At 37.7% G+C, this 72,089-nt stretch overlaps 1 pseudogene; it reads right to left on the bottom strand.

Moving 5' to 3' along the window:
* Window positions 1-27,262: 27,262 nt before the first annotated feature.
* On the bottom strand, window positions 27,263-55,169 carry LOC127221696 (GTP-binding nuclear protein Ran-like; annotated as a pseudogene).
* Between the last annotated feature and the right edge of the window lie 16,920 nt (window positions 55,170-72,089).

Genomic DNA, 72,089 nt, shown 5'->3' with positions numbered 1-72,089 from the left:
AAATTGACAGAGTGTCAAACTGCAGTCCAAATATTTATGTTTTCCCCAAATACAAGCGCTACTCTCATTCTTAATCAGAGAAGCCTTTCTTTGCAGTGATCAATAGTAAAGGTAGAGACTCATGACAGCTCTGGGTGCTTAAAATGTAGGCAAGTTGCATTTTAAGTCTTAAATAGAACATCTGTATCACCTCTATGAGTCTCAGGGAACATTGATGAAGAGAAAGCAGAAAGAACATGAGAGATGGAAAGTAAAGGACATAGAAATATTATCTTGGAAGGAATAACATAGTTAATACAAACATGATCTCACAAAAGCTGTAGTTACCAGAATTTGACCATAATAATATTGAGTCTGGACCAGGAGTCAGTGGACAATCCAAACCCAAGGTCACATAATGGTCCTGCTTAAAATCAATGAGTTACAAAACAAAACAGAGAGGCATGAATGTGGGAAGAGGGCCTGTGGGCAGGAGATAGGGATGCCTTGGGGAGGGGAAATAAGAGAATATAGGAAGAGAAAAGACAAGACAAGACAAGAGACAAGAGTAAACAGAGTGTACTATATATGTGTGTGAAATTGTCAAAGAATAAATTTAAACAATAAAAAAATTAAAGGAAAAGAAAAATGACACTCCATACAAATGGGAACACCTTTTATTACGTCGTTGAATCTGGGTTAGGTCAAACTTATTTTCTAATACAACACTTTGAACCAAAAACTTTGGGAGATTCTTTTACTGATTCTGAAAACAAAACACAAAACAACCACTAAAAAACCTTTTCTTTCTAATCATTTATCTCTTAAGACCACAAATGGTATTTGCAAGTGATTAAGTTTTGATTTGGGATGTTCTTAGAAGGGAACTTCATATCTTTTAAGTAAGAATTAGCTATTTGACCCTTGCTAGCTTGAATACTGCAACAGTGAGGTAATATAGTAGTCAGTTGTAATTCCAAAATTCCCTCCTAATCAATGACATGGAACATTTGCCCTTCATGTGTTTCAATTCCATACAATCTGTGATGAAAGTTCAAAATTATCTCACACACTTAGTCACAAAGGGTATTTGTGCAGTCATGAATTGCACACGACAACCTAAAACACATTTATATTCTCTATCAGGATTGTAGGTTGGTTTTATACAATACAAATTTATAAAATGCTTTCTACATTTAATAAGTTACAATGCTATAATACACTATAAAATTATGTTGTTTTCTTAGATATGTAAATTATATAACCCATAAAAATATGGCTTTTCCAGGGACACAAAAAAGAAATATGTCTTTTCTTTGTAATAGATTTCAGATTTTATATATTAAATTGAAAAGCATGACAATTTCTACATTGTCCTTCAAACTAATGCCTTTATTGTGATGTCAGAAAGGTAGATTTCTCAGATATGAGTGGGGGGAGGGCTTACTTTCTGTACTTCCAGGTAAGTCCAGTGATTGTGATGGGGTTAAGACTGCCAAGAAGAATTTAAGTCCTAGAATGAAGGATCATGTCTTTAAGCTGACCAGCTGACCAGCTTGATGTTAAGCATCTTTTCAAGTTACTATTGGGGAAATTGTGTGAGAACCACTGTCCACATCATCTAGTTCTCTATTCTGAGTCACAAACACTTGATCATTTCAGGCAAAGAAAGGACCTGCTTGACATAAACACTTTTAGAAAGCAGAACACAATGACACTTTGTGCCTCTTTCTAAAAGTGAAATACTCTGTAATCTTGGGGGCTTCTAATCTGTTTACCAGCTCTACTGACGACCTGGATTTATTCAGCTGTTATCACCAAACTGACCTATGTTATAATGACAGATAAAGTTACAATGAACAAAAGTATCATCTTTCTTAGGCTTTGCTATCCTATGAATAGAGAAATTGATGTTCAAAGATTCCACTTTTCACTCCTCTTTAAATGTAAATATGTCAGAGATATATTAAAATGCCATTCGACATAGACTACTATTTTTAAACAAAGTTGTCATTTGACTCCTGGTGAATTGCTCATAAATACAGGGCTGAATAAAAAGATCAGATTACATTATGCATTTTGGTATCTATAACTTTCTGCAATGAATTAAAACTGGCTGATGGTGTCTCCAGCACATGTCATTTTCTGTTGATTCATGCACTGCAATATAACCTTCAAAATTCCCTTATGCCAACAAACACTCAGATATGCTGAGTGCGGGAGGAGGTTAGAGTGGCTATAAGATTGAAAATGGTATGAAGGCATCAGATAATGCAGTAGAGGTATAATGAAAGTGTAAACAAAGCTAGTAAATGTAGAAATTACTGTTCATATAACCTGCTGCTGAATTCAATGGAGAGTTTAACTCCCTGCCAAATATATATTAATACTGAGCAAATTGGTAAGATCAATACATCCAGCCTGTTTCATTCTTATTAAAGTATTTTTCTCTTTGAGGCTGAGCATAAGTAAGGCATTGCCATTCTCCTCCAGCAAATGTAATATTTCCCCAATAGGGATTGAGCACTCAGGTGCATTCAGACTCCCAGTTCTGATAAACTCTGAGCAGATGATTTTCTTCCACTCTTTAAAATTGAAGTTATGCACAGAAATAACCTTTCATATTTTCCTGCACAGTAGCTTTTTGATTCTGCATTGTGAAAGCCAATCCATCCTTTAAAGGCTCTTTAAGCTAGGCTAGGGAGGGGGCATTATTACTGTGCTAGGAACGTCTATTGTTTCAATACTAGCTAGATCTATGGATGAATGCTTTCAACAGAAGTTAAAAGAGATAATGAGTCTTTAATGATACAAAATCAGAGCCTTGTGTGCCTAGTGAAGCCTGACACAAGCTCCAGCTTGCAGCTAGCAAGGAAAGCTCATCCGCTCTATTTTATAGGTCCCAAATACCAGCAAAGTGCCTGCCTGGAAAACTGCATATCCTCTTAGACAGGACCAGCCCTATCTGTCTATTAGGTTAAACTGTTCTTTGATGCAAACCCAGATAGGATGGTAAGCTTGCACTGCTTCTCTGCAGTACATTGCTCTAGATGCTGAAGGCGAATGAATTTCCACCCTCATTGCAATGGTTTCTATTTCACTCCATAGTTTTTCAAGATTGATTTTCTTTTGTGTGTATTTCTTTCTCTTCCTCTCTACCAAAATATAAACAGGAAATGCCAATGTCATTTCTCTTAGCATGCCTTCTGTTTTACTGTTGAATTAAATACATCCATGGAAAGAGATTGCTGTCCATTTTGTATTGGGAAACTGGTTTGAATCTCAGCTGTACGAATGTGTACAGCCAAAAACTTTGGAGAGCAGGGGGAAGGAAGTCCCCCTCTGTGAACACAAGCCAGGGTCCTTGATGCTAAATCAGATTTGCTTCTGGGAGGATTGGCATGTCTGATATGATTAGGAAGCTTCAGCTGTGCTGATTATAAATTAAAATTAAGAAAAACAGATTGATCTGGAAAATAGGAAACATAAGGGCAAAATTTTATGTTCTACCCTCTGCAAGGAGGCTTTAGGAGTGACGGAGAGGAGAAGCCTTTACAAAATGAATCTACGCAAGGTTCTTGTGTAAATATTTGCATGCTATCATCATTGTAGTGAGGTGCAAAGGTCAGTTATGCAAGTGTAGAACAGAAAACCACACAACTGATTTGTTGTGTGTTGAACACATTTTTACACACACACACACACACACACACACACACAGGCATGCATGCGCACACACAAAATTCCCAAGAGTGAGTGAATGAATTTGGGGATAAACGATAGGTAGGATTACAGGTGAAAATACCTGACATGGCCTATTATCAATTTGTTGCTGTTTAAAGACAGCTTGGCTTCCTTCCTTGCTCTTTCATTCTCCCACATTCTTCTTTTCCACCATTCACTTCTTTTGCTTTTGAATGTAGGAGTGCCAGTGGGAAATATTCCTCAAGCTACAGTAGATAGGGGAGGAATGTAAGAAACCCTTAGAAGAAATAGAACGTGGGAGTACAAGGGAAGAAGACGAAATATACAGTGTATTTTTAGCCCAAACTGTTCTAATTTCCTTTCTTCAACAAAGTATTTCTAATCAGGTATTATTAAGACACAAAGAAGCAATGGTTGTGAACATGTAGAAATGTTTGTTTATTTTTAAGTGGTTGACTTTATGATGGTCAGATTGCTCATCTCTAACCTGGCATTAGCAAAATACAGGACATGCAGTGGAGGGGATGCTCACTTGGTTAATCTCCTTTCATCACCAAAACATCAGTTTTCTTCTTCACAGAAATTGTTAAACATAGCTGTTTAAAGTATATCCACTTCTCAGCTCACTGTCTTCCTCTAAGAATGAAGCAATACTGAGTGACTATATATATAAACTCAAGGAGTTTGACAGTGAATGGTAAAGATCTTATGAACTAGCTCTTTTTAACAATGGATAGAACAAATTTCTTTTTTTACTTTCTTTTTTAATTTTTTTTAAAATTAAATTAAATTAAAAATCCCTCTCTCCCTCTTTCCCTCTCTCCCACCCTTCAATGCTCCCTGATCACCCTCCCTTCACATTCCCCCAACTCCACAAGTAGGGTGATGCCTTCCAGGAGGGGTCATCTAAATCTGTCAAATCATTTGGAATTGGGACTAGGCCTTCTCTCCAGGTTAAGGGAGTCCTTTTGTGTACCAGGGATACATCCCTGTCTGTGGTCCCTTGGACTGCTCAGGCCTTCTAACTGAGATCCATGTTCAGGGGGACTGGATTCCAGTTCAGCTCAGTGTTTAGTTGTGGGTGTCTGCTTCTGTTTCCATCAGCTACTAAATGAGGGCTCCATGATGGTGGTTAAGTTAGTCATCAATCTCATTATCAGGGAAGGGCATTTATGGAAGCCTTTCTACTGTTGCTCAAATTGTTAGTTGGGGTCAGTCTTGTAGGTCTCTGGACATTTCTCTCGATTCAGTTTTCTCTTCAAACCTATAATGGCTCCCTCTTTTATGGCCTCTCTCTCTCTCCTCTCATCTATTCCTCCCCTGACTCAATCTTCCTAGTCCCACGTGCTTTCCTCTCCTCCCCTTCTCTTTTTCCTGGTTCCCTCTCCACTCAGTGCCCCCCACACCCCATATGCTCAGGAGATCTTCTCCCTTTCCCCTTCTGTGAGGGACCTTATATGAGTCTCTTAGAATCCTCCTTGTATCCTAGTTTCTCTGGCAGTGTGAATTATAGGCTGCTGATCCTTTGCTCTTGGATAGAGCAAATTTCAATGAGTGAAATGCCAGAGACTCCCATTCAAAATAAGAACAATTCTGGTTTGGTGGTTTAAGGTTTGTTTTCCTTCTCCGTTCAGAAAATGCCTTCCACATCTATGGAACACAAATAAAATTACATAAAACTGGTGAAAATTTCTTAATCTCAATGCCCTGCTTTGCATAAGACTAATGATGGGCAAGGATGAAAGGCTGCTTTCCCAAACCAGGCACAAAGCTACTGTCAAATCAAACTGCAACTGTCAGGATGCCACAGTCAGGGTGCTACAGAAACAAGATCTCAGTCGTGGAGATCATTTAAGGTGTTCACTCACGAAATCTTCACTGATTTCATGATGCAAGGTTTATCATCCAATGTTTATCTGTGTACCATCCACCTGGCCATGTGCTAAATGTACTAGCAGGGAAAGTTACCACATTTCCTTACCATACTTTGAGAAACTTCCTGCATGCCCATGACCACAGATTTTAAACAAATGACATAAAACTACTTTTTATCTCATTATTTTGCTGGAGAAAAACCAACCAAAGTCGAATATTTAAAAGTACTGGAAATATTTTTCTAAGGCAAATAACAATTTAAAATGATCTTAAAAATATTAACCTACCATTTATTTAAACAAAGGCTTGCATTAATTACTACTGTGGGTAGATTTTCAAGTAGTGATTTCCTGTTGATATATATGAAAAATTTATAAAACATTCATGTTTTTAGATTAAATAATTTTGTCAAAGGTAATAATTCTGGTGTCCTATTTATGTTCACCTATAATACTAACTCAAATTTCTATATGTCAAACTACTTAAAATACTGTAAATAAGGTAAAGTGAAATATTTAGCTGCCAGATTTGCTCTTTTTGCCATTCAATTAATTGAGATACTTTTAATTTATCATTATATTTATTTGTAATGCATTTTCAAACATAATTTTATGTGATCCAAAAAGTTTTTAAAATCTGTCTGAACAGATAATTCTCATAAATATATTTGCTTGATATAACTTTCTTATTTATTGATCTTAATTATGCGAAGATAATCCTGGGAGTGGTGTCCCACACCTTTAACCTCAGCACTGATGAGGCAGAGGCAAGGAATTTTCTGGGTTTGAGACCAGCCTGGTCTCTACAACAAGTTCCAGACCAGCAAGACAATAATGAGACCCTTGTCTCAAAACAACATTGTAAACACACCAACACTATAAAGAATGTATTCCTCCTAATGATTTCCAACTGTTTGTAGTAAATAGAATTGTAATGAAATATTGCAAATCATTACCCAATCCTTTTAATAACAACAATAAAGTAAACAAGGTTAGCCAGCTATTCTAAAATATGTGATAGGACATAAATGCTCTCAGTCCAAGTTTTAGATCATAGATTGCAGCTTACATCCAAGAAGTCCAAGGTTTTTCAATACCTTAAAATCTGGGCAACATATAGTGAAGAAATTACTGATTTTCTTTGATAAGATAAATATATGAACAGCCAATGAAAGTTAAAAGAGAAAAGAGCAGCAAGATGATTCAGCAGAATAACACTCCATTGTTGTACAACTTTTCCTTCATCTATTCATCAGTTTATTGACATTGTGGCTATTCCCAGGAACAATAATCATATGTTAAGAAAAATTAGATTTGTAGAAGCAATCATCCTGAGTGAGGTAACCAAGAAATATTGTATGTTTTCTCTTATATGTTGATGTTAGCTTTTATGCTTTAGATATGTGTGTTTAGGTCAGACTATCTGCAGAGGTTAGTAAGAAACAAAGGAAGAGAGGGATATTCCAAGGAAGGTAAACTAGAGTGTAGTGTTATACACTGATAAAGGGGAAACTAAATAGGAGGATTGGAGGTGATAGAGAAGGGAAAGCAGAGTAGAGGATGGAATATAGGCAGGGATGACTAACACTATAGGCCTTTAAAAAAGCCATGTGAGAACCTACAACTGTCAAAGCCTCCTAAAACATACATATATGCAATTAATTTAAATTGAATCACTTATAAGAGAAGAGACAATGATCCAACTAGATATAATATAACAAATGAAATTGCTAATTCTGGGAATGGGTTACATCTTTCTAAAAATTGTTGGCCTAAGGTGTCCCATAAAACCCCCTCCCCACCCCCTAAAATAACTACAAGCTATTTCTAATACTATTGGTTACTCTTCACAACTTGACAGTAAGACCCTATTGCTGAAGACACCACATACTTCTGGCATAGGACATCGAAAAATCTAGGTGATACTCACCTGGAAGCTTTACCCCCTCTGGTTAGTGTTCATAGTAATAGAAGGGTGTTATACTTCTACCAGAGGAGAAAAGTAACCATCAATCTCACATAGCTATGAACCCTGAAATCTATTATAAACACCTGCCTCCAATGCCCATGCCTACAATAGTAGCATGAATATTAGGGAAATAACCAACTACTTATTTATTTAAAAAAAATTAAGACCCTCTCCTTGAGATGAAGAACATATCTGACATTGTTAGTGAGTCCAAGAACATGAGACTAAATAGGTTATAGATCCAGAAGAAACATAGTACTCTTATTCTGCTAAATAAGCATAGCAGTACAATGACTCCTGATGAGATACTGGTATGCCCTGGTGGTCAGCATTGGGTTCACAGGTGCCACAACTGGTTAGGACTATTGATTGCTTTCCTTCCTTGGCAGTTTGCATAGCACCTTCTGGCACGATGAACGCTATCCCCTGTGAAGGAAGCCTTCAAGTTAGATTGAAGCTTGAATCCTCTGATTCCTGTATCTTAAGTGTGTGGTGCCTTTATGAATAGGACTTACCATCAACCTCTGGGAAGTAACCATGGCAACAGCAATAGCTTATATTGTTTGGGGAAATCTCTTGAACTCTCCTGACTAGCAACTCCAAAAAGGTTTCTAGTTCCTAATACTAGGGTGTTTTTTTTAGTTACTCCAAGGCTTTTGAGAGAGGCACTATCAAACAAAGTAGCATAACTTCAATTAAACTATGTATGTACATAATACATACATATACATATACATTATGTATAATTTTAGGTAAACATAAAATGACTCCCTTAGGCTAACTGAAACACCATTAGTATTACCTATCCCCCTTCTCCTTCTGTCATAACCTCACTTCCCAAGCCCAGTATAAGCCTTCACCTCATTATTACCATTTCCACCGTCATATCACCTATATCCTTCTATTCCCTCCCTAAGGAATGACAACAGAAAGATCATTAACATCTTTGTTTTCTTGTGTTTCTGACAAAGCAAGCCCTTTGTAGTTATAGAAAAACAACACTGTAACTCATAACACCTAACTGTCTCAAAGCTGAGCGTGGATGTCAGATAGCATTCATTAGCATTGTTAATATGATGTTTATTCAGTGCAAACATTATATGTGAAGAACCAGGGATGCAGTGGAGTCACACAGCACAACACAGGAAGGCACTGCTTAACACCTGGGATTCGTCATGTGTCTAATGTTTAAGTAAGTTTTGGTGATTGAACATCCCGAAATGTTTTTCTTTTTTCAAATTGTCACAAAACCTATGTTCACATATGATGTTCAATATGGGCTTTAGTCAATTCTTCTCTGAAATCTTAAAATATCAGGTGTTCAGCCCTAATAACAGCTGATTATCAAAGTGATTATACTTCAAAATCCACTGAAAAAGCAGCACAGACAGAAGTAGCGATGTTACTGATCTTTGACATTTCAGTGCTTCCTTGACTTACCCATCTTAGTTACATTGCACAGCTGACCTCTATGCAATCAAATATGCAATTGTCACAGAAATCTCCCACTGACTTTCCAAAGAACAACCATGCCAAAGTTGGGCCAAGGATAACATTGACAGACACTGATATCCTGAAACTTTCTACTGTATATTAGCTATTTCCAAAGAAAACATTTATGTTGCCAAGGAACATTTAAAGACTTCTGTTCATGATTGTGTAAGAAGTAACTAGTTCTTATGAAAAGGCCTAGCTTTTCACTTTGAGAAGGAATTGACAAGGAATTGGTTTAATATTTCACTTAGCTTAGGACATACTTTTTTCCTTAATATCTAAGACTAACATAGACTCTTTCTATCCTATCTAACCTATTTTCATTTTTGAAATACATAGACAAGCTTGCAGTCTTGCCTCATAAGTATCCCTGAAGCTTATTTTTGTCATATAATTCTTTTATCCTTACTGAACATCTCCTTTACTTAGTGTTTGTAATACTCTCTAACAATACCTGATTGTATGTAACATGAAATAAAATTTTGTCAATAAGTACCTGTACTATTTTCAGATCCTCTTAGCTGCAAGGAACCCATTAAAACTAGAAAAACTAGAAAGGTGAAATGTATCTATCCCACAGTCAGGGGCAGGCAGGAAACCATCAGCATAGCCAGGATCTAGCTATTGTGTCAGTTTCAAGGTTAGTTTCTTCAAAGATTTCTCCAGCCATTCTCACAGCATGGACACTGACCAATAACAAAATCCCTTGATGTGGACTCTGACCTACTGTGAGATTTCTGCCCTTCTAGAACAACTGTTTCCTCCCACAGGAGTGAGACAGTACTAGAGAAGTACTTTGGGCATTTGTGACAGTGTTTTTCATTCTTAGAATCATTGGGATATATTAGCATTTAGCAGACAGGAAGCAAAGGTAATGACTACCCTAAAATATACAAAACAATTCCACAAAGTGAATTTTGTTTTCCCAAATGAAGTCATGGTAGTCTACTAGATATCTGGACAATCACCTGAGGCCGGAATACTCCTATTTTCATATGGTGTGGTTTTGCATGTTTTAATATACACCAAAATTTCTTAGGAACCACTATGCATTATTTTATTCGGAGTTTTATCCACAGTTCAGGAATATCGCACCAACAAAGCAATTTTCCATACATGAAATACAAATACAACTGATGTGTATTCATCAGATTTGGTAAATGTGTTTACCACAGTGAGTGGGAGAGTAAACTAACTTTAGATAACAGAAATAAATATTGATAATGATCACAATAAGTTTGAAAGGATTAAGTTCAACTGATGAGACTGACTCTGAGTGCCAGGCTTGGAGGAGGCTAAGGAAGGGGGTGCTGAGTAGGGCCAACCTGAGGTAAGAGTGAGTTTGTGGACAACCTGGAGTTACATAGTATCTAAATATTAGAATAAAGTGTAAAACAATAGGCTATCCGGTTGGATATTTCTAAAAAAGGCAACCAGGAAAAACTGAGGTGTGTTGCAAATATGTACACATAATTCCAGCTTGTAACTTTGTTTTCCAGTCTGTGATAACACACATAGGAATTGAGAATGAGTTTTTATTAATCGTTATAGAAATTTAATGAGCAGTTCTAGTCCTAAAACATCTAATGAAAAAAGCACATACTTGTATTTTGTATACATTCATTTTATTTTCTAGAAAAGCTAAAGTCATTGTAGTTTGTTAAGTTAAAAAGAGAATAAAAACTTGGGAAAACTGACTTTTCCTCACAGTCAGCTTGAAAAGCAATGGTCTATAAATTGCACATTTAAAATAGATTCCAACAATGACAATTTAAGGATGGAATGATATGTGAAGTAAATGAAATAAATAGGGTTGAAGCAGCAATCTTCATTTCTAAATGATTTGAATTCATGATAAAGCAGTGTCTTTAAATGTACATTGTGGTGCTTACTGATACTATAGAGGTGTGTGTGTGTGTGTGTGTGTGTGTGTGTGTGTGTGTGTGTGTGTGTCCCTTACAAGATAATCTAATGTGTGGTTCAAAACTACCAGTTATACAAGTAGACCATAACTGTTTCACCATGCCCCCCCAGGAAAGATCAAGTCAGACACAATATCCAAATAATTTAAATACCTCACACTAGTACTCACTAAAAGTTATTTGCTTCAAATTAGTGGAGAACATAAATTTTTAAAAACACACATGGAAAATTTACATATATTGGTTTGAATTGGACCACAAAGGTAATTTTAACAAATCACATAGTAATGTTCTCTAAAAACAATACAGCAAATTAATAAATAAGGCCTAACTAATATCAGGACGGCAGAATTGAATCAGTGGTTAAGAACACCCAAGCAAGTTGTTCATGTGGAATATCTGGCCTATCCAACACATATACATCATGTGTAAATATTGATGCATAAAACATTTGTCACAATTGTCCTGTGTTCTTGTTATTCCAAACTGATTTCTTGTATCTTGTATATGCTTCTTATCAAACTAGCTATGTCTTCACTTGCAATTCAAATTGTCATGTAAGCTAGTATGATCTGTTCTGCCCGTGTGTGTGTGTGTGTGTGTGTGTGTGTGTGTGTGTGTGTGTGTGTATCCTTCCAAACAAAAGTGACAAAATGGGCTCAGCTATTTCTTTTGAAGCTGTCTTCTTGTCAATAAAGTTTACACATTGGAATGAATGCTGCTCTGTATAATGTTCAGATTATATTGCACATTTACAGCTGGAACATATACTAAAAACTGTCATAAAGAACGCTCCCTCTCTATGTGTAACAGCTGCTTCAAGAGCTGCCTAGCCCACACACTTCCATTTTTCTTCTTTAAATGCGCATATTTTTTTAGGAGTTTTGGTTTGGAGGGTGAAGGATTCTCTCTATGATTTGGGTTTTGATGAGAGTTCCAGGAACTGGAAATACAAACATAAAATTGTGTTGCTGCTCAGGGGATGCATCGTCTTAAATGGTATCAATATTTAAAAATGATTAAGGTGGCAATTATGTGTAAAGGCAACACCAGATGATAAAAGTAACTTTCAAAATGTCATAAATGCTGTTCATAAGGATATGCTTACCTCATAATGGGGTTTATAATCTGAGGGTCCTCAGAAGATAGAGTTTACATTTCCTTCCTGGTGGAGACATTTTTAAACTTCAGTTCTTTTAATATATATTTTTAATGGAAACAAGAATGTCTATCCCAGTGAGTTATAATGATAATGAAGAGTGATAACACATGAGAAGATGCTGTGTACAAATGTAGCCCTATGATAAATTGTATAGATTTAAATATCTACCCAAAATTATTTTTAATTTTGTGTATCCACCAATGCACTCCACCAGGGAGTAAATGGAGGCCTGCTTTGGATGTATTCAGTGAACTCAAGCCTGAATTCCTAGGATGACTGCAGAAGTCTCAAGATCACCACAAAACTTGCCCAGGGAATCATTCTGTCATCTGTGGCTTTGAGGCAATTTTTCATGGTTCATTCTAATCATTGAGAAACTTGAAGAGAAAAGATTAGTTAGCTGATAATGATTATCACATTTTTATGGCTGCTGCAATCCGAGTGGCCCCGAGATTTCTGCCCTTCTGGGTTACCCTTTCCTTCAGTAACCAAAGAAATTAAGCCATGGCCACATCTGCAGAACAGTAAGAAATAGAGACTCTTTGCAAATATTTCTGCATTTCCCTAGAGTAGAATTTTCATCTCATCTCATCTCTAAAATGAATTTTCTGCATCTCTAAAATGAATTCTCTGCACATACTTTCTGTTCTGGGAGTCTTTGTTTGGGCTGACTGCTTCTCCATACTTCTCACAACAACAAACCACAAACAAAGAATTTGGTTTTGGGTAAGATGAAAATAGAGATGGAATTTTCATTCATCCATAATCAATGAATTTGAAAATGCTGTCCAGGAGCTCTGCTGCTAAAAATAAAAAAGAGTAGCTGCAGTGAGTGAACCAGGCAGTCTCCAGGCCCCTGGATGAGATGAATCTTAAAAGAAGAACTACATGTTAATTTTAATAATTAATTATTCTTGTGATACTTATCAAAAGTTATACTAAGGGATACTTCTGTGAGTTTAGCTATCAGCTGAAGTTTCCATGGGAAAAGAGGATCATTTTAGCCATAGGTGAAGGTCATGGAGTCGAAAGCATCTCTAAGGAAGTGTGTGGGGGTGGGCAATTGGATGGAGTAACTGAATGAGATGGACAGAAGTATAAAATGAGGCTGGATAAAAATCAGTACTAGGCCATGAAATGACTTGTTCTCTTTATGAAGGTTCTCAGTATGTGTCCTAAGACATGAGGAGCAACTTGTGAATGTTTAATTTAGAATGTGACATAACCGAAGGGATTATTGGAGACATTCAATAGTAGATTTAGTGATATGTATAGTCTATCAGGAAATAGTTTTTAAATTTTGCCCTCAAATATTTACTAGACAGTCTTCTATTTAGCTGCAGAGAACCAAAGTACCTTCTATTCTGTCAGAAGGATACTTTGTGTGTGAGAAGCAAAACTCAGACTTCTACGAGAGATATTTAAAAGTGTGGGGGGGGACTCAGTCTATAGTTTTTAAAAATTATTTCAATGAGCTCAAGTCCAAGTGCTTAGTATGAGGTTGTGTTCTCAGTTTTCACTTGAAAGGGACTTAGCAATGCTCACCCTGCTCTTACTTCAGGAAAATGGAAACCAGTGGCACTTCTTGGATGTGTCACAGAACTGATGACTTAAGGCAAACAGCCAGACCAACATCAGGAAGTAGGACCAGACAGAAAATGGAGATATGTTTACCTGGGGACACTTCCATGGTGACTGACCAAGTGACTGGAAGGTGAGTTTGATGCTTCAAGTGAGATGAGAAATTTCTTGTCTCTTAGTTTTAAGGGAGATGGATCACCTGTTACCCCTGGTTAGGAATTGTAAATAATTCTTATGTGAAGAATTCCTTCTGGTTTGGTACTTCCTGGGCTTTTTTCACAACTTTCTCTAAGACTAAGTCTTTCTAGAGAAAAACAATCTACAAACTATTTCTCCATGCCAGAGTAGAGCGATTCTTCCCAGTTTTGAGAAGCCACAATCATCGGTCTTAAAGGAAATAGATTAGGAATACTGTTGACACAAAGTAGAGTAAGAGGTGGCCATAAAATAATACTACTGAAGAAAAATATAATGAAGTTTATAGCCCTGAGACTTTGGCCCATAAAAGCACTGAGAATTGGAAAAATACACAATGTTCCTTTCCCAGAATTGACAGCCACAACCATAAGAACATAGAAAACTAACCATAGTTAATGGAAAAACTGCAAAGTCCATAATATCTCTGAGGAGTAGAACTTCAGAAAGTCTTAAGTCAAGAGAGAAAGAGAAAATTTAAGAATCATAAAACATTCAGCTGTATGAAACACTAGTATAGCCTAAGTCTCACTCAGATTAACAGGATTCCTGCCCTAACATCCTGGATCTTGAGTCTATATGCCAGATTTAAATGTGTGGGTTCTGAGGAATGGTGGGAAAGCATTTCAAAGTCAAAGGAAACAAAATGTAAATATGAAAATCAGACTCAGATATGACCCTCATATTAGAATTATCAGATGTGAATTTAAAATGGCTATAACTAATATGTTGAACAGATGAGAATATTAGCAGACTATGAATATCTAAGAAATGACCAAAGAGAAGTATCAAAATAAAAACTCCAAATATAGAAATACAGACAGCTCTCCAAAGTCTCATTGGCAAGTTTCATACAATTGAAAAAGGAACCAGACAATCTGAGAGAGCAATTGGAATATCCCAAAATAAAATGAAAAGAGACAAAATAATAGACATCCATGAATTATGGGGCAATTATACATGATATGCATACATAGACTCTTAAAATATTGTTGAAGTTATACAACTGCACTGACAAGTGAGAATTAATAATTGATTAGTGTTAGATATAATTTTAAAACTTTCTCTGACTGGCCTTATGTCAAGTTTTCAACAGCATGTGTATTTAGAAGGAACAACATAAGAAAGTATGGATATACAGCATTTTTTGCAGTGTGAAAAAATCTCTACTAGAGAGGACTAGATAGACTTAGTCCTGTCAAGAGCTCTGTTTCTAAAGAAAAAAAGATTTGGAGCACTGCACTGGATACAGACCAAATAGGAGAGGTATTGAAATTACAAACAGTGCTGCTATGAACATAGTTGAACAGATGTCTTTGTTGCATGGATGTGAATTCTTTGGGTATATGCCTAAGAGGGGGATTGCTGGGTCCTGTGGTACACTAATTCCCATTTTCCTGAGGAACCGCCATACTGATCTCCAAAGTGGCTGTATGAGTTTGCACTCCCACCAGCAGTGGAGGAGTGTTCCCCTTTCTCCACATCCTCTCCAACATGAGTCATCATTGGTGTTTCTAATTTTAGCCACCCTGGCAGGGGTAAGATGGTATCTCAAAGTTGTTTTGATTTGCATTTCCCTGATAGCTAAGGATTTTGAGCACTTTCTTAAGTGTCTTTCAGCCTTTTTGATTTCCTCTATTGAGAATTCTTTCTTCAGTTCTGTACCCCATTTTTTTAATAGGGTTATTTGGTGTTTTGTTGACTAGTTTCTTGAGTTATTTGTATATTTTGGAGATCAGCCCTTTGTCGGATATAGGATTGGTGAAAATCTTTTCCCAGTCTGTGGGCTGCCATTTGGTCTTGTCCACTGTGTCCTTTGCCTTACAGAAGCTTCTAAGTTTGAAAAGGTCCCATTTATTAATTGTTTCTCTCAGTGTCTGTGCCCCTGGAGTTATGTTCAGGAAGTGGTCTCCTATAGCAAGAACCTGGAAACAACCTAGATGCCCCTCAATTGAAGAGTGGTTAATGAAGATGTGGCACATCTACACAATGGAATTCTACTCTACAGAAAAAAATAATGGTATCTTGAAATTCACAGGCAAGTGGATGGCACTTGAAGAAACCATCCTGAATGAGGTAACCCAGTCACAAAAAGAGGAAAACAGTATGTACTCACTCATATATGGATTTTAGACCTAGATCAAAGGATCACCAGTCTATAATTCACACCACCAGAGGAACTAGGATACAAGGTGTATTCTAAGAGATTCATATAAAGTCCCTCACAGAACTGGGAAGGGACAAGTCCCCCAGAGCTCAGGGGAAATGGGGGGGGGGCAGCGAATGGAGAGAGAAGTAGGAGAAAATGAGGGGGTAGAAAGGAAAACATGTGCAACCAGGAAGATTGAGCCTGGTTAGGAATAGAAGACAGGAAAGAGAGAGAGACAGACAGAGAGACAGAGAGAGAGAACATAAAAGAGGGAGCCAATATTGGTTTGAAGATAAAATTGAACACAAAGAAAGGTCTAAAGAACTACAAGTCTGCTCCCAACTAACAATTTGAGCTTCTGTGGAAAGGCTATCATAAATGCCCTTCCCGGAGAGTGAGATCAACAACTAACTTATCCATGGAGCCCTCAACTAATGCCTGTGGGAAACAGGATCAAACACCCATACATAAACACTGAGTCGAACTAGAACCCAGATGCAGATGGAGAGGACAAGACCATGCAGCAGAAACACATACAGACAGCTTACCTGAACAAGGAGGAGCTAACGGCTACTAGACTGATAGCTGGGAAGCCAGCATGGGACTGACTCAGGCTCCCCTGAATATGGGTCTCAGCCAGAAGGACTGAGCAGTCTAAGGGACCTCAGACAGTGGAGCCAGGATATATCCCTGGTGCACAAAAGGACTTTGCGAACACATTCCCCCATGGAGGGATAACTGCCTTAATCTAGAGACAGGAGAGAAGCCCTAGTCCCTACTTCACATGACCTGTCAGATCTACATGACCCCAACTGGATGGCATTCCCCTACATATGGAATTGGGGTGGGGGATGGGAGGGGAGGGTGGTTAGAGTGCATGTGAGAGGGCAGAGAGGGTAAAAGGGAGGGAAGGAGGGAGGGAGGGAGGGAGAGGGAACTGGAATCGACATGTAAAATAATAAATTAAATTAAAAAAAATTGCTTTGACTCCAAAATTTAAATTGAAGGACAAGTTACTGGGGAAAAGGATTTCTATTTTTGTTTCCACAGAAAATGAAAAGATGTGGATTCCTTCCAGACTAATGTGGTTTGATCAAGCCAGACCACCTGAAACAGAGTACCAGGTGATCCTACATTCAAAACAGCTGGACAAAGCAGCCTTACAGACTACAGCCAGGATTTCCGAATCTTCTTCGAATCCCCCATGACAGCGCCCCTTATCAGCAGGAAGTAGTTTGGAAAGAACAACACCCAAATTCCCAAATATTGTCTATAAATGTTTGTTTTCATTTAAATTGACTTTGTTATATAAAATAAATTAAAAAAATTAAAAAAAGAAAATAAGCAAAGAAAACTTGGAGAGTATAAGTCATGAGTATTGCTTAACACGTCTTTAATAGCTCCAGAAATGAATCTGCACATGGATCATTGAGTAGGCAGTTTTCAAAATTGTGCTTCATGAATATTTTCTTGTTAAGATGTCCAGTGTTTGCCTTTTTGTTAAACTAAGCTCTTGTGGTTTACATATGAGATGTCTCTCATATGCTCATGTATTTGAACACATGGTTTCCAGGTAGTAGTACTGGTTAGAAAGGTAGACCCTTTCTGGAAGCAATAGGTAACTGGGGATGTCTCTGAAGGTTATATAGCCAAGCCTCCTGTCCTGTCTCAAGCCTAATATGCAAGGTCAGCAGTTGTCTCAAATTTGCTGCCATATTTCCCACCGTGATGGATTGTATCCTTTCTTAAGTCATGATCCAAGATAAATTCTTCTTACTGTGGAAAAAAAGGAAAGAAAAATACTCTAGAAAAAAGCTGTAGCACTTATAAAAATTTCTTAATGTTAATGCAGTCAATTACTTCTAGGATTTATTTAATGATGATAAGATATGCTTTTGATTGATAATCATATTTTGATCCATAAATTGTAGGCTATCATGATTTGAGTGTGACAAATTCTAAAAGAATTGACTAATAAACACACTTAGATTTGAGGATTAATTGAATAAATTCTGAGATTTTTATCTAGTATTCTTTTTGAGAAAAAGTAGATATCGCTATTGAATAAGAAATCATTCCATTGAAGTGAAGTCTTTGATACATGGTTACCTGAATAAAAAGAAGTACTGGGATGTGAGAAAGGTGAGCAATATGTCTGTTTCTTGTTTGTCATTTAGAAATTCTTCATTTGAGAAGAGCATATCAAAAGAAATGGAAGGAAACTCATATTATAGAACTATGATACAGCTAAACATCCTTCCAGATAGTGAAGAGCGTCCTCATTACTAATATACAAATCCTAACTTTGAATTCTTATGCTAGTTTTATGAAATTGGTCTGTAAAGGCCAGGAAGCTAGGCAAGGGCAACTGCAAGATGGGGGACAAGAGTCATTAAGAAGCACGCATCCTAGATCGAATGTGATACAGAAGTGGAGGAAGCATACTAGGTGTGGAGTAGTTTCCCTGAGGATGGAAGTGGCAGTATGGGAGGAAGAGGTAGGGGGAAGGATTAGACAAAATTAAAAATGTAGATGAGGGAGGCAGAGGGAACTGGGATCAATATGTAAAATAAGAAAAAAAAACTAGAAAAAAAAATTAAAAAACTGTAGATGAAACCCCTACACAAACCTATTTTGTAAATATATTTAAAAACATAATTTTAACCTGGAATCCAGTTGCAGAGAGGGAGAAGTGATGAGCAAAGGGGTCTAGACCAGGCTAGAAAAACCAATAGAAATAACTGACCTGAACAGGGGAAGCTCATGTATCCCCAACTGATACCTGGGAAATGAAGCACAGGACCGGCCCAGACCCCCTGAACATGGGTGTCAGTAAGGAGGCCTGGGCAGTCTATGGGGCCTTTGGTAGTGGATCAGTATTTATCCCGAGTATATGAGTGGACTTTGGGAGCCCATTCCCCATAGAGGGATACTCTCTCAGCCTAGACACATGGGTTGAGTACCTATGCCATGCTCTAATTGATATGACAGACTAGGAAGATCCCTCATGGAAGGCCTCACCCTTCCTGGGGAGCAGAAAGGGAATGGGATAGAGGGTTGGTAGGGGGCAGGGGAGGAAGGGAGGGAGAGGGAACTGGGATTGACATGTAAAACAAGCTTGTTTCTAATTTAAATAAAAAAATAAAATTTCAAAATGAAGTATGAATCTCCATGTATGGGTGCATAATATTCCTACCTAAAGTCGTGTGTTATTTGACAACTCCAGAACTAGGAGTTGGCTACCTCCTTATGAACTATTGGTCATGGAGCTCTCAGAGCCCCCACAACATTGCAAGCTATTATCCAAGTCCTTGTTTTAAAACTCTAATGTTGGAGATAAGACATATCTAGATTGCGAGACACTGAGAAATCAAGCAGATCTAAGTAAAAAGTTTTCTCCATGTTGTCCAGTATTCTTAGTGTTATAAGGTGCTATGAAAGATACTGGGGGAGAAAAGTCATCATAGCCTTACTGCACAAATTAAAATAGTGTCCTAGCTGGGAGTATATATCTATAGCACTGTGACTACTATGGGGCTAAGCAATCACTTACTGACCAGATCTCAGGTCTGCTCCATAGGAGGGGATTCATGGCTGGCACTGTAAGCTTTGTCAAGAACCTATAGTTGAAGAGGTCATGGGCACTTGGGACCTTCTGCGATTTTGCTGAATGGTCATGGTGTCAAACTGAGTTCTAAATATTTAAGTTTGTACCAATAGATTAGTCTTCTTTCAGCCTTTATCAGAGAAATGAGTGGTTGTTATTTCAGAGACTCACAACTGGTCAAAGGGTGGAGAATAAGTGAATATGGAGTGCTTTGTCCTCAAGGGGACAATTGCATCATCCCCTAGAAGGCTCAGGGAATTCTGTAGAAAAAGGAGCAGACAGATGTAAGAGCGAGAATTTGGGAAGGAATATTGAGAAACAATGTTCTGATGGGACATGTCATTCTGTAAATATGTTTTTCTTATTGGTTAATGAATAAAGCACTGTTGGCCAATAGCAAAGCAAGATAGGCAGGACTAGTAGGAGGAGAGAGAAAGTAGTAGTAGGGAGGAGATCCAAGATGGAGAATGGGGAGAAGAATGCCAGCACCTCTCTCTGGTAAGATAAGACCACATGGAAATACTTAGATGGGTTAATATTTAAGACAGAGCTAGCCGATAAGAATCGGGTAACTGGCCAACATCATTATATCAAATACAGAGTGACAGAGTGTCTGTGTATTAATTGGAGTCCAACACGGACTGAAGAACTTCCACTTAAAACTTGACAAAAGCTTAAAAGGGATTTCAGAAACAAAAGAACAGAGACAAGCTCAAGGCTTCTTGATAGCAGCTTTTTTTTTTTTTTTTTTTTTTTGGTTGTACTTTGTTTTGCTCGAGACAGAGACTTGCACAGCTCCTTTAAGGGAGGTTTCCTGACTCAGCATAAGCGGCCAAAAGAAAAACAAAACAAAACAAAACAAAACAAAAGACAAAAAAACGCAAGGCTTTTAAGAATTTTGGTAACAACTGAATGTTGTGCATAAGACCTGGCAATAGCAGTACCACATCTCCAAGCCTGCATCATGCTGCTGGATGGCAGCGTAGACCAAGGCAGTGAACATAGCTCTCAGTTTTGGCAGCGGTAAAGGTGCCCACTGCCGCCATCTTTGATACACCATGGCTAACACAGCTGTGGCTTTCATTTTAGCAATGTTGTTGTTTACCAGATAAAGATTCGTGGACACAAATAGATAAAGATTTACAGTAAAGACAGATTCAGATTAAGAAAAACCTCTAAAGGTTTACAGTGTGTTTTAAAATATACATAGGCTTGGAAAAGAAAGAGAAACAGGATAAAATGGTTTAAAAAAAAAAAAGTAGAGTAACTGCGTGTACCGACATTGCTGTGAGACCTTGGATGACTGTCCAGGTAGCTTGCTGTTCCGGTCCTGTCATCATTGCACCTTTTGGAAGTTGCCCATCCACACTTCTTGTTTACCCTAGTATCATTATTTTCCTTCTCAGGTCTTGATGAGGTTGAAGATTAAACTATCACAACTATTATTATTCTCTCTTCCTAGTAAGATATATTTATATTAGGTACTAGACTTAAGTGTTCCAGCTTAGGACAACTATTGTAAACTCCGTTATACATTCACTCTAGGTCTTAAGTTGCTTGTTCTCAATTTTCCTTTTCTTAGAGCATACTTGTTATTCACTGTTTTGTATGTATTTTTGTATCAAGCCTAAATCTTTTCTTTAGACTAAAAGGGGAACTGTAGTGAGATATTTACTTTGTCTGCTTCTGTGGCACTAACCATGCCCATTGGGGTGGAGCCAGGGGCAGAAGTGACCTGTGGAACTAAGTCTGAGAATGAGCCTGGGAATGCTCTCTTGCTAGGAAGATGCAGAGAGGAGAGCATCCATTGGAACCTGCTGGTGTTCATCTGTCTAGGTTGTAAATTATTTCTCCCTGAATAAACACCTATTCAGCCTATTTGTTTATCCTGACCCTTATTAAACCATGATATCTGGTGTCAGAACAGAAGAACTTCAGGTGACTGACCAGGCTAGTTGTCTGTGTTATTTCTAGTGTTTATATATTATCCTTCTGTGGTCTTTGATGGATAGTTATGGTTATAGTTTTCCTTAGTTAGGATTAAAGGTAAATTACATATAATATGTTAGACTCACAAAGATAGGATAGATGATGGAATATTTCCTTTGAATCTTGTTAAAGGTTAATGGACTAAATATTGTTAACTGTGTTTCTTATTTGATAACTGTTTTGTTATATATTTTGCTATGTTAAGGTTAAAACCATTCTTTTTATTTTAGACAGAAAAGAGGAGATGATGGGAGATGTCGTTCTGTAAATATGTTTCTCTTATTGGTTAATGAATAAAGTACTGTTGGCCAATAGCAAAGCAAGATAGGCGGGACTAGGAGGAAAGAGGAAGTAGGAGTAGGGGAGATCCAAGATGGAGGACAGAGGCAGAATGCAAGCCCCTCTCTCTGGTAGATAAGACCATGTGGAAATACTTAGATTAATAGAAATGGGTTAATATTTAAGACAGAGCTAGCCGATAAGAAACTAATAACTGGCCTACAGCTTTATATCAAATACAGAGTCTCTGTGTACTATTTAGGGCTGGTGCAATAGTGGGCCCAGGCCAGCAGGGGAAACCCTTACTCATAACAATGTTCTCTGGATATAACATGGCCATTGCACTCATAAACTGACTGCACTATAGGAACCCACAAAAGACCTCCACAATATTGAACTTAAAGACAATGAATATAAAAGTTCACTTTAAAAGTAACATCTAACAATGAGCAATAAACTCAAGTAAATTCAAAGCTCATAGATTGACTATCATAATGCTGAAAATAATGTTCAATCTTTCTTTAAGAATTTATATGAGCCTTAACTACTTTTATATGAAGATCTTGATGAATAGCAAAATAAATACATCATAACCAGTGTTTTCAAACAGTAAACATTGGTTTAGAACATGGCCCTGCGAGGTAGAGAATTAAACTAGGCTACAGGTGCCTCTGACCCTGGTTATCATTATTAACATGTCTAGTGGATCACTCCAATAATTGGGATATATACATCTCATCAGGCAGAAATTTCCAGATGTGGTCTCTTGGTGACTGCAAAGGAGTAGGGAAAGATTAAACATGCAAGTAACAACTCTAGAGACTCAGAGCTAGATGCTAGAAGTTACACTGTGTTCTATTAGCTATACATGTCTTAGCCTGTCAAGGACAATCCATACTTAAAAGATTTTCACCTCTTCCGAAGTGTCTAGAGTCATTTTATTCTCAATTTGAATATCTACTTATTACAAAATGAATGATTACAAGGAAACACATGAGGTGATGTGTTATTCTATAAAGTCAGATTTTGCAAAGTTTTAGCTTGCTTAATCATGGCATTATAAGGGGAGATGAGTGAGCTATAGGAGGAAAAGAGGAAAAGAAGAGATAAAAAGTAAATTAAATCCACCGAGATTAGTTGATAAGAAAGTTTGTATCCTTCTTCATCTCAGTGATGATGAAAATCATTATCAAAATGCATAACCAAAAGGTTGTGTACTTAAGCAGGAACAGAATATTATAAATAAAATGTGGTGACATATTGTTTATGATCTAATAAAATTTGCCTGGAGATCAGAATGCAAAGCTAGTCATAGCCATAGAGGCTAGGCAGTGGCGGTACATATATTTTATCCCAGAAGCTATACTAGTTAGCCATAGAACTTAGGCACAGGTAGTGCACACCTCTAATACTAGCACTAGAGAGGAGCAGAATATCAGAACTGGCAATTAGTCTCCAGCTACACTGAAGCAATTAATCTCAAGTCACAATGAGGATAGCATCAACCTAGTCTTGGTAGTTGTAAGAGCTCTCTGATGACTTGGCTGTTTTGTTTCTCTGACTTTCAGCTTTAACCCCAATATCTGTCTCTGGGATTTTATTATTTATGCTACAATGAAGTTAAATATTTCACTGAGGGAGAATATGTGTGTATTGTGTATATGCATATATGCATGTGTGAATTGACAATGAAATAAACATTGCACTAAAACTAGAGAAAGAAAGCAATATTCCATCATGTCTTAAGATATATATATATATATATATATATATATATATATATATTATCAAAAAAGACTGGTCATGGGCACACCTGTAACTCTAGTATTTGGTAGGAGACTAAGGCAGGAAGATGGTAATTTGGGTGCCAGTCTGAGAAATACAGTAAGACCCTGTCTCAAACAACCAAAAAAATAAAAATTAAAATGATTCAATGAAATAAACAATCAGAGAAAAACAATTATTTGTGTGCCAGAGTCCCTCCTTCTCCTTACTTTCCTCCTGTCTCTCCTTTGTTTGCACAAGGGGTCTGTCTAAAGAAGGCTAACATACATTTTTATGTATTTCAAGAAAAAACATGCATCACAAAGGAATACATAGAAACCAAAACTCTCAAAATGTAAGCTAGAGAGCTGAGTCAGCAGTTAAGAATTCCAGCTTTTCTTGCATAGGAATGGAACTCAGTTCCCAGCAACCACATGACCATCTGTAACTCCAGTTTCAGGGGACCTATGCTCTCTTCTGGATTTCACTGGCACTGCATGCATGTAGTGCACAGACATTCATGTAGGTAAAATGCTTTTAATATATAAAATAAAGGTAAGTCTTTAAAATAATTCCCAATATGTAAAATTTAAATTTACAATGAAAAGCAGAAAGTGTGCTAATCATAAGCAATTATACAGATATTGTTATGGTACCTTCAAGGTAAAAAAAGAAATCCTTGCTTACTTCAATTATATTTAAATTGTAAAATGCAGCAGAGGGCTAAAGAGGGAAATGAGTTGCTGTTCAGTGCCTCTTTAGAAGCTATGCAAATCTGTGCTCCTATAATTGGTTGATTTTTATAAGCTATAAATTTATGAGCTTCTTTTGTAATCAGTTATAATACCTGACCATCCAAGGAAACACAGCAAAGTTAAGGTTTCACTGACTGCAAAGATCATAATAACTAATCAACCATTCCAATTCTTCTCTTTCATAAAGAGTTAGATAAATGCATGACCCCGGGGTAGATAGAATGCAACCACTTACTTTGAGCCAACATCAAGAAGGAAAATATTAACAGTCAGAATATGATAACTCTGTTCTCAAATAGGTCCAATTCCTAGAAAGGGGTAGAGTGAAGAGAAAGAGAGGGTCAGGGAGAGGTGCAAGGAGACAGAGAATCAGATGCCAGTGAATGTCCATTTTATAATGACTTTCAGTTTGACAATGTTTAACAAATAGTCATGTTTACCAGAATCAAGAATGTATCAAGTAGCAATACAAATATGATGTCCAAGTCATCAGATTTTAGAGAATTATGATTCCTCCTCTTTTTTGTTTTATTTTGATACTTCATGGAACAAGATTATTTATTAGCTGGGCTGGAATAAACTCTGAGGAACAAGGTATGCAGCACTGAACAACAGTCCTCAGAAAATAAGTTCTGATTCTGGGAAGGTTTGATGAGGAAGTGTTGGTCATAAAAGCTAGGGTGGTGCTCACTCATGAAGCATCCACCTCCATCTGCTCCACTTTCAAAATCACCCACAACGGTCTATAGATGGCAAAGACATAAATGGGAAACTTGCTCTCGGAGGTCTGGAGGGCTTGTCATGAAGCTTCTCTATATAAATAAAAGAGACACCAAAAAAAAATGGAAATTGCATTACTTTTAGTGCTGTGTTAAAAGAGAAAGGTCAAGTTAACCCCTTAAGAATTCAATGAGCAACATGATGTAGTATGTGTCCGGCAGTGCAATCCCCGAATGGCCCTTATGGACATCTGGTGTGAGTCATCCATCTTTTTTGGCCCATTAAAATCAGTGGCACGTCATTAAAACCGTTCAGCAGCTGAGTGCACACATGATGCGGTCTGCAAGGGGTTAACGGAAATAGCTGTAGGGATCAAGAAGGTTTCTGTCTTCAAGGGCTCATCTATATACAGACAAAGAAGCGAGCTGAAGCATTTCCAGAAGATCTACTTCCCTGTCAAGGTGAGAAAGATATAGCCATTTGTGAAATTGGATTTAAAAAAAATCTCTCCAGCCTCTCACAGTGTTAGCAATTATGTCCCTTGGGATGTGATGATTCTCTGATTAGTAACAGTGCTGCTGTGTGTGCCTTCACCCTGGCTTGAAAGAATCACTGAGCTGCTAAGAGGGTATTTCAGATAGTCCTGATGAGTACTTTGAGGTGTTATACCATGGTAACTCCATCACTCAGCTCCTGTACAGGCAGGTTTGGTGGCCAGAAAACCAAGGCTCACACTTTCTATGATCAAACAGAGGGATATCAGGGTCCAGTCAGATCAGATACTTTAATGCTATTCCAATCGTATCTTCCCTTGTATTCTCCATCTTTCTCCCTGTTTCTTTTCACCTTGTATCTGAGAATCTTTAAAAATGTGTCTATCCTGGCCTTAAAAGGAAAAATATTTCTGGTAAGTAGGTCTGGATTTTGAAAATAATTGTTAACAGTATCTTTACTTAATTATAACAACAGTACAAAAATAGCTCCAGCAGAAACAAGAGTGTCACCTGCTACAAAGATCCACCCAACCCCTATGGTTTCCACATACCTTACATTTTAGCAAGGCAGACTGTTCAATGATAGGCTACTAGCTGCTTGTGTTAGCTTCTAAATTTATTGACCATTTTAGAAATCAGTAATATAGGTAAACAATAAATAAGCAAAATATATATAGTACTGTTCAACTCAAAGAAATGGTCAACTTGGTCAAGCTTGCCACTCCAATGCAGCCTAAGGGGAAAAAAACAGTTCCTTACTAATTATGAAAGTCTATACCATATGTCCACATCTGTCCATTGCTGATAGGCCTCACTGTGAGCATTTTATATCTGTCACATCAATGAAACTGATAGGCATAATGATGTCTTAATGAGTATATGAATTTTTGGTCACTATTAGAAGATTCAGTGTCCATTTGAATGAAGAAATGGAATTATACAGCTCCATACATATATGTACTTTCAAACATGTGATTTTATTACTCTGCTTTTCAGAATTTTTCATTCAAAAATATTTAAGCTTCAGGCTGGAGATACGGGTCAGTGGTGAAGAACAATTACTGTGCTTCCAGAAAACTCAGGTTCAGCTCCCAGCACCCATGTGCTGGCTCAAACTATCTGTAACACCAGTGTCATGGTCTCCAACCTCAGGGAGTATCAGAAATACACTTAGTGTACATACAGGCAAAACATTTGCATACATTATAAGTAAATTTAAAAATTCTGTGTTATTCCTTTTCAACAAGTGTGTTCACATAATATTGTATAATAACTAAATTGGGGGGACTATAATTTAACTATATTATTTAAATAAGCTATGCCACACCTATATATTTTACTCTGAAATTCTTTTTCTTAAAGATTATTTGAAATACAACTTTATTCTGATTCTAAACAAAAAGAATGGGAATGGCAGTAACAAACAAGATTTCACCACTGACGGAAAAATGAAGATATGTTTTAACTGCTGCATTCACTCTGAAGCCCATTCATCTCCTTCAGCATCCAATGAAGTCCATGATCTGCTTAGCTAAATAAGGTGGCACACATGCTGCACCGCTGATGTCACAGGACAGTTGCCTGTGAAACTAGACTTCTGATGCGGGGCTCCAGCTTCACTTTCTCACAGGTCATCATCCTCATCCAGAAGGGCAGTCATTTGAGCAACCTCTAAATCATGCTCATACTGTGCTGCCAAATCTTGGTCCATGACCACCTCAGGAATAGCAAGAGCAGGCATGGCAACAAACTCCAAGTTAGGGTCTCCAATGAGATTCCTGGCAAGCCAGAGGAAAGGCTTTTCAAAGTTGTAGTTACTTTTGGCAGAAATGTCATAGTACTGAAGATTCTTCTTTTGGTGGAAGACAATAGATTTTGCCTTCACTCTTCTGTCCTTAATATCCACTTTGTTGCCACACAATACAATGTGGAAGTTTTCACACACCCGTACCAGATCTCGATGCCAGTTAGGTACATTCTTGTAAATGACTCGATGTTATGTCAAACATTATAATGGCATACTAGGTTTGCATGCAGTAGCCATGGCGCAGGCCCCCAAACTTCTCCTGGCTGGCTGTGTCCCACACGTTGAACTTAATAGGTCCTCTATTGGTATGGAAGACGTGCTGGTGCACCTCCATGCCCAGGGTGGCTACATACTTCTCAAACTCACCCATCAAGTGGCGCTTCACCAACATCGTCTTCCCGGAGCCACTGTCACCAACCAGGACGAGCGTGACCTGAACCTGCAGCTCTCCCTCTGCTCCATCAGGGCAGTCATCCCAGAAGACTCTCAGCGTCTGTCCAAGCTGGAAAGATAGCAGAAGCACGATTCAAATGCTAGAGATGCAGCAGATGCCAGGGAGCAGAACAATCCTGAAATTCACTCATATATGGATTTTAGACGTAGAGCAGCCTACAATCCATACCTCCAGAGAAGATAAGAAACAAGGAGGACCCTAAGTGAGTCATACAAGGTCCCCCACAAAAGGGCAAAGGGAAAGGAGTGCAGTGAGTGGAGAGGGAGTTAGGAGAAAGAGAAGGGAAGAAGAGAAGGGGAGAGAAGAACATGAGTGACCAGGAAGATTGAGTTGGGGAGGAATAGAACAGCGCAAAAAAAGAGATACCATAATAGAGGGAGTCATTAAAGGTTTGAAGAGAAAAGTAGCACTATGAAATGTCCAGAGACCTACAAGGATGACCCCAACTACGAATCTGAAATTCTTAAAATAAGGAAAAAATACTTTCCCTGTCACAATCTTCCTGTTCCCTCATGTGCACCTCTCCCCTCCTCTTATCCCCTTCTCTTTCTCCTAACTCCCTCTCTGCTCCCTCCATTCTCCCAATATACCCAGGAGATCTTGTCCCTGTCCCCTTCTCTGGGAGAGCATGTATGTCTCTTTTAGGGCCCTCCTTATTTCCTAGCTTTTCCGGTGACATGAATTGTAGGTTGGTAATACTTTGCTCTATATCTAAAATCTATATATGAGTGAGTACATACCGTCTTTGTCTTTTTGTGACTGGGTTACCTCACTCAGGATGGTTTCTTCTAGTTCCATCCATTTCCCAGCGAATTTCAGAACCATTTTTTTTTTTTCCCACTGAGTAGTACTCTGTTGGGTAAAAGTACCACATTTTCTCCATCCATTCTTCAATTGGTTCTGGCTATTAAAAATAATTCTGCTATAGGAGAACCAGAAAAGAAATACCATACTAGAGGGAGCCCTTATAGACTTAAGGAGAAATCTGGCATCAGGGAAATGTCCACAGACCTACAAGGATGAACCCAACTAACAATCAAAGCAATAGTGGAGAGGCTCCCTTTAATGCTTTTCCATGATAATGTGATTAATGACTACCTTATATGGCATCATAGAGCCTTCATTTAGTAGCTGATTGAAGCAGAAGCAGAAACCCACAGCTAAACATTAGCCAAGCTTCTTGCTTGCTTGCTTCCTTGCCTGTTCACTTGCTTGTTTGCTTTATAAGATTTATTTATTTTTATTGTATGTGTGTTTTGTTTGTTTATATGTCTGTGCCTAGTGCCCACCAAAACCAGAAGAGAACATAGAATCCCCTAGAACTAGAGTTACAGACAGTTTTGAGCTGCCATGTGGGTGCTGGGAATAGAACCTGGGTCTTCTGGAAGCATAGCCAGTGTGCTTAACTTCTGAGCCATCTCTCCAGCCCCCTGGTTTGTTTTTTTTTTTAAGAAGTACCTTATGATTTAAAGAAGAGGTGGGGAAAATAAACAAAGGTTCTTCAGACAAATACTTGTCAACAAATACAAAGGATAATTGTAATGTCAGAAAAATAATCAAGTTACTCCACTAAAATTTTGGCTCATAATTGCACATGTACCTGAAAAAAGCTGAAAACATTTCCCACTTTAGCCATGTCAGGAAGTCTCTCTGAGCCCATTTTCAATTCGAAGCAGTCATTACAATGAATTTGCTAATTGCACTGAAAGCAGCTCTTCACCTACCACAGTCTATACATGGTGCTGTAGATTGCTGTGTTTCTCATGGTCTCACACTTACACTTCCAGTCATTTTTGTCTCATTTCCTAATTTCCAGATAAAATACACACATGGGAAAATCAGCACACAGTTGACTATTTGAATTGGTTTTCTTAAACATGAATAGAACTTTAGTCTGCTTATTTGTAATCAAAAAACAAAAACTGATCAAAGGTTCATGATCATGGATGCATATATAATATATAAGAGGCCAAAATAGGTATTTAAATGTAGCTTTCTTTCCCCAAAGCTTAAATAGATGATTGATATATGATAGATACATGGATAAATAAGTAGATAGGTGGTGAGATAGATAGAGATAGATGATAGATTGATAAATGATCAGATAGATCATAGATATGATAGATAAGGTATGATAAGTTGATACATAGATAGTTGATTAGATAGAAAGATGGATAGATACATATTAGATAGATGATAAGTAGATAGAATAGATAGATTATAGATAAATTTATGATAGATGGTAGACTGATAGATGATTAGGTAAAAAGATAGATAATAGATAAACATGTTAGTAGACATATGATAGACAGAGATATATAGCAAATAAATGATAGATAGATAGATAGATAGATAGATAGATAGATGTAAACAAGGATCCTTGTTGTGCAGTTCAGATGAAAGACACATGACATAGAGCTGGCTTTAAGCCCAAAGGGTCAGCACAGCTAGTGTAAGCTTTAAGTAATTCATGTCCAGCATTTGTATGAGACTACTGCTGGACTAGGGCAGACACATGCAGAAAATCTGTGGTCTCTCCTCTGAGAGCTTTGATGTGGATTTTTTTCTTTTTTCCTCTACATAAAATGTGACTTGAAAGACAAGATTAGCCCTACCTCTGAAAAACGATCCTGTTCTGTTAAGAAGCAGACAAGGCAATAAGTTTAAAATGAAATTTAGGTGGGAGGGGAAAAACAGCTGTAGAAGTTAACCCAAAAGTTCAGCAAACCCTGCCAAGACATATGACAGCGCTTAACTTGCTCAGAGTGGGGACTCTCCTTAGAGACCTCTCCCAGCATTATCAAAAGCATTCCCCTTGAAAGAGGCCAACTCCTGATAATAATACCAGGGAATCAAACTCAGGCATCTCTCTGTAATGGGATTCAGATTCTTCGAAAACTTGGGAGTGTTGAAGGTTTAATTACCCAGTAAAACAAGAAAAATGCATTATACAGTAGAGATAAATGAATGGGAACACCAGGGAAACATGCTTGTCCATAAGTCATTCGGTCACATGATCTCTTCTCCATTTCCTCTTGCTATTTTATTACACTGTCCCCAAAGTCAGAGGGCAAAAAGCAGCATGCTTGTAGATTCCTCAACATCTGAATGTTGTAGAGTAAAAGGTCTCCCAAATGGCTTGCAGCTTTAAGAAGAATTGTGTGTGTGCATGTGTATGTATGTATGTGGGTACATGTGTTCATGTTTATGTGTAACACAAATACAGACAAATACAAGTGAATGCCAAGGTGTCATAAGACACATCCAAAAAAAAAAAAAAATACAAGCAAAGAATAGAAAGATAAACGGAAGACTAAAACTTCCTGTTTTCCCCTCTCTCTATCCATCAATCTAATCACCTCATTTTCTGTCACCAATTTTCTGAATATGTTGCTACATTTTAGGATATATTAAGCATCAAAAATGTCTGTATTAGTCAGACAACAAGGCTCAATAACAGAGGACAAGAACTAAATGAGTCCATTTCTATTTTTCATGCAGGAATTAAAGGATTTTTAAATGTAAATTTTTAAAATATTTTTAATTTATTCTTTGAAAATGTCATGCATATTCACAATTTATCTTGATCCCATCCTCTCCCAACAAAGTCTTCCTCCCACTGCTCCAGGACTCCCACACACATTCCCCATGCCTTCCTTCTGTTATTTTTAAGAAATAATTTTAGCCCACTAAGACCAATTAGTATCTCCCATATGCACATAGGTAGCTACCACCTGCCAATGAGAGTTTCATTTGTTTTTAGATTTATTTATTTTAATTTCATGTATGTGGATGATTTGTCTATATATGTATCTATATACCATGTGCAGGCCTGCAAAGGCCTAAAGAGGGCATTTTTTCCTTAGAACTGGAGTTATAGACTGTTCCTTGAGGATGCTGGGAACGTACTTGGGTCCTCTGGAAAAAACAACAAGTGCTCTTAACCTCTGAGCCATCACTCCTGATCCTGCCAATAGGATTTTAAGCATATATCTGCTCATTGTTGATCCAGTATATTTTTCTATATACTCTGCCTTTGTTACACACCATTTTCTATGTAAATGCTAAGGCTATTCTATGTCTCAATCTTAAATGACACTCTGAAATAAACTCTTAATACAACAGGATCTGCTTGTGACAATCCTAGAGTAGTCACATTCCACATCCACACTAAAATGAAGTGTTGTGATGTGTGACCTGGAAAAGTGCTGGTAACATAAAATCCACAGACATACCATTGTGGGCATCTTGTTACACCAGTGGACTTGCAGTGGTAGCCACATCCTAGGGGTGTGGCTTCAGGTGTATGGATGTGACTCCTTATAAAGGAGAAGAGGGATTGCCTCATATTGGGTGCCAGTTGAAGGTAGGTTTAAAGGAGTCCCCAGGACCCAGAAAAATGATTAACAGGTATTAGGGAAACACACAATTATGGTAAGAAACCAGTGTATTCTTCCTGCTCCTGAAGAGGCAGTCTCTGTCCTTCCAGATCTCTGACTATACCCCAAGCTTAAGCCAAACCCTCCTCTTCCACTAAACATCATAGCATTTTAGACACAAGACAGGAGAGCCAGATAGGTCAGAGAGATCCTTCCACATTGCTTTGCTAATAACATCTGCCCAAACAAGTGAAAAATATAAAGAACATCATGTCACAAGGAATAAAGTGCCACAGAAAGTAAATTCATTGATAATAATATTGAACTATGCTATTCTCCAACACTAATTATTGCTTCCCTTTTTATTTTTTATTAATAGTAGTAGTATATAGATGTTTTTCCTGTATGTATACCAGCATGTGTGTGTGTGTGTGTGTGTGTGTGTGTGAGTGTGTGTGTGTATACCACATGTGTGTCTTGTGCATGCAGAAGCCAGAAAAAGGGCATCAGATCTCTGGAACTGGAGTTACAGATGGTTGTGAGTGACCATGTGGATTCTGAGAACCCAACCTGGGTCCTCTGCAGGAACTACAAATGCTATTAATCACCGAGCCATCTCTGTAGCTCCTACTTATTATTTCTTTAAAGGGGTCTTGTGTGTTAATAAAAATTCAAGACCAAACTGGAAAGAACGGAAAATGATGGTTGTTTGACTTACAAAGAAGAGAAAGATTTTAGAAAACATGCAAATCCTGTTAAAAGTGGGTACTATTTGCAGTTTAAAACATACAAGGAAGCATTTTGAATAGAGGCTGCTGTTCATCTGTCTACAGAACTAGTAATAAAACCATAGCAGGATAAAAAGCACTCTGTATGCTGGGTGCCTAGTTTTCCTGTGTATCTGTGAATTAAAACTCAAAGAGAAAGAATCAGACATAAATGGACATAACTTAAGATGGACTCGTGATTATATTTACTTTAGTAAGAGTCTGTTCTTATAAGTCATTGCAGAAGAAGCTCTGAAGATGGTCCCACTGTCTTGCAAAAAGGACCTGCATCAACACCCCAGTGGTATAGAATAATCTAGGCCAAACGCCCCAACAAAGAGACTTTTTCCTCCAGTAGGCCAAATCACAGCCATTTGCCTGTAATTTCAGAAGCAATGACAGTTCTCAGAGCTATCATTACTGTACTTATAGGCAAGAAAGTCTAAACTGGGATTTTCAGTTGTTCAGTGTGTAGGATGGAGCTGATTTACAGTGAGTCAGTTGGGATCACAGAACAAGCTGTCTGATGTGCCCACTCCATTTCTAGATGACTATAAAGTGCACGGATTAGTACTTGTGCCGTGTCAGCAAGAGCGACAGGAGTTTGACCTTTTTCCATAACAGGAATGAGTCTGGGCTTCCCTTGCGTTTTCCTACAGGAGTTCTTTGCAGGGCACTATAACATATCATTACTATGACATCACTGCCAGTGGTTGCCATTTCAGAGAAAACATACAAATGGCCCAATAATGGGTTTCTTCATGCGTCAGTGGAAGTCTGTAAAAGGAGCTTTGTTTGTATCCTTATTGTCTGATGTACTGGAACTGGAGTGCCTTTTTGACCTTGGCATTGTCATTCATATCTCTTCAACACAATCCAGCCAGGCTAGCAGTTGGAGGAAAAGAAGAATAAATCAGGGGGAACTATGTTGTCTCATTTGGACAGTGTGAGACCAAATGTGGAGTTTCCTGTCCATTTGTGTTAACCTCTGTGGTGATAAGGACTTGGGGCTGCTTCACTTGGGGATGGCCTAGCTGGATCAGAGTCAGGAGCTTTGGTCTCAGACAAATTATTGATTTGTTGGATGTTACTTTGTCAAAGCATCCCGGCTCGGGCTTCAGGACAAGTGGTATTGATGCTGACACCTCAGCCTCAGAGCTATTTAAACAAAGAGCTGGTAGACAAGGAGATGCAGCTGTTAGTTCATGAATATACTTGCATACAAATTGTATGAAAATCTGGTGTTCTGGCTTACAGAAACCTGCCCTTTGTCACTTTAACAGATGCAGATCAAAACTAAACAAACAAAAAAGGTTGTTCTGGGGGTAGGGGATATGCAATGAGCATGGAGGCATATGTGATGAGCAGGGATGTATGATGAGCATGCTTTTTCCTTTAGTTCTCAGGCCTTCACTGCCTCTTTTTCTGGCAGTAAACTGGGTTAGAGCTGTGTTTCCTGGTCCTCCACTTGTAATCCAGTGGAGAGATGGTAAATTACCATTGTCCCAGCAACTGAGTTTGTGTTGTGACAAACACATCAGATATTCTATATGTAGCACTCCCCATAGTGGAGACAAGAAAAAAAAAAAAAAAAAAAAAAAAAAAGGACATTTACTCAGACAATCTATTTATAGAACTTAGAGTTTAAATAGTTTAAATTCAATTCATTCTCTTTGGTAAACCAAGTGTTTACCAAACTCTTATCAGACTCTTATCAGTACTCTTATCACAACTCTTATCAGAACGGAGAGACAAATGGATAAGTTAAAATCTAAATGTGTATCTGCCACAATTAATAGAAAAATTTGAGGAAGCATCTGATACATGTACTGGAAAGAGTTAGGACAAAAACATGTAACAGTACTGAGCAGCAATCTACGCCAAAATATCTTTACAAAACTCAGTGTCTCAATATCTCCTCACACAAGATATGTAGTATTATCTTTCAAATAGAGCTCTGACAAGATGCTTCAAAATAGAAAACGGAGGCAAGTCATATCTCACTGATAGTTTTCTTATACTTCTAAGCTCCCCTTCTCTGACTTCCCACCATAGGCATACTGTGTTTTTGACTGGAACCGTCACATTGCTGGTGCTAAAGAGTCAATAAAAGCAACATCTAAAGTCAGGAGGAGAACGTGGAAATTGCTGTTGATTTGGGTTCCGATATTTAAAATATCCTGTCATTTTATTGAATATTATGGTTTCAAAATATAATGTAGACAATTGTGCTTGACTCTAGAGATGACCAGTCGATAAAGACAATGACTACACTGGACCCTAATCTCCTAGGATATCATCTGCCAGCCTTTCAATCTACCAGTTTGATTTTTGGATGTTTTCCCATACTCTTGTCATTAAATATGATGGTCATCTCATCATTGTAAGAAATTTATGCTAAAGATTACCAAGGAAAACAGCTAGCGGCTAAATAAACTGCAGAGAAAGAATGAGGAAGCATGTGGTGCAAATTTAAAATATTTTTACCTGACAGCTCTCACAGCCCAAGCCAGACTTGAACTTACTTATGTCACTCTATTTGAGCTTTCACCATGTACTCTGTCCTGTTTCACCATGGAAAACAGGAAATGTGATTTAAGTTATAATCTCATACTGTTTTTGATATATTGAAAAATAATAAAACAGGTCATGAATATTATCTCCTCTAACAACTTTAATATTCTGGTATTCCTTAATCTTTAATATTCTTTTTAAATGAGATGTGAAGTTCATGCTAATAGAATCCAGTTGTTAGGCGGCGGCTTCAATTTCTCTAAAATAAAAATAAATTGGGGGCTGGAAAGATGACTCAGCAGTTAAGAGGATATTCTTCTCTTGTATAGGACCTGGATTTGCTTCCAAACAACTATCTCAGACCATGTACTATCACACATAACTCTAGTTCCAGGATCCATGGCAATACTCTTTCCTGGCTTCTGAGGGCACTACATGTACATGGTGCACATACAAGCAAAAATGCACTGGTACATGTAATTTTTAAGAAATAAACTTTGGTTCTGAAAGGTGCTGTGAAGGCTGATGATAGAGAAAAGGCATCTGTCTTATGAAGTTGTGAGCTTTATAAGCTACAAAATTAACTTGCCGGGAAATATGAGCTCATTAGTGCAATAGTGACCTGAATATTATGAGTATAACCAACTACTCTGTGATTGAATTTGAGGCCCACTTCATGGAATTCATACCTGGCAGTGTAAATCTAATCAAAGCCAGTGGCTGGAAAGGTCATACGCAAAAATAAAAAATAATAAAAAATAATAAATGACCTTGAGTCAATGATAATTCCTCTCTCCTGTCTCTGAATTAAGTAGAAAAGCAAGCTTTTTGGCATTTCACACATCCAGTAGGTCTTAACTTGAGTGACTCCCTCTTGGCAGACTGGGAACTTATCTCTGTGTTTATGAACAGAAATGCTGTACTGCTGAGTCCTCAAAATAATTAGTTGCACTTCCTTTCTACATGTACTAAAAGCTATGCACAGAGCATTAATAAGTAAGTTCAACTTTATGTTGAGTTATGATAAGGCTAACATAGATAATTTCAACAATGTATTTTATTGTTAAGTATAGATTCATACATACCTTTGAAACTTACAGACTTTGTGTGGTGTTATTAGTCTTTCCAGAGGCTCTGGACTCTTGCCATCTGCTATGGTTATAAGTATAAAATGCCTCCCCACAGGCTCATGTGTTGGTTTCTTGCTTTCCAGCTAGTGAGGCTATTTTGGGGAAGTTTCTGGAAATGTTAAGAGGTGGGCCCTAGTTGGAGAAGGTAAGTTATGGGGGAAAGAGGCATGCTTTTCAAGGTTGTTCCTGATCCTCACCGTGTCCTCACTTACTGTTTTCCATCTGCTACAAGATAACAGCCTTACCACGCACTCTCAGTACTAAAGCTTCACCAGAGGCCCAGGGAGAAAGACCCAAGTGACCATAAATAAATTGTGAACCAAGACAATTATGCCTTTCTTAGGTTGCTCCACCAGGTACTGGATAATAGCACAAGGTTAAATAACATACAGCTAAAAGTTAAAAGTGATAAAAATGAACGTGTGTGTGTGTGTGTGTGTGTGTGTGTGTGTGTGTGTGTGTGTGTGTTTCCTTGCTAACCCTCTGTGAATCAGCTATTCCCATTTCCTCTAGGCATGGCCACAAATGAACAGATACCTTATTTTACTGAAAACACAAATTAAAGTGAACTTCACAGACTATTTTATAAAATAAGTTTGAATCCTGCCAAAATAACTTCTCCCTCCCCCCACTGCAGAACATGAATAGATGTATACTCCAGTCCACTGATGTAGAAAGCTAGCTTACTCTAACCTGTGGGAAATGATTTGAAGGGAAGTTGACAGTGGAAAACACACTTGATATAATGTGAAATTCCCACTTGTAGAAATCCATTCTCTGGAAATAGTGGACACTGGTTTGGCCTATCTATGGGTGCTCTTCACAGCATTGTGTGGAACTATAAGAAACTATCAAATTAAAATTTCAACAAGAGGGGATGCCTACATAAATAACATTCACTCATAAAGTGAAAGATTATGAAGTTACTAAAATGCATATAAAGCAGTTTTAATGAAATAGGAGCATATTTTATTTAATACTAAGTAAGTAAAAATAAACAACTTTTCAAAGTATCAAATAATGATGATAATGATGTAATATAATAACAAGATTCTAAATCTTATCTAAAACACTTATATAAAGCATATATTAAATTAAAATGTCACCACTGATGAAGAAATAAAATATAATTTACATTCTAGTGTCTTTCAATGTGTTGTAATATTTTTATGATATATATATATATGTATATATATATATATATAATTTTCTTTTAAAGAAATAGTAGTTATGTTCAGGCTGAACATTCAACTCTTAAGTTTAGTTTACACTCTGTATTTATTGGTAACACAAAGGCCGTGACCTCTTTTATTTCCTACAAAAAAAAATCTATTTTATTAAGGAATATGCCAATTCAAGGCCCAGAACAAATCTCATCATTTAAATAATAAGACTTTAAGTAAGAATCTTTTATTTACATCTGTCCATATCTTTACTTGGTCAACAAAATGTATTGAACACCAGCTATGTATAAAAAAGAGGTTTAATAACAAAAAAGAACACACTATTTTTCACCATTTCATTATAGTGGGAGGTGACAGACACTACAGTAAAATAGACACATATTTGGCAGGAAACTGCTGTGCACAGAAATAAAGCAAGAAGGAGATAGAAGGCACACAGTATAGAAGGTTCTTGCTGTCCTCTATGGACCGGTCAGGAAAGGCCTTGCTTATTGGAGGCTATGGGAGCTGAGACTCCAGTAGAGATGTCACAACAGAGAGCGTAACAGGTGCCAACAAATGCTGAACACTCAAGAGATATCAAGGAGCTCAGCTGAGCCAGAATGAGAACAGAGAAGGGAATAGATGCACTTTTGCAGTAAACTCACTGTTAGTAACCCCTGAGTACCTTTAAAGGCTACTTTTTTTCCCCCTTTCAATACTTCATGATAAGCAATGTGTCGCCATTCCTTTCCACGATTCCTTACTTAAAACTGAGGGAGAGTAATTTTCTCTTTCTACCACATATGCATTAGTCACAGTACCCACTATGCCTTCTTTTAATGCCAAATAGCATGCCCTCATAGCAATAATATGTATATATTCAGCTTTGAGTGGCATTAGGGCAAATTACCCAAATGAAAATCAGAGAGTGAACTAGGTTAAAGTTCATAAAACAAGAACAATTGCTCATGAACATGATGACTTTTAAATAACCAGCAGAAAATCACACAGACATACAAAATAACCATTAAACTAGGACTGAAAGTTGGTTTGCACTCATCTAATGGTTATCCTGCACACAGGGTTATTAAAATGAGGCATGGTGGCACAGCCTTCAGTAGGGATGCCACATTCTTAGCAAGAAGACTTGGCTTCTTGCCTTCCTTAGAACTCAAAGAATGAAAGCGATATCAGACATATTTAGCATCTGTGTTATCACAGTTTTATCTGCTGTTGCCCAACAAAAGTCCAGGCCCCTGCTCAACCCTGAGATGCAGCTATGAGCTAGAACAAAAGGATGTTTCCTTAGTTCTCAATCTGAAAAGCAGAGCTCCTCTCAGGCTGAGTTGATATCTGTGTCCAAATGGTACTGGTTTCGTAACGAACCATTCTGAATGATGTTTCATCATAACACATAACCCTCACGTAAACTATCAAAAAAAAAGTAAAATTTTAAATTTAGAAGTGTAATATTTAAAGTACAAGTCATCAAAAAAAGAAAAGTGTACTGTATTGGGAGGTGGTGCAGCTGCACTCCCCAAGGTGATGACAAAGCTATCATTTGGGTCAACTACTTCCGTTTTCCTGGCCAAGTAGTTTCAGTAGGAGTTTTATAACAACAACCCAAAATTCCTTTAAGAGGATGGATGTGTTTTCTATGGCAGCAACCACTTGCAAATGACTATTTATCTAAAGGGGAAAAGTCATGAATTTTGTGTATCAAAATTCCAACTGGCAAACACAAGGACCATTTGAGTGCACTGTACACTAGGGCTTTAGGTAGAGCCTTAAGTTCCTGAAGCAGGTACTGCATACCTGTCCTGAAACTATGTATAATGTCATCACTTCTATATCTTGTATAGCATTGGAGCTGCAAGAAATTGGTTCCTTCTTTCAGACTTCTCAGAAATGTCCTCTGAAGAATTTTTAGTAAGATTTCCTGTGCTTGAAGTTGTTGATATCTTCCTAGTATCCAGAGAAAACAGACTTCTGGGCTTCAGTGCCATGTAGTGTACATCCCTAATTTTGTTTCACAACTAACCTTCGTTCCATAATTCTTCTAGTTCCTTTCTATTGTTTTTATTTCAAGATTTCTTTTTAATGATTTTATTTGAAACAGAATTAGACCATTCCTCCTCCACCCTTCCTGTAGCCCCTCCAGTTACACTCCCATGTCCCCATACTATCAAGTTGATAGCCTCTGATTATATTTGTTACATTCATATATGTATGTACATACATAAATATACACAAACAGAACCTACAGAGTCCATTTTTGTTGTTTGTATATATATGACATCAAGACTGAGTACTCTGCATTGGACAATCAATAAGGAGATTTATTCCTGGGAGAGACTATCTCCTCCCAAGCAGTCAATAGATGGATGTTGTTCTTTGTCTGGGGGTAGAACCCAGAAATTTTCCACTTGATTGTGTGCTTAGAATTTTAAAATGAGCTTGTTTGATCAGATTGAAACTTTCATACAGTTAGCCATTTTTTTTTCCTTCTGGGTGAGGGTCACAAATACATGAATGAAATGTATATTAATTCATCTATTCAGAAACTAATTAAGGACAAATATGGAAAAAATGCAGGTTTGAACTTAGTGCACTGGTATCCCAGGATACTCTTCAAGCCAGGTAGATGACTCCATTAATAGAAACCCAGCCCAGCTTTCCATACAGCCTTCATGGCCCTCACTGATTTAATAAGAACAAAGTGCATTGTTACTGGTATGTTTTGAAGAAGCTGAACATAACTTCTGGTTCAGTAGGGTTTAGTATCTTTCCTGTGAATTCACATTTTCTTGCACTATTTTAAACAAAAAAATAATAATTCTTTAAAGATATCCAAAGCTTAAAAAAAAAAATCAGACAGCAGAATGATTACCTGTGAGTGAGGTTAAAATGTCCTGTAATTTCCTAAGACATTTCATATATATATATATATGCATGTATGTAAATATGTGTATATCATATATGCAAATATATGCATATATATGTATATACACACATGCATATATATATATATATATGCGTGTGTGTGTGTGTTTATGAGATTCTTTTCAGGTATTTGTATTTGTCCAAGTGGCCAACATATTCTTGTTAATGATTTATCTGAAATATATCAGTATTTTGGCTCCATTTGCCTGTTGAAGTTGGGTTTTTTATGTCTCCAAACAAGTCTTGTGGAATGTTGCTTATTTTAAATAGCTCATGATATCAGCATGTCAGAGGCTTAAAATCGCAGTTAAGAGTCTTTTTAACGAGGCTCAATAGGGCATGTATCCAAGCAAAATTTTACTGTCTTTAATCTTAAGCTTTACAGTCAGAGTTCACCATATCTGTTTAATGTGAGGGAATGTGAACTGGTGATGCTTTATTCCATATGTTATATATTTATGAGACCTGCTTCTCCAGAACTCACAGCCCAATTTTTACTCTAGCCAGGACCTTATTTCTATGCTCGTGTTTTCTCCTTGCTTGCAGCTGTAAACCACAAGTGAAGTTTCTAATGTTAGACAAGGTGTATCCATTAGTTCCACTAAAAAGCTCTAAACACCGGAGTTCATTGATTTTTAGTTTCATATATCATTAATGAGGAGATTAGATACTTGTTTAGGAAGCAGAGTCCCGCTTAAATGGCACTTGTTTCTACAGCATGTACAGTTGAAGGCCTCAGTAAGCACTCTCATAGGTCACACCATAGAGCAAACCTAAAGCTGAACATGTGTACATGTCTATAATTGCATTATGATAATTGTTTTAAAGGCATTCAAAATTAATAAGTACTGTAAAGGCAAAATTATTTCTAATTTTTCTGCTATCTAGGCATACATCTTCTAAGGTGTTTACTGTTAATTTTCCATGAGGGGCTAAGAAAACGCCAAGCTCAGTTCTCAAGTGAAAACAAAATGCAACTTGGTCACAAGATGGTCACAAGACTGTGAGGAAAAAGAGTATTTTAAGAAAAAGCAAGAGTAGATCCAAGCTACTGTGTCAACAAAAAAGAATGCTAAAAAACATAAAAATCATTCATTGCTCAAGGATAGTCTTTAAGTAAATGAAAAATTATCAAATAACTAAAGTGAGAGGTTATGAGAACTCATTATCAGGAAACTAAACAAAGTACGAAAGGAATGAAGAGTAGCAAGCAACATTGCCTGGCTGATTATGCATTGTGCATAAGTATGGGAAGCAACATATTCCTTAAAATAGGATGGAGCTGAGAGAGTGATATTAGCCTTTTGTGCTTGTGGAGCCTTTTGTGTGTGGTAAACAAACCATATTTGAAGAAATGGGCTGCAAGTCCCTAGGTAAATCTATCTGGAATGGGAAGAGAAGATCAACTGCCTTCTAACTCTGCTTCAAGGAACAGAAAGTTTTCTGCTTTGGGGAAAGAAAGAGAACATAGTGATAGGGACTTAGTGAGGGGTACAGAGGGCATTTATGTGAGGAAAAGTGTGTTTACCCAATGAGGAATAAACTCAATGACACCAATCTGTTTCCTTTACAAAAATGTACTAAACCTTTACCACTTTTGTGATTGGTCCTCTCTAATATTGAGAGGCAATTGCTAATAATTTCTGAGCACAAGTGATTTTACTGTAATCATCTACAGAGCCCTAAAATGGGTCATTTAAATGGGCTTATTCTGATGCCATAACAGCAAGATGAGGATGTAATTTGAAATGAAACAGAATAACAATTCTCAGCCTGAGGAAGTAGGTCTAACAAATACAGATAAAGGGACTATTCCCCATATAATTATCTTTGAAAAGACTAAGAATTACATGAACATCCTCCAAGAAAATAGAAAACTTCTTGGGACATAGTCAAAGAACATGAAGAAGAGCTGACAAGCATGTTTTTAAAACATTAACTTCTCTAATAATTTTATAGGGCATCAATAAAAATAGTTGAGTACACAAACATTCTCTCAGAATTCTTAAGCTATTTAGAAACTTTAGCCAAATAAATTCACTTGTTGGAATGTATTTTAGTAAAAACACTATAACTATTTCCAGTATGTAGAATGTCTACGAAATTCTAAATACCTTACCAAACAGAATACAGAAAACATAACACTGACATTGTTATGTCCAGACATTAGCATCATATGAAGCTGGTGACAAAGAAATGGGCTTGGGAAATGACCATAATCTACCTGAGGAAAACATTTGTTATATGGAAAAAAAAAAACTGATCCTTAATAATGGCCTGATTTTGCTGAGTTCTCTACAAGGACATTAACTTAATTTTAAGAATAGAGAATGAAATAGATAGCTAAGACATGCAGAAATTCTGTGAAATGTGTTTGACTATTTAACATTGTGATGTAAGGTTGACATCTACGAAGTACAAACTCAAGAACCATGCCATCAAGTTACCAAGAAGAAAAAAAAAGGTTAAAAACTCTCATTCATGTTTTAAGTAAGTTTAAATGTATTGTCTTGGGTCTTATTCACTTTTTAGTATTTTAAATTAAGCCTGTGATATGCTTTGCATGACAATTTTGATAGGTAAGAGTAGTTTCCCATTAAAAGTATATTTCTGTCATACAATATATTCTGACCATAATTCCCCTCTTCCAGCTCCTCTAAGGTCCTCCCTAACTCCTCCTCACAAATGCAAACACAAAACTTTTATTCCTCTCTTTCATTAGAAAGCAAGTTAAAGTAAACAAAATGAAAACAGAATAGGATAAAATAAGCAAATGGGGGAGAAAGAAGCACACACAGATGCAAAAACATACACTCTTCTGTACAAAAATCTCACAAAACACATAATTGGAAATCATAATATAAATAAAATGCCTATAAGGTAAAAGAAAGGTAGGGGCATTATGAAACGAAATGCCAATAAGTCCATTTTGTGTTGGCTATCTACTGCTGGGCATTGGGCCTAAATGGGCCTTACTCTTAACCATTAGTGGGCATAAAGACACATGTATGAATCTATGTAATGAGCACTATTTTTAAATCTTAAAATTCTTGAATTTGAACTTTTAATTCCACTAAAACATGTAAAATCCAGGCTCTTATTCATGCTAAATATGTGTCCTACTAATAATGAGTCATAAGCCCAGCCAATAGATTCTTATATCAAAAATATTTGTTTTTAGCTGGGGTCATCCTTGTGGGTTCCTGGGAGTTTCCTAACCTCATAATGCCGCCCCCCATCGAGATATTTCTTTCATTACTCTCCTCCTTTGCTCCTCTCCCAAGTCAACCATCCTGATTCCTCATGTTCCCACTCCCCATCCCCTTCCCTGCATTCCCCCTCCCTGCCCAACTTCCCCAGGAGATCTCATCTATTCCATCTTCCCAGAGAGATCCATGCATCCTTCTTAGGGTCATCCTTGTTACCTGGCTTCTTTAGGACTGAGAATAACCTGGTTATCCTTTGCTTTACATCTAATATCCACTTATGAGTGAATACATACCATGTTTGTCTTTCTGGGTCTGGTTTACCTCACACATGATGACTTTTTTTTCTAGTTCCATCTATTTGCCTGCAAATTTCATGATGCCATTGTTTTTACCACTAAGTAATAATCCATTGTGTAGATATACCACATTTTCTTTATCAAATTCTTCTGTTGAGGGGTATCTAGGTTGTTCCAAGGTTCTGACTCTTAAAAATTATGCTACTTTTAATCTAGTTGAGCAATTATTCTTATGGTATGGTTGAACATCCTTTGGATATATGCCCAAGAGAGGTATCTCTAGATCTTGATGTAGATTGATTCCCAATTTTCTGAGAAACCACCAAACTGATTTCCAAAGTGGCTGTACAAGTTTGCACTCCTACCAGCAATGGTGGAATGTTCCCCTTACTCAACATCCTTTCCAACACAGACTGTCATTAACATTTTTGATCTTGGCTATTCTGACAGATGTAAGATGGTATCTCAGAGTTGTTTTGACTTGCATTTCCCTAATAGTCAAGGATGTTGAACACTCTGTTAAGTGTATCTCATTTTCTTTTGTTGAGAATTCTCTGCTTAAATCAGTACCCCATTTTTAATAAGATTATTTGATATTTTGATGTCTGTTTCTTGAGTTTTTTTTTATATAATTTGGATATCAGTCTTCTGTCAGATGTGGGATCGGCATTCTGTAGGATGCCTTTTTGTTTTATTGATAGTGTCCTTTGCCTTACAGAAGCTTTTCAGTTTCAGGAGGTCCCATTTATTAATCAGTCTTTGTGCTATTAATATTATATTCAGGAAGTAGTTTCCTGTGCCAATGTGTTCAAGGCTACTACTTGCCACTTTATCTTCTATCATCTTTAGTGTAACTGGATTCATATTGAGGTCTTTGATCTACTTAGACTTGAATTTTGTGCAGGGCATTACATATGGATCTATTTTCACTCTTCTACATGCTGTCATCCAGTATGCCAGCACCATTTTCTGGAGACAATTTCTTTTTTCCATTGTATATTTTTGGCTTCTTTGTAAAATATCAGGTGTTCATTGGTGTGTGGGTTTATGTCAGGGTCTTTGATTTGGTTTAATCCATGTGTCTGTTTTTATGCCAATACAAAACTAGCAATAGTAAAGGGGGTGCCTGAACTGGCCTTCCCTTTTAATCAGATTGGTGACTACCATACTTGTCATCATAGAGCCTTCATCCAGTACCTGATGGAAGCAGATGCAGAGATCCACAGCTAAGCACTGGGCTGAGCTCCAGGAGTCCAGCTGAAGAGAGGGTGGAGGGATTATATGAACAAGGGGATGGTGTCAAGATCATGATGGAGAAATCCACAGAGACAGCTAACCTGAGCTTGTGGGAGCTCAGGGACTCTGAACAGACTGGTATGGAGCCACCAGCCTAGAACTGACCTAGGACCTCCCTCTGCATCTAGGTGACAATTGTAGCTTAGTCTTTTGTGGGTCCCCTAGCAATGGAACCAGGACCTGTCTCTGATGTATGAACTGGTGCTTTGGAACTTATCTCCTATGGTAGGATGCCTTGCTCAGCCTTGGTTCGGGGGGTGGGGGAGGAGCTTGGTCCTGCCTCAACTTCACATGCCATGCTTTATTGATTCCCATGGGAGGCCTCACCCCATCTGAATGGAGACAGAGAGGAGTGGATGGGGGAGAAGAAGAAGGGAGGTGGGGGAAGGAACAGGAGGAGAGGAGGTAGGTGAAACTGTGATTGGTATGTAAAATAAATTTAAAAAAAAATGATGAATTAAAAAATAGTTGCATTCTTTTTATGGAAAAATTTCAAAAGTACATTATTAAATGTCCTTTACATTAAATCCAATCTTGTCCCAGTGATATCTTTTTCAAGGAGTACATTTTTCCTTCCATACCAAATGATTGCAAAGTTCAATCCACTTTGGAATTATAGTGAATTACTACACCAGCACTGGGCATAAAAGGATGGTTGGGCTTTGAGAGACATTACAAACCATTACTTACAATTACAGCTTGTGGGCTTGACTGAAGGAGATTCACATTCTCTGTACTATCTAAATGTCAAAACCCCAAGATGTGATCTGGTGTTAAATGACTGGACAACTCATAGCAAATCAGCAACAGGACTCCCTGCTTCCAAATAGCATGGCTGATGAGAGGTGGGTGGGGCTAGCCTGAAAGTCAATTCTGCTTAATCTTCAAGCAAGTGCAAAAGTGCCCTCGATTTTGCTCTCATTTTCTGCTTTCTCCATATTCAGCTAACAACACTTTAGAAGATAATTCAGGAAAATTATCTTTTACATGCCCAAAGGGCATAAAATAATAATAATAATAATAATAATAATAATAATAATAATGTTCCTCTCCACTGAGACTTGACCTCTAATATTTTTCTGAGCAAGACCTTAAGAGAAGTAGAAAATTGAGAGGGTGAAGCAGCATGCCTCTAAATTGATACCATGTAAACCTCTCTGAGTGCATATTGGGGAACCACTGCTGGGGGTAAATGAAATGAATTCACTGGGGCATCTAATCCTATTCCTGGAACATTTAAACTGCTTAAATGCGCTGGCGAGCAAACAAACTTCAAAGTGATCATTACACCCCAGACACTGTTGCTTGTGTGGCTGAAATCTTTATAAGATTAGCCCCCGACAGGGAGAGAAGTTAAACACGGCCAGAACCACTTTGAAACTGTCAGGAGGATACCCATTTACAGACTGAGGAGCAGGGCAAGCCTGACCCTGCCCCCACTCAGGAGCAACTGACAGAGCTTCCTCCTCCACTCCATCTTTGTAGTCTTCATTTCTCTTGCCTTTGCAACCCCATGCAGTCCGCAAACCCTGGATGGCACGGAATTCAAAGTCCTTAAAACTTAGCAGAGTGTCCACTTCTGTCAGCGTGGTCTCTGACAAAGATTTAAATGTTGTGTAGCATATATGATAACAATGCCATCAAAGAGTATGACTAAAATGATTTGGTGGCAGTTACTGTTTTGTTACACACACACACACACACACACACACACACACACACACACGGTATAAATTGAAAAAAAACAAACTATGATGGTTAGATACTATGTTTTCTTTCTGGGTTCTTTTCCTCAAGTGTACCATGCCCCATAACTTTTCTCCTTTCTTTATGCCTACATTTATAATAAAAACATAGTATTTCATTAACTGACCAGTATATTAAATAAAATTTCATTTATTGCTAAACTAGAAAAGTGATTTTTACTTATGTGGCTAGTCTAAAAATAGCAAGATCAGTTCATTTGCTCCACATTGATTTGCCAACTCTAATACTGAAGAAGCAGAAGACAGATTTGAAGCTGAGGCACAGGCTTACTAGATGAGGTGAGAAGAGGGAGAAAGGAGTGTGAGATGGCCACAAGGAAGAACAGAAAGAAATGACATGGATGATCTTTTCTGCCCCAGGTCCTTTTGATAAATTTCTGACATTCTACATAACTTGCAGAAATTTGTATTATCAATTTACACACTTAGATTTCACAGATTCAAGTCATTTCTATTTGATCCATTTGTTAATTCACACTGAGAAATGTGTAAAGAAGTAATAAACCTACAGTATAACTCAGCACAGTAATGCCAAACCAACAATATCCCTTCTAAATATTACACATTCTTCCAAAGTCTTAAGAAGAGTCCTTGTCAGTATTTATCCCTAGTATACCAATGGACTTTGGGAGCTGATTCTCTAGCCAAGACACATGGGAAGAGCACCTAGGCCCTGCTCCAATGATATGACAGACTTTGAAGATCCCCCATGGAAGGTCTCACCCTCCCTGGGGAGTAGAAAGGGGATAGGATGGGGTTTTTTTGGGGGGGGGTAAGGGAGGAGAGGGTGAGGGAACTGGTATTGACATGTAAAACAAACTTGTTTCAAATTTAAATAAAAAATATTACCATTAAAAAGAAAAGAAGGAAGGAAGGAGGGAAGAAAGGAAGGAAAAAGAGTTCTTCTTGAGAGACCTTTGATGATCTTAGAGTGACCTCCATGAGGAAGCTGAACCATTTACTTTAGTTTCTATGCTTTCATGAAACTAAGCCAATTTTACTGCAAGTAGGACTAAAAGTTAAACCACATGTCTGAATTAGACCAATCAGGTACCTAGGAAAGATATTTTAAAATCCTAAACTTGAATGAAAAGAAAAATGAGAGAAAGAGGAGAAACGAACACACACACACACACACACATGCAGAGAGAGAAAAACACAGAGACACAAAGAAAAAGGGATAAACAGACAGAGAGCTATAGTCAGAGACACAGAGAGATGGAAACAGAAACAGAGACACAGAGACAGAAATATACTATCCTACTGAATGTATCGAGTTCATCCAGCTCTTAATAAACATTAAAATCTCCCTTTCCTTGTCTTGCTCCATCAGAGGCACTACACCTCAATAGCCTAGTAGATTCATTATATCATTCTTCTAGGGATGTATTTATTCCAAGTAGAATAGGTAAAATTGTGGAAGTAGTTCCTTCTTTTCTCTGGCTTTCTGTCTCTTTCTCTGTGTCTCTGTCTCTATCTCTCTATCTCTCTCCCCCCATATCTTTCTATTTCTCTCTTTCCCTCTCTTTCTTTCTCCTCATCTCTCTTACATACACACACACACACACACACACACACACACACACACACACACAAACACACACACACACACTACAATATTTCTGGATATAGCATGAAAACATGAGCGCTGGCCTTATACAGTTCTTGCTTCATGATTCCCTGTGAGTCATAAATATAATCAGATCTTTCTCAAGTTGGGTGTTAAAACATAGTAGCCACATCCATGGCCCAGTTCACTCAAGACTTGAAAACTGACTGCACTGGATACACAGATCCTAACTTGTTATGTTTCTCATTTTCTTGCCCTCTGTCCTGATCCTGCATCTGTTTTACTGTTTATTCTATCTTTTCTACGGTAAACTTGTTTATTGGGTGTAAAATGGATATGAAAACAAAAAATAGCCATTATCTTCATTTTCAGAGAAGCCCCTTTTCCTCCTGTTCTTGGAATAGGCTGCCCTTTGTTTCTTCTTGGCGATTAATATTTGCCCATCTGGCAGAAAGTTTTACACAAATGAACTGGTGTAATAGGGTGTTAACCTGTAATAAGGGTTTGTCACTCCGCAGTCACACGACAGGAGATCTGCCATTGATTTTTCAGTAAATATAGCAAATGGTGAAAAATACAGTGTGTGTTCCAGAGCACTAAATTTTTCAATGGCCATTTGTCTTTTCTGTTGTTTTCAATTCTGCTGTCTTCAAGTGATATTTAATAAAATAGTCATTCCTCAGTGTGTGAGCTTCCCTGACATGGTGAATGGAGCCTTTACTAGCCTTGGCACCTGCTTTGTTGCCCCTGAATTTATAAACCATACCTTCCTTTTTTGGTAAAACATAAAAAACAATTCATATAGGCAATAAAAATTCTAACATGTAACTGAAACATAGGCATGAACCAAGCCTTCCTATCATCATTTTAGTACCAAAATCCTTACAGGTCGAAGGACAAGTTTTTAGCATCACAAAAGCCATACTAGGATGTGATATGATGTGATGATTATTAGAAATTTCTTCTCCCTTTCAATGTATGGAAGTCAGGTACCTTTGTTTATTACTCTTCTTCCAACATAGAGAAATTGTCACTATCTCTGACTTGACACTTTGTGAAGTCAGATAAGATGAGGTCACTGTGTGACTAGAGTGACTACTTCCTCCACATGCACAATGTCATTTGCCTTGCAGCATAGTTGTTACCCAGGCTCAGAAAGCTGGCTTTGTCAGCAAGGGGAGAATAGATAGACTGATGGTCCAAAACCAAAAATAAGCCAAACAACTGAACCTGGTACTATTCCCAACATCATTGCTAGTCTTTTAAGGAACTTAGTAAGCAGGTTTCTCTAAGAAATAGAGCCTCCAAAATTTGGAATACAAAGAGTCTATTATCTACTTAGTTGTGCTATGGGAGTCAGCTGTGAAGTGTGTAAAGATGGGAGGAATAACAAGTCAATCAGACCTGTTTGTTGTCCCCAGGAAATGTGCAATCTATTAGACAGACAGACATGAACGCTGATGAAAATGTGAGGACTACCTTTGGAAGTCTGTGCTGAGAATGCTCCAAGACTAAAGACACTGAGTTCTGTGATGGTGATGTGCATTCCTGAGGAAGAGGGAATATTTAAAACTGCTGCTCTTTTCTGGATCGTGATAGATGACTGTTGATCCTTCAGAAGGTTGTTTAACCACAGACAGGACTCTTCTGTCCTTGCTACCATGTTCTATCTTAATTTGCACACACCCTCCCACTATAGAAGACAGTTGTAAACCACAGTCACTCAATGTCACTTGCTTATAGGACTAGGACACCAGTTCAAAACATAAAGCCATATTGGTTCATTATTACCCTGATCACAGGTTCTAAAAATCAGCTTTCAGGTGATATGGAAGGCCTGCATTTCCAGTTTGTTGTCCCTATTTTGATTTTAACTAAGCATACATTTAGTTTATTCATGCACCCAGCTAGTATACAAATACTTATTAAACACAGTATGCTTGATTTTTATATGGGAGCTCATTGGCCATACTTGTGCTCTCAGCCTGGAAGGAAAGTGATGCTCCATTTGTTTTATTAAAAGCTACTTTGGGTAATTCCAATTAAACTCAAGTATCCTTAGTAGTAGTTAGCTCCACTCACAGTCCTTTTTTTTGACATACATTCCCACCCCTTTCAATACTTAAACCTCCCTGCCTGCTCCCCTTTTTCCTTTCATGTCACTGTGTCTTACAAAGGTGATACTGTTAGTTATGATGTGGCTAGAGACTGGACCTTAGTGGGAAGCCTCAAGGCAGGTGAGGGACGAATTCACCATGCAGACAAAGCTAGTGTGGGAAGTTTTATTGGGGGAAAGGAAGGGAAGGGGGGAAGGGTGAGAGGCATAAGAAAAGGAGAGACAGAGACAGAGAGGGAGAGAGAGACCTGTCTGCCTCTTCAGAGGAACACTGAGAAGAAAGAGTGAAAATAGGCAGATCTTGTCTCTTAAAGGGAACTTGTGTGCCTGCATAGGACCAGGATAGGATGTTGCTTGCCATGTGTGGAGGGGTGATCTCCTCTTCCAGGTTCTCAAGGGTCAAGGCCAAGTTGTGCCTGGATGCCAACACTGTTCTTCCCACAAACCATAGGTTGCCAAATAAAAAAAAAAGCCCAGTGGTAGTTTTAAAATTCCTCAGACAATACAAGCTATTGTTATTGTTCTTGATTTTCCATAAAAACATGACTATATTCCTGAAGACTCCACTCGCCTTAGTCACTGGACATGGAGAAATCAAAGTGAAACCTTCCATCTTGCTTCCTATCTTTCATAATTCCTGAAGGTGCTGTTGAGGCCCTTAGGGGAGAAAATTCATCAGTAGTCTTACCAAGCTGTAAAACTTATAAATCACTATATTGGTTGTCAATATATGCCAATGGATGCAATAAGGATACAAATATTATAGTGTAACCAATCACTTTCTGATTGAATTAATGGAGGAAACACATGCCTGATTCTATAATCTGGCCAGGAACCAATGAGTAGAGAGCTTATAGGCTCCAGGGATAGTGATCTACTATTACTTTGCTAAGTATACATTGTATCAAATTGTCCTCTGTATTTATAGCCCTATGCCCATAGACCAGTGCAACTATCAGTCCTCATAGAGAAGCTTCTCTGTACAGTGGATGGTGGTTAAGGCAGAAATTCAGAATTGGTCAAAGTGTAGAGAATGAGTGTCAGTGAACTGCTCAGCCACAGACGGGATTTGTGTATTACATTCCCTCCACCCATATCTCAGAGACCATTGTAGAAGAAGAGATGGAAATACTGTAAGAGACAGAGGTCAGGGAGGATCAGAATGGAACAGTGCCTTCTATGTATAACATAGCTACTGCCCATATGAACCTATAGCAACTGTGGTTATCTGCTCATGAGCCCTAACTGCTGACAGAGGAGCTATTGACAGGTGATAGCTTCTAGGGGAGGGTTTGTCATGGTATGGCTCCTGGTAGGTTCATGATCCCTCATGCTACAGTATATAGGCAGGACAAATTGGACTCAGGGGCTTATTCAAAAAATAAAATGGGTACACTAATTTTTGGAGAAGTGAAAAAGTGAGGGATGGATCTGGGAAAAGTTAGGAGGAGGATTAGGACCTGATTATGATCAAAATTCATGTATACATGTATGGAATCTCAAATGTAATAATTTTAAAAACATTTTAGTATTTAAAGTATAGTTTAAATGTATCTTTCATATTTTCCAGAATCAACCTAGTTGAAAGACCATTGCCTCTCATGAATTCTGAACATGACACCATGTACTTTATTACAGTATTTAATCACCTTATATCTACTTTGACTTTTTTTTAATAGTATGTAAGTCTATATAGAAAAGGATTGTATGTGATCTATAGTGATATTCCCAGGGGATTTAAGATATAGTAAGTATGTATTTTGTACACTAAATGAATAGAGTCAATTTCTTTCAGCAGTTTTTGGAGGTACAAACCTGAAACTAAAGCTATTTAATAAGACCCAGTCTTGAAATCTGAGCCCTTTGTCAATATAGCACAATATTTTTCATTTATTTATTTATTTATTTATTTATTTATTTATTTATTTTACATATCGATCCCAGTTCCTCTCCCTCTCTCCCACCCTCCCATGCCTCCTGACCATCCCCCTCCTACTCCACAGGTGATGCCTTCCAGAAGGAGTCAACAAAATCTGTCAAATCATTTGGAGTAGGGACTAGGCCTCCCTCATGTCTTAGGTTAAGGGAGTATCCCTCCATGGGGAATGTGCCCCCAAAGTACTTTTGTGCACCAGGGATACATCCTGGTTCCACTGTCAGAGGTCCCTTAGACTGCCCAGGCCTTCTAGCTGAGACCCATATTCAGGGGGTCTGAGTCAGTCAGTCAAATGCTGGTTTCCCAACTATCAGTCATGGGGGGTAGCATTAGCTCCTCCTTGTTCAGGTCAGCTATCTCTGTGGGTTTCTGTAGCCTGGTCTGGGGGGCATTAGCTCCTCCTTGTTCAGGTCAGCTATCTCTGTGGGTTTCTGTAGTCTGGTCTTGTCCTCCCTCTCTGAATCTGGATTCCAGTTCAGCTCAGTGTTTGGCTGTGGGTGTTTGCTTCTGTTTCCATCAGCTTCTAGATGAGGGCTCTATGATGGTAGATGAGTTAGTCATCAGGTGGTGCACGCCTTTAATCCCAGAGCTCAGGAGGCAGAGGCAGACAGATCTCTGTGAGTTTGAGGCCAGCCTAGTCTAGAAAGCAAGTTCCAGGGCCTCCAGAGCTATACAAAGCAAAATATTTTTTAAACATAATTTTTTATTAATCATTTGGAATTTCACATCATATACCCCAATCCCACTCATTTCCAGTCCCTCCAGATCCTCTCTTCACCCTCGAAGTGTCACCTCCCAAAAGAAAAATAGAACTAATTAAATAATTAATTAAAAAGAAAACGCTTCACTCTTCCATCTTTCCATCACATCTTCATTCATCTTAGTCGCACTGGAAGCTGTGGTGTGTCATACAGTAGACCCTTTCATCCAAACAGCCTTACTTGTAGTTGTTCATTGTAATGAGATGTTGGTCTGATCCAATGCCTCTGTTTTTGTTTGTTTGTGTGTGTGTGTGTGTGTGTGTTTGTGTGTGTGTGTGTGTGTGTGTGTGTGTTGTGTGTGTGTGTGTGTGTGTGTGTGTGTGTGTGTGTGTGTGTGTATCATCAGTATTGGACCCTTACCAAAACTCTGATATCCTGCTGTTGCTCCAAGTCATGAAGATCCTGTAGCTCCGGTTCCATAGGAGCAGTACCTTTGCATGCTCCAGTAGGTCATAGACGGGGTCAATGGTGGTGTGGGCCAACTCAAAGCACTGGATATAGTCATGGGTAGTAGCTGAGTAGGTCAGTCCTGGCCTCCTTTGGGACACACACACCTCCACACCTCCACCTCCCAATCCCCATCAACACTTTTCTGTGTGGATCAGGGACAGTCCTGCCACTGAAGCAGCCAGTGAGAGCAAGAGCCAATGAAAGGCAGGGCAGGCCCAACATGGCCCCTGGATTTCAAAGCACATGGATCATATGCCCTAACCCTACCCACTGGTAACACAGACAACAGACAGACAGACGTCCGCTGCAACAGGACCATGGTCTTTGGCAGCAACTAGAGCTTGGATGTCACCATGATCCTGGGAAGCAACACAGGATACTGCCCTAGTGGCAGCGTGGCCCTCAGATATCAATAAGGCCACAGGTGGCAGCCCAGACCCCAGGCATCTGTGTGGGTTTTGGTGACAACTTAGTCCATGATATAACTTAATATTTTTGTTTATCAAAAAATAAAAGTATAGATGCTATGTGACTCGGGCAGGAGAAAGACACCCACAAGGCAGCCTGGGTCTTCACAGTCTGGGCTGCCTGAAGCATCCCAGTGCCTTGTGGCACTGAGTGAGTGGTTGGGTACCAATATGATGAGCAAGTATATGGTAGTGAAATGAGAGAGAGAGGGAGGCAGAATGGTTTTTGTTCTGTGGTAGGAGGCAGTTCTGAACAAGACAGATCTGTGAGGAATAGGCTGATGTCTATGACTATATCTGGATTTGTGACAGCTGGGATCTATCTTGATGTCCATAACCTGTGTTGCCACCAAGGCCACTGAGATGCCCATGGTGTGGGTCACCCCCTGTGGTCATTTTGCTGTCCAAGGGTTCAGTGCTGTTACTGGGGCCATGCTGATCTGAGTGGCCTATGCTACCATTTAGGGACATGATGACATCTATGCTTGGGCTGCCAGGAGCCATGTCAGGCTCCACGCCCCTGCAGCAGCCAGAATTTGTGTTGACACCCTTGACTTCAGTAACCACTGAAGGCCATACAGATGACCAGCGTCTGGCCAAACACCTGAACCCATGCTAGTCTCTGAGGGCCTCACATCCACTGGAGCCATACTAATCTGGATGGCCCACACTGCCTGCCACCCCAGCCATGGTGACAGTCAAGCCTGGGCTGAAGCAAGAGGCCATTGGTTTAGACCTCTGAAGCCAACTCCACTAAGGGGACCAAGATCTGGTACCTGGCTCTGCCCAGGAGTCCAGTGATGACCCACAACTCTTGTGCTGAGTTGGGGCGCCCAATGTGGGGCTCGAACCCATGACCCTGAGATTAAGAGTCTCATGCTCTACCAACTGATCTAGCTGATAAAAACCTAGTACCTGGCCAATAGCATTATATCAAATACAGAGTCTCAGTGTGTTATTTGGGGCTGGTGCAGTGGTGGGACAAGACCAGTGGTGGTAGGAAGAAAACCATACTCCTTACAGGCCATGTCTGGGTTCATGGCCCTACCACAGCCAGGATCTGTGGCTCCTAATATCAAAAAAGGCAATTCAAATACCCAGGGTCTGGTGTCATCTGAGGCCAGATGGGGATATGAGGGTCACACTGAAGCCAAAGCCATACAGATATGTGTGGCCTGCACTGCAACAAGGTGCTACGGTGACATTAGGGTCTGGGCTATAGCTAATGGCCATGTGTAGGTCTATGGCCTTACTGAAGGCAGGGTCTGTTTAGATGCATATGGCTCATGATACTATCAAAGGCCAAAGTTTTTCTTTCTTAATATTTGTATATAGCAATAACTGGAGACTGGTTTTCCATCATTTGTTTTACCACTTCTGTTATAGAAGATAACATTCTCTCTTTTTGACCCCTAATATACAAGGATGGTAGCCAACTGTTGCCTCTACAAAGCCACACTGATTTCTGATATCCTTCAGGGCATTGCATGCTGTTAGAATACATCACACATGAGTGTGTTTTGAAGAGACCTGCTATTCTGTGGGTTGTTGGCTGAAATCAGTTTTCCAGAATAACTGTTTCTGATAGCTTTGCACTACAAAGAAATTAAAATGGGGCATCTTCATTTCAAGGTAACCCAAGTAAGGAAAAAAACAATCTCCAAGGAATTGTCCTGTAGGCATTTATGACCAGATCCTGTGAATTTACAGCAGCACCTGCAGCTCTTACTGTCAACAACTTGGAATGACAACATTGTGCTACTCAATGCACACTTTAGAAATTGTGCTTTAAAAACCCCGGAAAAGCTCCCGAGACTATGGAAAGCCAGAAGAGTACCTCTCCTTGACCTCCTTGTCTCGGTCCTTCATTATCCTAGAAGTAAATCAGACTAACTTTCCTGTAATTTTACATAGTCTAGTTGCCATCATCCTGTCTCACATTTTCCAGTGACATTCCAACACATACACATATACACATACACCAACACACATACATACACCACACACCGAAACAAACACAGATACACACACATCACACATACACAAAGAAAGCACTATACACACATACACTACACACACGTACAACATGCACAACACACAAAGCTATACACACATACACATACTTTACATACACAAACACACACACACACTCAGAGAAGCTACATCCCTAACCTTATAAATGCTACTCTTCAAGGTTTACATCAATGACACTCATTTTCTTAGTCTAGCAAATATGTTTCTTGTGGAAACTGTTTGGATTTTATACTATTTGGACTTCAACATCAGTTAGAAGGGGAAGACTTAAAATCTAAAATATCCTGGTCTTATGAACAACCTTCTATTCCCCATTTCTTCTCATTGACTAACTGCTGGCATGCTTTACTAACCCCATAAATATGTTTGACTCAAGAACTCAACTAGTTTTATTTAATCAAGTGAATGGTTTTCCTTTGCAAATTTTAATGAAGAAAAAGTTCATAGATGCTGTCTGTGTAGCATGAATAATAAAAACCCAGGGACAGATATTGGGGTTCAGGCTGAAGATCAGAGAAGCAAAGCAGTCAAGCTCTTACCAAAGTTGGAAGGGAGATCCTGTCCTGGAGATCCTGTCCTCAACGTGGCTGGAGACTAATGGTCTAAGACTGAACGCGAGATCTTGCTCCTATCTTATATACCTCTCTGGTGCTAGAATTAAAGATATGAATTATTTCTCTTTTATACTGATTCACTCTCATGTAGCCCTTCATGGCATTGAACTCAAAAAGATCCATCTGGCTGTTTCCTGAGTCCTGGGATTAAAGGTGTGCCCCACCACCTCCCAGCTTCTATGGCTGACTAGTGTGGCTGGCTTTGCATTCTGATCTTCAGTGACTTTATTAGGTCATAAACAATATATCACCACAATGCTGACTTTAGCTACCATGAAAATACAGGGGTGTGGCTGTACCTTTTGTCGTCATCTTGTGATTTTCAGTCAGTATGGCTCTTCTTGCTAAACTAGGTAATACCAAGAAGAAACAGGATCAAGCCTACATGGAAAAAGTCTCTACACTCAGCAAGAATACATAGGATTTTTACTTAAGAGTAACTGTAGCTCTAGTAGGAGTTTCATCCCTGGAATTTTAATACTCAAAAGACGAAGCATAAACATCAACACACACACCACACACACAGGATCTGCTAATCACCTGGTGAACTTAGTAACCGCCTTCCATCTTTCTTCTTTTGCTCAACTGAGATGTAAATTCAAACTATGAAACAATAAACTTGTCCAAGCAGTACTAACAAAATTCATGATCAAACATCTGAGCCAAAATACACTATAGATAATTGATTTCTGAGTAAACAGAAAAAAAAATATGTATTAGAGAAAAACATATATGAACCTTAAAATAGTCGTTCTTAGCATCCATTCAGTTTGTAATTTCTCCCATGAAACTTAATAAAAGTCAGAAAAATATTTCAAATCTTGAATAAGTTTATAAACAGTACTGAAGTAATCCATAAAACAATAGATGTTTTTAAAGTTAACCATTCATACCCACAGAAGCCTCAAATACACATAGTTGTTTTGTCCTTCAGCAGCCCTGGCATATAGAAAATTGTAATATCTGTATTTACAATACGGATATTAATTATTTGGCTTTCATGACACAAAAACCTCTCTAAAATGGGACTGAAATAATACTCAAGTATTCAGAAAATAAAAAAAAATACTGTGGACCAATGCTTGGTATCAGCTACAGTACCAGACGATAATGCAAAAAATAGACAGCTCTCAACAATAGAAGTCTCATATCAACTAGGAAGCATTGGATAGATGTCAGCTAGGCTGTGTTTATTTACTAGAATATCTGGACACCCAACCATCATGAACCTGAATAGCTTAGCCTACTAACCCTAACCCTAACCTTGTCTCCATATCAATTATAGACACTTTCACAGACACTACACATAACTTGTTATTTTGTAAGTTCCAAAAAGTTTTCTCCACTTTTAATAATAAGGAAAGTAGATAACTTTTTAACTATGGCAAAACATGATCTAGTATGATAGAAAGAACAAAATCTATAAAATTAATTAAGAAAACAAAAGGAAAATAGGAATGTGTTTACTATAGAAAGAATTTACTTTGTGTTCCTCATAAAGTATAAAACAAGATAAGTTTTATCAAAGAAGGTAAGATAAAAAGGGGCTTGTCAGAGGCTAATGTATAAAGTAAGCCTTTGGAAGGAAATTCATAGTGTCATTTTCTGCATTTCTCTTACTCATATTAATAAGGTAACTAAATAAAAAGATGAAAGTAACCATCTCCATTGCTGAAGTCAAGACCCAGTCATAATACCAGACTCAAGCTGTAGAAATAGCTGCCATCTCCATTGCATTTGGGGTGAGATAGACGAACCCTGACAGCATACATAAACCCCTCCCATTGTTTAATGAACTCAGAATTTTAAAAGGTTCCAGGTACCAAATCTCAGGATGCAGTACTTGACCAAAAGTTCTAGATAAAAACCCAGTTAGCTGTCCTTTAGCTCCAATACTGAGATGTGATATTGTACTTAAAGTATATTTGGATTTTGGTTGTGAGCCTAACTTTTAACAACTGAGCCATCTCTCTACCATGCACAGTTGGATTTTGACCACACTCTCTGCCATGGACAGGCATAATCAAAAGTAAAGCCAAGGGGAACCTCTTATTATGCTACCTTCAAAAAAAGCAGATGGACAGAATATCAGGGTGAAAGAACAATCAAGTTGGAATCAGTGTACAATATACTGCTAAGTCATGGCACCAAATATATTGCAAAGATCAGTTTCCGTATATGTCTTCCACTCAGTCACTCTGAAGAGAAGCAGAAGCATACCCTGGAAGTTTCAGAAGGTAGACAAAATACTTAAAAACCAGCACATCTCATGTGTCAACCATCATCACACTAGCAAGTCAAAATCAAAGGAAAGAATGAAAGTCTCATATTTTGAAAGTGGAGAGAAAAAGTATTCCTAAATACCCATTGATATGATCAGATACACAGAAACATCAAAGGAATCAATGAGGGCCAGGCCATGGTGGCACACTCCTTTAATCCTAGCACTCGGGAGGCAGAAGCAGGTGGATCTCTGTGAGTTCAAGACCAGCCTGGTCTACAAGAGCTAGTAACCAAAAAATAAAAGGGATCAACGAAAACACAAGCAGAACATTGCAATTATGCAGCAGGTTGCTATATAAAAAACCAAATAATTTCCCCACACATAGGAAAAACAAGGAAATAAGATGGCTCCCAAGTTTGGTTCCCCAGCACCCATGCTGGACAACTCATACTTGTATGTCTAGCTCCAAGACATCTACTGGCCTCCAGAGGTACCTGTACATAAATGAGCATACACCAACACACAGAGAGAGACACACACAAACACACTTCTACAAAAATTGTCATATTATTATTATTATTAATTTCAAACATCACATTTTAAGAAATAACAGAAGAAAATGAAGATAACTAGGGGTTGAGTATTTTAACAATCTTTTATTTATTTAGGAAAAACACTGCTAAAACACCTAAAAATTTTAAAAACTCTTGAGCTAGGGATCTGTTTTTTAATAAACAGATTAATAATGTATGGATTAAATTCCCTGTAAATTAACCTATAAATCAAATATAATTTCAGTATAATTACAATATGATTAATGAAGGGGAATATCCATTAGAATAGCAATGAAAATTAGAAGGGGGCTGAAGTAAGGTATTCATGCAAGATATAAAATCTATTTTAGGGCTACAGAAATTTAAACTTGTACTTTTTCATAAATAGATGGCAGACCAATTAAAGAACAGTTTAGACACAGGAGTAAATACATTATTCAATATTAGTTTATAATTGATGTGATGTTGAAAATCAGGGCACTGTGGGAAAAGGGAATATTTAATAAATGGTGTTGGAATGTTCAGTTTATAGTTATAAAAAGCATAAATGAGGCTACATGTGTTTCTAACTTTGAAATAAAGTAAATTTCAGATGAACCCATTATGCCAGGAAAAAAATATGGAAACACTAAAAGTTACTAGGTCTTACTAGTGGTTTTTTTTGTTTGTTTGTTTGTTTGTTTTAAATCCATGCAATGCTGTGGTTGGAATATGTCCCTGAAATTCCTTGTGTTGGCATCTGATCCCTAGTAAAATAGTGTATAGAGGAGTGAACATTAAGAGATAACTGAATACTGTATGTCATTATTCATGGGTGTAATCCCAGTGCTTGGGAGGCTGAAGAAGAGGATTACCATGAGTTAAAGATGAGGTGGGTCTACATTATGCGATACCTGGCCATGTTCCTGGAGAGGGATTAGTTATGGTGGGAGATGATTCTAGACTAAAGAAAGAATCCAAACCATTTCCCCTATCTACTGTGTGCTTTTGCTCTTCTACAGTCATCCAAGGAATGACAGATCACAAAGGCCCTCACTGCATACCAGTTCTTGACAATGGACTCCCTTTCCTCTGGAATTTGCAGCCAAATGGATTTTTATTGATTCTAAATTACCCACAATAAGGCATTTCATTTTACAACAAAACAGACCAAGACAGAGATCCCTTAAGCAGTCATAAATATAAGAAAACATTTAAAAATTGTTGCATTATTCCATGAAAATACAAATCTCCACACATAATTTGTACAAATTAATAAAAGCACTGAATAAAACACAATAATCCTAAAAATTATAATAAAATTGTATATTAAAACTAGATAGTGTTTTATAGATTACATTCAGAAAAAAATTAAATTTGATAATAACTAATGCTGATAAACAACAGAGACAAAGTGTAGCAGGAATAATAAAAACCCAGAGACAGATATTGGGGTTCAGGCTGAAGATCAGAAAAGCAAATTAGCCAAGCAACCAGAGAGTTCTTACCTCTACCAAGGCTCGGGGAGGGATCCTGTCCTCAACATGGCTGGAGACTAATTGCCAGAATATTGAATACTGAATGTCCTGCTTCTTTCTTATATCTCTGTAGTGCTGAGATTAAAGGCCTGAGCTATGTTTCTCTCTTAGTCTCATTCACTCTCATGTAGCCCATGGTGGACTTGAACTCACAGAGATCCATCCGTCTCTGTCTCCTGAGTTCAGGGGTTAAAGGTGTGTGCCACCACTGCCCAGATTCTATAGCTGTGACTACCTTTGCATTCTGATCTCCAGTGGCTTTATTATATCATTATATCATAAACAATATATCACCACAACAAAGTATTCCTGAAAGAGCACTGTAAAAAAAAAATGACAATATTCATCAATACCTTTGAAGACAACTTGGCAACACTCATATGCATTGAAATTGCGTGATAGCATTTGATCCATCAGTTCAACTCTAGAAGTGATTTGAAAGTTGCTACCTGTGAAAATGGGAATTCTGTGGATGAGCATTTTCCTTACTGTATCATCAAGTGTGCAGGGGCAGCATCCAGGCAGTCAGCCAACAGACTGACAGCATGGCCAGTCAAACACCAAGGCTTTCTAAACTCAACCATTTCACCCTGCTCATTGTGTGAATGAAGCTCGCCCCAAGCACAGAAGCCCAAGAACAAACTTCTCAGAAATATGAAAAAGAAAACCATGGGCATGGGAGATAGTAAATTATTGTACAGAGGACCCAGTGACAAGAAAAAAGGTTTCCATGTCATCTGCTAGCATCCAGGAAACACTAATGGGTAAAGAAAGTGGGTCTTATGGTGATGAACAGAAAAATCTTGGCCTCTGTTCCCTAGTAAAAATGTACATGCAAGGCAAGAAAATAATTGTGAATTGCAGAATTATTTCTTATTGGTCCACTGACTCAGAAATAATCATGCTTTCTGATAGTTCTGAATATACAAAGGTTGAAATCAAACAGCTAGTCTGTGTGTGTCTCAATCCACACTCTGCTCTAATATATAGTGCATTTTGTAAAACAGTATCTTCCAAATGTGATTTTATTCAAAAGAAAATTCCAAAGTCATTGCCAAATGCTAATGCCATTTTTCATTCTGAACGTCAACACAAAAGAAGAAGAGAATGTGTTTTAAAAAGAAAAATATGATTACAAGTACATTTGTTCTAATATGTGCTTGATAATTTGTGAAGCTTTTATGTCTGAGTATTAGTTTTTAAATACTTGAAATAATAAAAGTCATCGAGTTAAATAAAAATATGTGCCTGGAAAAATGAATACAATGGTGAAATAAAAGTATATACTAAACAGGAAAGGAGAGCAAAATACAGGGAAAAAATAGTTTGATAAAGGGTGGTAATGGAAGTGCATTTGGTGGGTGCATGCAGTCCCTTCATGCTGTCACAGGGAAGAGGAAACCCAAACAGAGAGCATTGGAGGGAAATACTATTTAATCAAATCTCAGATCCCACGATTCCTAAAATAGACTGCAATTTTCAGCTACGGTAACTAAGTAAAAGTGTTGCCAGTTAGGCATGATGTGACCTCTATAATCATTGACTGCAACTGTCTCGGCACACAAGATGTTAAAATGAGGAACATGGGGAAACCCACGGAAATAGCTGACCTAAGTTAGTATGAGCTCACTGACTCCAGACTGACAGTGGGGAACCTGCATAAGACCAAAGCTAGGTGTGTCTGAATGTGGGTGAAAATTGTGTGGCTTGGGCAGTTTGTAGGGCCACTGACAAGGAAACCAGTACTTATTCCTAGGATATGAACTGGCTTTTCAGAGCCCATTCCCTGTGGAAGGATATCATGCTCAGTCTAGATACAAGGGGGAGGGCTTTGGTCCTGCCTCAATGAGATGTGATAGACTTTGTTGCCTCCCCATGGGAGGTCTCACGGTCTCTGAAGAGTAGATGGATGTTGGGTTGGGGGGGGGGGGGAAGAAGGGGAGGAGAGGGAGCTGGGATTGGTATGTAAAATTAAAAAAAAAAGATTGTTTTTCCAAATCTTTAAAAAAGGAGAAATGTGCATCTGACACTATATGAAATATCATATATGACAAATATACACAGTATGTGAAATACTGCGATGGTGGCAGCAGTTTTTAACATGAAGGTAAATACAAGAATCTCTTATCAATGAGGAAGGAAACAAAAACCCGAGAAAGGAATAGAAATGAGGCCAGCTTTAGCTTTCCTCACAGTGTTGAAGGCCAGCAGATACAGGGCTCATCTTGAGGTTCTGAATAAGGAGTTCTACGAGCTACCCCAAAATAAAAGAAAAGCACCTCCCACAGGAAACTCATGAAATAGATTATGATGACCCAGAAAACCTTACTCAAAAACCTTATTTCTCATAACCGTTCATTAAATCAAAGAAAAAAAATCAGAGTATAGGTTAAAGTGATTATTAACTCCACTAAATCAGAGTATATCTATGAATGCATCAAACATAAATTAAATATAAAGTAAATTATATTGCAAGAACTCACATCTAACATTAGAAGTAACCACTTAATAATTAATAATAACTTCATACTTCAGAGACTATCTACACCACAGGAAACTGTTGGAGAAATAAAAAAGTAACCAGCCATATCTGTGATCTTATTATATAAGGAATAATCATCCAATATTGCTTTTTACATTATTTTAATTTGATTTTGTACTTAAGACCATGGAAAAAGAAAAATGATTTACAATGCCAATGTGTGTTGGCATTTAAAAATAAATGAAGAAAATAATATGTAAATCTGATTTACATTTCATATAAATATTGAGACTATGAAGTGCCAGGTGAAATGGTTTATCTTTTCCCTCCATTCTCTTCCAGTTTCCTGTGTCTCCTTTCTAAAAAGAAGCATACACACACACACTTTTATATATAATTCAGCAGAGTAACCACTGCATATAGATCCACATATAAGAAACACCTACAATAGAAGCTATGGATTGGTCATACAAAAGGTGGAGATGGTTCCAATATGGAAAGAAATGGTGGAGAGGAGTCTGATCCAAATAGCAATTGAGGCCTCCACTTGCCATGGGTCCTGTCATTCAAGCATGTATGTTCCACAGCTACCTTGGTACCTTAGTATAGGAGTGTGATTTGGAGAAGAGTTGGTGGAGGTGGGGGATTCAACTTAGAGGTGACCCATAATACTTCCACTCATGTCATATTGAGTAGAATGCAGTCCAATGCCTACAAAACTACCAGGAAGAAAGCAAAATCTATCAGTGAGGCCAGGAGAAACACTGTGATGAATCATCTAACAAAGGCTGTCCAGTCTTCCATTCAGGTCCTCAGATTCATCATTGCCTATATTTTCTCATATTCTCCTTCTTTATTCCCCCTGGAATAAAACATATCCTGTACAGTGTTGCATCTAACTGAGGACAGCGGTCCCTGGGCTGGATAATTCACAGATCTTTCCAGCAGACCAAGGCCTTTGCTCAAGACTGTGCAACACAAACTCCTAACCAATATTTAAAGATAAAAAGGGTATGGTACCTGTACACTGAAAATGTAATCAAAGCTATGTGTAGAGATGGCTGGTAGAATCCTGTCTTGACATTTACTTCTCAATAAACTTGTTCAGTGTCCTGTATCTTCTTGGTTGAGGTACTGTCTCTCATATTCACTCAGCGAGGTTACCCTTGAGTTTTTTGTTTTTTTTTTTTAAATCTTCCTAATTAAATGAAAGACTGGAACCAAGGAGTTACAGGATTTTTAAAACAAGAAATAATAAACACAAATGTGTTTGGGTCTATATAATATACATGTAACTCATGTTGGGAAGCTGTTGGAGGCTCTTGGTACTTTCTCCACACTTTCTGTTCCTCTTCGTGGTCTCTGTCTCATATGCTTTAGTTATTGCCAGCAGAGCTTTGAGTTCCCTTTGGAAGACTTTTACTGTAAGGATTCTTTTACTGTAAGGCTTCAGTTTGTCCCAATGAAAAGAGGCTGATATGGGGAACTATTATTTCCTTATTCTGCTAGGAGCTTTGCTAAGAGTTCCTGGTTTCTATGTCCAAAGTTTTCTATTCAACTTTCCAAGTCATCCTCTCAAAGTCACGCCTTGATCAATGAGGTTTCTATGAATTTCAAACTCATAACTGCTTTTCCTAGTACTCAAGTGGGAAATGAACAGTGAACCACACCATATTTGTGACTTCATACATAGCTTCCATATTTTGAAGATTTTCACAAGCCACCTATCAATAAGAGGCAGTGTCTTTTCCCTTCTTCACTTACTACCATTTCCCCTCACTTTTTTGCATATTGCTTTAAGTATTTTCTTTGGTAACAGCCAAGCAAAGCAAATGAGGAGTCAGTGCCATTCAGTTCTTGAACATTTCATTCTTTTGCCTTTTATGGATTGACGGTAGTTTGAGGTAATGCAAAGGCCTCCTGGAACAAGCTGTTTAAGTTCAGATCTGCACATGACAACTTGTTAGCTGTGGGGAGGTGTTAGTGACTGCTACTTCCTTCTGTGACACCTGAACAATGACATAGCAACAGGAGTTACCTCAAAGGAGTGTTGTGGGGATGAAGTTAATGATGCTGAATCTTAAATTGCAGAGAAACTTGAAAAATAATAGCACTTGGTAAACTACAGATATTTGTCAAATAAATAACATTAGTAAGCACTGTTGAGTTGTTTTTATTTACACTATTATCCAATTCCTACTATTTTAACTTTAAGCTCATTTTTAGCTAATACAAAATAAAGTAAAATTTATATATATTTATGAGGTACCATCTGGCATATTTTGTAATGTTTAAATCAGAGTAAATATACTTCTCAAATATTTATCATTTCATGACAAAACAACTAAAAACTCATTTTATTTTTTACAGTAGTTTATGATTGTGCCTAGCCCTACTAAGCTGGCCATACTACCTCCTGTTCTTATCTACCTATAACTTTGTACCTGTTAACAAACTGCATACACTCCTTACTCCCCCAGGATCTGATTGCTGCAAGTCTACTCTCAATTTCAATTAAATTTGTCTTTTCAGATTTCGCATTTGATCCAAGCATTTGGTATTTGTCTTACAATGCCTGGGATTAATTTACTTCACATGGTAAACTTTGGTTCAATGCCTATGGGTAAAAGCAACAAAACTGTAGCGAAAAACAAAAAAGAAATAATAATAATAATAACTTTGAAAATAAAACAAAAATAATAGCTAGTCAAATCTCATTAAAGATAACAGATGAAATAATATTAAAAAGCAGGAATGTATGAGTTGTAAATCAAAGATTGAAGAATGTAATTAATCATAAAACTGTGGAAGCAATTTCTTTCAGGCCTAGTCAATAAATTAAGAAATTTTAAAAAAAGGTTCACCAACAAAACCTACAACAGACTATAACACACATTACTTATAAAGAAACACATTAGGCAATTTGTCATTATAAATTGGAAAGCATTCAGGATACATAAAGATTCTGAAAAATATCACAGTCCACAGTAAAGAAAAAAGAGAGGATAACCTACATGCTCAGTAGATTGAGTTACAGAGAAAACCCTGAGTTAAGAAGCCCTCATTTCTTTCACAGTGAGTAGTTAAGTCCATTCCCAGGGTCCTAATGGAGCCACCACATCTATTTTTAGAAACAATTGTAGAACAAAACTGGTTCTGTTATAAAAATAATCAACATATTAAATCACAAGATGTTCAGAAACTAAAAGCTCCAGAAGGCATTGTCTGTCTCCTAACCTATCAGCTCCTTTACAGGAAATAAAATTAAATCAAAAGGCAAATGAAACTTGGAAAATACTATTTTCTATAACTGGTAAACATTGTCAGTAGAAATCCTTATTATGTAAAGAATCCTTAGAAAACAATATCAAAGCACAGCACGGCTGAAGGAAAATTTAGTAGAGAACACAAATGAAGAACATCCATGAAAGTGAAAATTAAATTAGCTAAATTAACAGGTGCTTGTGTGTAAACTTCACCAGGTTGTTCAGAACTGAAAGCAGAGATGAAAATGGAGACTGCCTTCTCTAGGCATATACTGCTGCTGGGGATGCAAAGTCATGCACAGTATGCTTAACTTCATATCAAAAATTTTAAGACACTTTCAAAATGACTTTGTCATTTCCACGTCAAGTAATAGATTCTAAGAAAATCACTACAGATGAAAGTAAACCATTATGACAAAGTAGATTCATTGCCTACTCTTATTAGCAAGAAAAATCGAAAATAGCTTTAACTGCCCAATAATCCAAGAACAGGTCATTTTTTCTTCAGATACATGAAATTAAATTTGTAACAGTGGAAAAAAAGATATATTGCTGTCTCAAATGCATGACCTCAATTACTAAGCTCATATTAAACCTGGGAAGGAGATAAAGCTAAGTCTTAATTGTGGTGATTGCTTGCTTTCAGGTTTATGAACATTTTTTAAACTTAATTTGTTATATTTTGAAGTTTTGTATGTTTTATAAAAAAGAACATTCACAAACTAAACTAGTGTTCCAGCCCTTCTCACTAAAAAGAAAAGTCTCTATTACTTCACTGATATGTTCTACACACATTTGCTTAAGAAAATACATGAAATAATCAGTTGATCTTTGGACAGGCAGTGTTATTCCTAGTGCCCAGAGGACTTTTGTTTGCTCAGTTCACACTTATGTTACAGGGAGAAAGAGAGGGGAAGAAAACCCAGCATGAGAGCAGTGTGAGGCATGTTCAAATCCATTGCTCACAGCGGGGAAAAACAATTGCTGCCTCTTCCACTTCCAGTGACCTACTGGTGAGGAGCAGAATGTCTAAAACAGGATCCAGAATTGCCTCCCACGTGGCTTCCTTGTGTTGTTATTACTTTAGCAAATTCACAGGAAAGGGACCCTCTGAGAAATCTGAAGGCATTATATGACCATGGTTCTCTTGGGCTAAACAGGGCTCACCTGTTTATCTTATAAGAGGGCTCATAGTAGGAGTCAAGAACCCATATGACTACCCTACGCCGTTATGTATGTTTGGCTCATTAATTTCTAAGGATATTACCACAGTCTCAAAAGTAATTCCCTGTGATTTCAAACCCCTGTAGATGGAAAGAAGTCTTTTGTAAATACATATCCCTTCTTGACAAAGAAAAATAATTTCCCTATTATTCTTTTCACATTGCTTGTTTATTGCTTCTACCAGTGTCAATCATGAGTGTTTTCAGTGTAGATGCTGAGAACAAAGACAAAATAGGTGAATTTAGATGTTTGTTTATGAAGATGTTTGAAGGGATTAATTTTCATGTGGCCATTCAGATAGGATTAAAGGGATTAACTTGAATAATAAAGGCATATTTAAAATGCATATGTTGTTTCTAATTAATAGGTTCAGATATGAATATAAGATATGTCAAATTATTGCAGAATAGCCTGTAATTACATTATTTTTAAATAATGAGAAGGAAACTCATGAGTCATTAGGGGAGAGATGATTTTGGAATTAAGGCAAACTCATTCTGCAAGTGTAAGGCTTTGCAAGACACATTTCCTATTTATATGTACAGTTAATAACATCTATTATGCAGTCTTTGTCCTGGAAGCCTGTGTTTGTTGAGAGAAATACTTTAAACCAGAAGCTAATTACATAGTGCTCGAGTTTCTCTGGCAACATCAAAAGAGACAAAGTCATTTGGGCTTTAATGAACATTTTGAAAAAGAAAAATAAATTCTCAAGTTGAGAACTCTGTAAATTTGAGACAAGGAGAATGTAGGATTAAGAAAACATTAAATTATAATTTAATTTTTGGTATATGACAGCAAAATCATAAAGGGAATATTGTTTTCTTATTAATTTTTTAAAAAAAGGACTACAACCTTTTGAGTATTGCCTCTGGGGTTTGGCCCTTTGAAAACTACTTAGGCTCAATGTAACAGAAATGCTGATTTTCAAAGAAAAATATTCCCTTCAGCTATCTTTACCCAGATTTCTCCCTAAATAGTACAACTACCACATTTTAAAAAACATTTAAAGACCCATTTCAAGGAGCTAGTAGAAAAGCAAGAGCTTTTAAAAATGCTTTAAACTTGACTCTTTATTCTGACAAAACAAATCCCCAAGTTAATATTACAAAATGGCCTATCCATTTCTACATCTGGATAGTAGAGGGGGAGATGGAAGAATGTCCATTTAGAATTCTTAGAACCATATAGATGAGGTTTCCTCTACTATAATATACACAGTGAGGTCAAGAGATGTGAGACACTATTAAATGCCTCCCATTTAATAAAATAAGTAGCAAGACACTCAGAAGTCCCAAGAGGCAGCTAGGCTATGGGCTCCAGTCATCAGTTCTTCATTTCACAGAGTGGTTTTCTACCAAATAACATCTTCAGCACTTATGAAAGGAGAGATGTACCTGTTAGGCCATATTTGATAGCACTTACAAGAACTGTGTTCAAAGCCAGTCTTAGGCAAATTCAAAAACAGAAGAAAAATACATTTTTGGTCTCTTCGTTTTATATCTGTCCTTTGGAGCTGTTTTATCCCAGTGAGAATGTGTGAGTCAAGCCACAGGCCTACCCCATTCCACCTATATCTGTTCTTTCATTACATCAACTTAAGCAAATAATTCATAATATACATTTTAGGTTCATAAAGACCATCTTTTAAACTGAGAGTCTCAAAGGCATAACTTCATATCCAGGGAACAGAACCTTTTATTTTGTTCCTGACCTGTTTATACTTTCATTCTTAACCAGAGATTAAATCAGATCTACCGAAATTGTCAGCTGACTTCCATCACAAACCAAATAATTCATCAAACGTGCAAAAGACTCAAGTAATGACTTCTTGAATACAGTATGAAGCTGTGAGAGGGTAATTTCATCACTACCTGCCTCCCAAATCTCCATCAGCTACTTTCTAACTATACCTCAAGCATCCAAGTATCTAAACTAACATGAGGACAATGGGTGCATTTTCCTGCATTTTTTCCAACATATTGCCTAATTCTTGTACCTCTCTGGTGTGTAATGGTTTCTCTATTTCCCTGAAAATGAGAACAACCCTACACTCCAAGGTAGAGCTTTTGAAATCATTGATTAAAATGGACTACTAGCTGAGAAGGAACATACACATCACAGCCTTTGTGGCCTGAATATCTATTCCCGTTTTCATACATGACAGAACACCTAGGGACTCCATATCTACCTCAGTTGCTGCTGCAGCAATCTTAGAGAAAACTAGGTCATCTTTTAACACCGTGGCATTCAATTTTGAGTCGCATATCTTGACTCTCATGGTTGCCTTATTTAAAGCTTTTCCCTTTGCCAATACTTTTGAACTCGGGGAGGTGCATCCATCATGATATGAGATTGGATCCGTAGCTCCAGGTCCCAGAATAATAATCAGAGGTGTATATATAAACTGAAAGTCTCTGCATTTCTCCAAACCACCCCCTGCTGTAGGAATGCTAAAATAATGCTAATGTGAGAAAAGATATTCCAATGTCATTTTAGATTTCAGACATTGCACATTTGTACCCATGATTATGTCAAAATATACACATAGGCATCATTTGAGAGAGAATTTATTATAAAAGGAAATATAAAAAAAAAAAAACCAAAGCTAGCCTGACCTTGCTTTATTTATTTTTTTTAAATCAGTGCTTGAGCTGCGGTTGAATAAATTTGCCCAGCTTAACATGAGAATGTGTTGGGTTGAAAATAAAAAATAAAATTGGGAAGCCTATTCATGTGGAATAAAAAGAAGAGCACATAAAAGAAACATAAAACACCTTCCTTCTGGCATTAAAAATGCAGTTTTTTAAAGTAGAAAGAAATCCACCTTCAAATAATATGTTTTCTATGTGGTAAAACAAGGAATCCAGAAACCAGCAGATTCACACTTACTGCAGATGATACCTGAGGGAATGGTATATGAAGCCTGATATCTGTTTGTCTTTGGATTTTTGTTGTTATTGTTGTTTTGTTTCCTTCAATTTTTATCATGAGATCATATGGGCATTCCGACATGGATGCAAGAGACAATTTCTTTTAAGGCTTCCATATACTTATGAATTTAACTCAAATGATCCTACACTTGTATGCCTTGAAAAACAAAATTATGATTTTAAATTGTAATTTCCTTTTAAATCTTTGACAGTTTAACTTCATACGTGTATACAATGTCTTGGGTCATTTTCATCCTACTCTTGCTAGACTCCTTTTTTTCCCCCCCCCCAAAAGGGCCCCACCTCTATTTTCAGTGTCCATGGTTTCTGTTTAGTTTTATTGTTGTTGTTTGGTTTGGTTGTTTCTTTGTTTTTCAATCCCCTGAGTTTAATTAGGGTCACTTATAGAGCATATATAAGAGGTTATTTACTAGTTCATGGGCAAATTGCCAGTAACTACACCGCTAAAAAATGACCTCTGCTACCCACCTACAGCCACCAGTTCCCATATACTATAAGGCTTAATGTTAATTATAATTGTTTGACCTATGGCTCAGGCTTCTTCTTATTGGCTAG

This window comes from Phodopus roborovskii, unplaced genomic scaffold, assembly GCF_943737965.1.
Source record: "Phodopus roborovskii unplaced genomic scaffold, PHOROB, whole genome shotgun sequence".
NCBI lineage: Eukaryota > Metazoa > Chordata > Mammalia > Rodentia > Cricetidae > Phodopus > Phodopus roborovskii.
Note: the sequence above shows the minus strand (reverse complement) of the source record. Positions and strands in the feature narration are given on the sequence as shown.